This window comes from Apium graveolens, chromosome 7 (assembly GCF_009905375.1).
Source record: "Apium graveolens cultivar Ventura chromosome 7, ASM990537v1, whole genome shotgun sequence".
Taxonomy (NCBI): domain Eukaryota; kingdom Viridiplantae; phylum Streptophyta; class Magnoliopsida; order Apiales; family Apiaceae; genus Apium; species Apium graveolens.
The window spans coordinates 265,215,241-265,287,329 of NC_133653.1; the positions used below are offsets into that span (position 1 = coordinate 265,215,241).

Consider the following 72,089-nt stretch of genomic DNA (forward strand, 5'->3'; position numbering starts at 1 on the left):
TATGCGTTTGTTTACAATATATATACATTTTTCTGACCAGATGTTTAAAATAATATGCGTCCTTCTTATAACATACATATATAATTCAGACATTAAACGACTCATCCATATGCATCTAGCAAACTCAGACACATACAAGTTTTCTTATAAGACACAAATGACACTTTTGTACTAGTTGATAAAATACTAATAATCAAATCCGAACCTAACGCTAGTTACTAAAACAAATCTGAACCTAACATTGGTGAGTAAAACAAAAAAAATATAGTTGAGTGGTAAGTTTCTAAACACACAATAAGTTGGGCGACGAAAAAATTCATTTTCCCTTGATTTTTTTAATTTACGTGAATTGAATTTTTAAAAACAATATCATTATTTCAATTAAATAGAATGTATTTTAGTTTAGTTAAAAAGAATAATTGATTGATTATTAGTAATTATAATAATTATAATAATTATACAAACTCCAATTCACAAAATAACTAAACAGGGGCTTAGGTATAGCAAAGCGCGGGTAAACAAAGTTTCGAGTTGAATGCGTTAAAGAGATGAGCACAAAGCCACAAAGGGTGCAGGTAATTTGGAGAGGGAATATGCAGTTTATCCAAATAAAAAACTTGATAGTACTTTATCCGAGGGGTCATACAATTGAAATTATAGACTGAACTCGAGATGGGTATTTGACTTTAATTTTTTTTGACACCAAGTAATTGACTTTAATAAAATCATATTAATATAATCTATAAGTAAGAGTAATTATGTAAAATCAACCTGTATTAAAAAATAAATACCGACGACCAAACTTTTAATGTTTGATTATATGAAACATTAATGTAGTTTCATGTAAGTACCAAAAAATAAGTACTTATAATATTAATATAATTTATACAGAACATGCTTGGTTATATGAGAGCCAGATTACTCGTATAAAAACGTCAAAAAAGGAGTACAACTTAATTAAGTGATTCGATCAACGATGTTGGCTTCAAATATTTAGATTTTTTATACTTGAAGTCTTTATATTCTTTACGAAAATTACTAGTATATTTAGTAACTTAGAGTATATAATATCATGTAGTTTCTCGGATTGATATGCAAATATATATTAAGTCTATTATTTTTATTATATATTAGAATTAGAATATAATAGATAAGGGTAATTAGGAAAATTCAATGTGTACCAAAACACAGGTTCCATACCAAAACTTTTAATTTTCCGTCTTTTATATAATAGTAATAGATATATAGATTTTATAAAAGTATGAACAAAAGTGTACTAATAATATTACATGTACTTTGCCCAAGGTCGATCAACAGAGGCTCTAGTCCAGTTTAGAAAGATAGGTTACGGTCGATGCTGCAACATTTAGAGAATAATGAGCAAGTGGAATTGGTCTCGTAGTGAAGGGACTCGAAGGGTGAGCTGGTGCAAGCTAGATCAGTATATATGAATGATGTTGTTCAACCTAAGTTAGCTGAAGCTTTAGCAATTAAGGAGCCGCTAAGTTGGATCAAATCTAAATTTTAGGGGTCTGTTGAGCTAGAGTCAGATAGTCTGGTGACTGTCTAGGCTATTTGGAGTAAATCCTAATGTCTTCACCTTTTGGTTTAGCAGTAGAAGGCTGTTGAGTTCTATTGCTAGAGTTGAACAAAGTTTCTTTGTGTTTATTCGCCGGTATGCTAACATGGCTGCCCATTTCCTGGAAAACTTAAGGTTTTAAAGAAAGGCCCCCATAGGATCATATATTTAACACTCCGCCTCACTCCAAATCCCATTTAAGGGTCGAATAGTGGAACACCGGTGCCCATCTTTGGGGTATTAATTATATTTACTGTCCACATTAAATTATGAGAATGTTGGGGGTTGCGGAAAATCGAACTTTAGTTCTCCCGCCAACCTAAACTCTGATACCACATTCCCCCTCACTCGAAAGCCCAGTAATGGGTCGAAAAGTGGAACACCGGTGCCCATATTTGGGGCATTAATTGCCTTTAGTGTCCATATTAAATTATGATAATGTTGGGGGTGACTGGGAATCGAACCTTAGAGGAGCTTCCAGAAAATTCTATAAATCACGAAGAAGAGGGAACTCAAGAAAATCAAAGTGAAGAGAGTGATGAAGAAGATGAAGGCGATCGAGAGGCAGAGCATCAAGAACTAAGAAAATCCACAAGGTTACATAAACAGCCTGCCTGGATGAGTGATTTTGTGATAACCCAAAAGCATAGAGCCTTGAGTGCACCTGCAATAACCTCGCAACAAGTCAGCCCTGATTTCAAATGTTTCTTAGCAGCTATAATCCATCAAAGTGATCCAGTACATTTTCACCAAGCTGTCAAACAAACACATTGGATTAAAGCCATGAATAAAGAACTGGATGCATTGGAGAAGAACAACACATGGGAAGTAACAGTCTTACCTCCCAACAGAAAGGCAATAGGCAGCAAATGGATTTTTAAAATCAAGTTCAAGGAAGATGGGTCAATAGACAAGTATAAGGCTCGCTTGGTGATACTGGGCTACAAGCATAAATACGGAATTATTTATGTTGAAACTTTCATGCCGGTAGCAAAAATGACTACAGTGCGTGCTGTTTTGGCTGTGGCTGCGATGAAGGACTGGTTTGACCATTAACTGGACGTATCTAATGCCCAGCTCACTGCATATTGTGATAGTGTCTGGGCTAGTTGTCACAATACCAGAAAATCAACTTCTGGATATTGTGTGTTGGTGGGCACTTCTCCTATCTCGTGGAAGACCAAAAAGCAGTCTATAGTTGCTCGCTCAATAGCGGAGGTAAAGTATAGAGCCATGGCATTGACCTGTTGTGGAGTGACTTGGCTCAACAGCTTATTGAAGGATATGGGATTATCATACTTACATCCAACAATCATTAAAAGTGAGGTTTTCTTCCATCATTCATGTCATATACAATCTAAGGTGGAAAGAAGCTCATTATTTTTTAAAGATATAAACGTGGACGCAAAATTTCGGACAGTTATGGATAAATTCTGAAATTCTGATTGTGTTTCATCCTAGCACCAATTTCGGAGTTCATTAAATTGAGGACCTATTGTGCAGCTAATCAATCCGTTAATATGAATATTTTTTTATTAACGAAAACAAAAAAATAAGATTCGAACAGGCAACATAGTAAATTAAATTTTCAAAAAAAAAACTAAATTATATTTAGCGAACATATGGGTATTGGCAATTTTTTATAGCAATTCAAAAAAAAACACAAATCGAGAAATTTGGTTTACATTGTGGCGGAGATACCTTTTTGGACCGTGTTGAGGACTGGATATTCAATGTGCTTGAATTTGATGTAAAAGAGATAGACCTCTGGTTCAGGTTCAGAGAAATGTTCGTATTGATGGATGAAGTGTTCTTGTGTACCGGTCTTGAAAAGCTTCAACTAAGTCGTAAAATATTAATTTATCATATTCCTGAGGATGTTAAGTTTTCGAGCCTTCGGGTTCTTAAATTCGATAAAATTACGTTTTCGAGCTATGAGTTAGTTGGTGAGCTTTTGATCAAGTGTCCGGTGCTTTGAAGAATTATTTATTTTGGGTTGCAAATGGCATAGCGGATGTTGTCTGAGTATTAGTGGATCTACATTAAAGAAGTTTAAATTGGTTTCTTATTCGGCAATTGATGAAGAATTTTCTCTTGAGATTTTAATTGATACACCAGGATTAGAAACTCTCTCACTTAAGTCTTTCGCATCCGATGATATCTTAATCAAGAAGAATTTGCCGTTCCTAACAAGCGCTGATCTCAATGTCGATCAGATAGTAGAAGGAGTTGCACCGAGTAGTGTGTTTGGTGATTCCATGTTGGGGCTACTTAAAAAGATTACTCATGTCAAATATTTAAAATTAGGAGGTAAAACTGTCGAGGTAAGTGTTTTGCCTAAATCTTAACATATATATATGAACTGATAATTTTCATATTTGCTGTGAATTTGAATGACTATCATGTTTTGTCTTCTCTTTTTATGAAGGCCCTCAATCGCACATATGATTCTGAATTTAGCACAATTCATAAGGGCTTTCCTCCATTCCATAACTTGACCGAGTTGAGTCTTAGTGTTGATGAAGCATATTGTGAACAAACTTTACTCTATGACTTCCTTGAAAACTCACCAAACCTGGAGAGCCTTTTATTTCCAGAGGTGAGTTTAAAAACTGAGATGTGACGGAGTTGTACAATAGATTCTGAAATCATGACTTCCCTTTCTTTTCAATTGTTAGGGACTTGTTGATGCTTTCTCTGATCAAACTTGGCGCTTCATGTGGGCTTGGTCATGGTCACATACTGCAGAATGTTTATCAACGCATCTCAAAACAGTAGATATCGGAGAATTCTCTGGTACAGTAGATGAGTTGTCATTCGTTGAATACTTGCTAGCTTTTGGAAGTGCTTTGACAAATGTATCAATTTCTTCATCAAATTTGCTGGGAGCTAAAAAGATCCGGAAAAAACTGTTAAACTATGGAAGAGAATCAACAACTTGCAATCTTAATCTTTTCTTTTAATTGATTCTGCGACATGCTCTTCAGAATAACAAAGTGTATAAGGTACAATTTGTGCATCAAGTTTTTTTTTTGTTTTCTTTTCTTTTCACCAGTTTTCTCTCTCAGCATTGATTTTAATTTAGCCTTAATCTGTTATGAAATATTTACCAGGTGCATTGTTTAAGAATGACATTTAAAATGGTAGTTTCTTGATTATTTGAGTCATTTTTGCTCTTTAAATGTTTACGATGACCGGAAGATAGGTAAGATGCACAGCAGTGTCACAGCTCGTTCCTCTTGACGTCATCGAGCCGTTTCATAGCGCCAGAGGTTAAGATTCAATCCTTTCTAGGTTTCTAGTAAAAAGAAAGATAAGAAGAGGAAGTTGTATCTGGATATCTCGCCTTAATTGCAAATCGTAAAGACTCAGTATATTGTGACTTTTAGTTGGCCCTCTCATAGTTCTCTGTGTTTTTTGTCTTGGTATTAGGTTTCTGAGTTGGTCGATATTATTGTGCCAGATACTAATTTATTACTATGCTTACCCCAGGTCATCTTTCTCTTATGTTTTTTGGCAGATCAGTAGGCTAAATTGTTGCCTTCTCATTCCTTTACACGATTTAATGTTATCTTTCTTCAATCTCTATAATCTTCCCCACTAGATCATTTTAACTCGACCACTGAATACTATTGTGTGGCAATTTGTAGATGCCTGCATGATCTTTATAAGCTGGAAGCTCAAAATCTAGGTTTTACAACTCATTTTGCTCTCTGCCATTAATAACTAATATCCAGACCTCAGATTTTAAAAATAGCCCCAAATTTTCATTGTTACCCGACTCTTCATTTTGTCCCGAGTACCAGTATTGGACATTGGTATAGAGACTTGGGTACATTTTTCAGGGCAAAGCATGTCAACTTTTCAAAGTACTTTTAAGTCCATCCGCGTAACAAAGCCTAAACACTATAATATTTCATCCGCGTACTTATAAGGCTGCAAAGCCCCCATCTCTTCCTTTTATATGCTTTTCCAGACTCATTTTTGCAAATATGGTCTACCTGGAACTCGAATATTGGTGGGAGCAATTATCTTTCAGGGATTCTTCTCGCTAATTCTTTCTGTGGTAATTGGGTTGTGAATTTTAAATATGAAATGAATGTTGCAGATTTAGGTCACCAGAAAGAAGAAAGAAATCTAGATGAAGATGTGTCTAGGTTTCCTCGAATGGTAAATGTTTTGTCTATTGTGATTTGGCTGATCCTCCCAGAGGTCTTTCTATTTGTTGCCCGTTATTGGGTCTGCTATTGGGTCTGCGAGTTGGTCGATACTTATTTGCCATATTAAGTGCTAAATAATTGTTTTTCTTTACCTCTACTTTGCAATTTCTTTCTATTAATATCCACTGTTTTCCTCTGAACTTTCCAACATATCCACTGATCGATAAGCAATAACATATCCACTGAGCCTAGGTTATAACCAATGATAAGCACTTTGCTACACTAGTTTAGTCAGAGATATAGTCTTTAACAGTCATTGTATAGGCTTCATAAGCTAGAAGCACATAATCCTAGTTTAAATTTCATTCGCCTTAATTCTGGCACTCTCTCTCTGCCATTAGTGGAGGAATATTTATCGTCCTAAACTGAACTGTCCAACATAGCTCTAAAATATGCTTCCAAATTCTAGAAGTCCTTAATCTTATGAGGCTGCAAATCCTATGTCATTCAAATTTTTATTTTTCTTTGGGTAAATCTTTTTTGCAAAGGTCATGCTACCTGCAGGAACCTCTATCTCTGCACAGTTTTTGTTTATCGGTTTCTTTCAAGTAAAGCTATTTAGGAAGGTAATTAACTGGGCTGTTGACTTGTGATCTTTCAGACACATAATTATCGATATTTATGTGTAGGTGGGTGCACTTATTCTTCATGGCCAGATCTGATCCAATTTCTTCACGGCCAGTTTGATCCAAGTTAGGGATGTCTAAATTTTACATACAAAAAAATAAACCGATTACACGCTACCACCAATCTTCCAAAAAGCTACTGTTTCTTCTGTTTTTAGAACTGAAGAAGTATAGTATAAAACCCATAATCAACAAACCCTCTTATAGAATACAATGTACTTGGCGATCTAGTAAGTATAATTAATTTCTATGTTCTAATTCTATAGTGAATAACCTATCAATGTATTTATGAAATAGTGTTATAATTAATAGCGAAGATTCTGTATGAATTTTTTTTTAGTATGTGATTTAAGTAATCTAACAATGTGATTTTTTATGTGCAGAACACAAGTCAGCTGGTTGCTGGTCTCCTTAGGTATCTTCTATCTTGTGCCTAAAACGGATGCTTAATATGGAAGAGCTGCATACCTTTTCTTCTTAATATCCCATAATCAATCTTTTATAATTATATGTTGCTACTATAACCATCTATAGATATTTCCTCCTTTCATTTTTACAATTAAAGGTGTGTAATCTGTCTGTGTTCAAAATAAATTAGAGATTTGCACAATTTGTTCTTAAACCTATGCTCTGATGATTAACTCTTGAATTTCAGCTATTTATAGCTGAAATATAGTTCCTGGTGTGTATGATAAAATCACCAGAAAGAAATATAGTTTCATTGTTAATCCCAAGCTCTGTCTTTATTTAGGATAATTAACTCCTGAATCTCAGGTATAAACAGAGGCGGATTTAGGGGGAGTCCTGGGGTCTCTGCCCCCTGAGTTCTCCAATATAAGCTATTTAGTATGTTAAATGAAAGGGAAATGTCTCTATTGTAGCTGGTTTTCAGTTATGTTTTGTCCCTGAAGATGACCCTTTGTGTTGAACTAATTCTTACTATGTGTGCATGAGCAAATTGGTAGTTGAAGTAGAGAACTATAAGTTAAATTGGATGTACACAAATTATCAATTTAACATCTGAAAATCTTTAAAAAATCCCTATATTTTTTCAACTTTTCTCATAATCTAACCAAAATAAGACTTTAAACTCAAAAGTCGCTAATATATTTTATTTTCCGGAACCCTTAAAAGTATTTTCAGCGTCGGCCACCAGGTATAAATAGTTGATACTTGATAGTTCCTGACAAATGCATCCAGCAGGTTGTTGTGTTTGATAAAAGCACTAAAAAAGTTACTGCATACATTCTTCCTGAGCGTATTAAGTTGATGGAAATAACACAAATTAAATTAGTTTACTTGGTTCATCCTCTGTGTACAGTAAGATAAAGGACAACATTCTACAATGAAAACATAAATTTATAATCATTGAAATTCGAATGCTTGGTCAGTTGTATCGATTTATCATTAAATATTAACAACCTATAATTAGATATCTAAAATTTAATAATATTTTCCTGTATATATACTAAATTCTTATTTTTTTTGAAGATTTTATATAAAATAAATTTTTTTTCAGCAAATAAATTTAATAGGTTAGCTAATCTGAAAATGACAATGTTAGTGTATCAAGTATTAAATTCTAAAAATATAATAGATATTCTCTTTGTATATGAATAAAAGAGTGGGTTATGAGGGGGTTTATAATAAAGTTGAGATTTTTATTATATGACCAAATCGAATATAAAGTAAGACTGGTTTGAAGATTTTGAATATATATAATAAAATATTAAAATTTTAAGTTCATTACAGTTACATTAATATTTTACAATAGTAAGGTCAATCATTTTTCTTACATTAACCAATTTAAGGTTTTTTCATAACAAAAACCAACTTAGTTTACTTGGTTCATTCTCTGTGTACAGCAGTTTAAAGGACCACATTTTACAATGATAACATAAATTTACAATCATTGAAATTCGTATGCTTGGTGAGTTGTATCGATTTATGCTCTTAACTGGTCTGTACTCGGATATTATCATTAAAATTCGTATATTTGGTCTTTAGTATTAATCTATGTTCTCAAGTACTCCTCCAGAATCATTCTGAACCGGTTTTACTGTGACATTGTAACCTTTTTCTCATCGTTATATTGTCTCTTTTCCTGAGACAATATCCTGACCTACAACACTAATCAGGGGGTTGTTTTTAACATTAATGTGCAGATAAGTTTGCAGAGGCTAGGCTTTTGTTTACAAACCTTACTAATGGTCTGTGTATAAGCCTAACAATGTGACTTAAACAACAGTATCGATTCTTTATGCAAGCATTGTCCTGTTGATAAAGCTATAACAATATTTTTAATTGATCTATTTTTTTAATTGATCATATTTCAAAAGACATCAAGGTTAGAGAATCAAATATAAGGACCCCTTTTTGAGACGGTATTTTGATATCAAAATTGTTTCACCCTTTTTTGTTCACCTTAATCATATTTACCTCATAATTTTATATTTATAATGAAATAATAAAATTATTGGGAATTATATTATGATTATTATTCTTTTATTTTAGTCCTCCTGAATTGCTTTAATTCTTTATTTTGAATGAAATAATAAAAATTGCTGTAATCATATCATAATAATAATTTTTTTATTTAAATCCTAGGTAATTGCATAAATAACGTAATTATTAGAACCATATACATTATATTTTCTTACATTTCTTAAATAACCTTAAATATATAATATACATAAAACCGGAAGCACTTTTTACTGAAAATTTGATACCTAATTAGGTTGAATCCTGTTATGGATTAAAAACTAATATATATAATTGCTGTATTTAATACTAAGGAACGTGAGCTTTGAGGCTCGATTTGACTGCTCTTGTGTTTCGTGACTCAATCTGCCTTAACAAGATGCCTACGTACCTTGCTGATTGCCAAGGATCAAGTCAAAAAACGTAGTTCTGATTTGTGGGGTGAGGCCCCTTATATAGATGTTGGGAGTCCTTGAATTGGACTTGGTGTAGGAGACTTGGTGGACAAGCCTCTGAATTAGGATAGACTTAGGAGTCCTAGGAAGTAGGAAGCTGATTCCTTATCCTTTTAGGTCCCCTTGAGGCTAATCTATAAGGATTTATATCCTTATCGAGACTCTTCTCAATAGCTGATTTTTTCCTTATTAATTAATTACGAAATTAATTAATAATCAGGGCTTTTGGGCCTTTTTTATTCCACCAGGCCTGATCTGGTCCATCAGGCTTAACCTTTCTGGTCTGAATATTATACATCTTATTATTGGGCCTAGCAGCCCATTAATTATAAAATCAGGACTTATTTATCCCTATCATTTGCCCCCCAACTTTTGGGAAACATTGATTAGGTTTCGCGGAAGTTAAATCTATTCGTTCCCTTATAGGGTTTCGTTTTGCGTAAAGTGTGGAGCGACCTACACATTTACAATGAATCTTCCTTTTATTCAGAAATTATCTTAATTTCCAGGAATTTTTCCCCAATTTTCTGGGATTTTTCCTAATTTTCTGGGATTTTTCCCTAATTTTCTGGGATTTATCCTTAATTTCTGGATTTTTCCCTTAATTTTCTGGGATTTTTCCCTAATTTCTGGATTTTTTCCTAATTTTCTGGATTTTTCCCCTAATTTTTGGGATTTTCCCCCTAATTTTTGGGATTTATCCTTAATTTCTGGATTTTTCCCTAATTTCTGGGATTTATCCTTAATTTCTGGATTTTTCCCTAATTTTCTGGATTTTTCCCCTAATTTTTGGGATTTTTCCCCTAATTTTTGGGATTTATCCTTAATATCTGGATTTTTTTCCCTAATTTCTGGGATTTATCCTTTAATTTTCTGGATTTATTCCTTATTTCTGAAAATATTAACATTTTTCAGAAATTATTTTAAGGAATTTCCTTTTTTTTCTGGATTTTTTTTTTTATGCAATTTTCGACCAGGAATCCATTCGACCAGGATCCTGGTCGAATTAACCTTCTATCAGCCCTGGTCGAAGGATTTTCGAGCAGGAATATTCGAGCAGAGGTCCTGGTCGAATTTCGGCCAGGATTTTCACCCCCCCCTTTTTTTTTTTCGAATAGGATTTTCTCCCCTTTCGGTCAGGATTCTTGTTTTCTGACCGAATTAACCCTCCTTCTAAGCCCTGATCGAAGCAATTTCGATCTCAAGAGTTTCGATCTGGATTTCTGTACACTTCCTGGTCGAATAGGTCCAAATCCTGATTGAAATAAATCTTTTCTTCAGCCCTGATCGACAGAATTTCAATCTCAACTCATTCGAATAGGATTTTCTCCCCTTTCGGTCAGGATTCTTGTTTTCTGACCGAATTAACCCTCCTTCTAAGCCCTGATCGAAGCAATTTCGATCTCAAGAGTTTCGATCTGGATTTCTGTACACTTCCTGGTTGAATAGGTCCAAATCCTGATTGAAATAAACCTTTTCTTCAGCCGTGATCGACAGAATTTCAATCTCAACTCATTCGAATAGGATTTTCTCCCCTTTCGGTCAGGATTCTTGTTTTCTGACCGAATTAACCCTCCTTCTAAGCCCTGATCGAAGCAATTTCGATCTCAAGAGTTTCGTTCTGGATTTCTGTACACTTCCTGGTCGAATAGGTCCAAATCCTGATCGAAATAAACCTTTTCTTCTTCTTTTTTTTTTTTTAAAATATAGTGGGCCTTATCCTGGGCCTCCCACTTTTAATTATATAGGCCCTTTTCTGGGCTCGTTTCTTATTGACCATCTTTTCCACAAGCCTTTTAATTGGGCCCTAGTTCTGGGCTTTTCAATTTAATTTGGGCTGACATTTTGGGCTCAAATTCAGGCCCAATGCTTTTAGCCGGGTTTTGGCTCAAATTTCTGACTTTCCAGAACTTCTATGGCTCTCTTTGGATTCTTCCAGAAATTTCCGTAAATATCTATTTAATTTAAATTTCGTTTCTGGATCCTTCCAGAACATTCTTTTCTTGGGCCCAAATGGGCTTTTCTAGGCCCAACTAGCCTTCTTTGTGACTATATAAGAGTGGGATGGGAGAGTGGAATCCTCACACCTTCTCATCTCATTTCTTCAATCATCCTAGAAATTTCTAAACTCCTCCTCTCTCAAATCCCCTCCTTTAGCCTTCCAAGTCTTTTCCAGTCTTTACTAAAATGGCTGACAAGAGTTCCGAGAGGGCGGCCAAGATAGCCTCGGCTTCAAAACGAGGTAAGGATATCGAGATCCGCTCTTCATATATGTCTTTAATTGATATGATTAACACTAGGGGGGACGAATATCCCTCCACTGCACATCTCGACTCTTTTAATCATTGTAATACTTGGTACAACATAGACTTCAATAAACTAAATGCTCGTTATAACGTCCTTCCTCCTCTTAGATTAGTTCCAGTCTCTGGTGGTGATCGTACTTGCCACTGGAGACCCGATACTCTTTTCATTTACACAGATGCCCTTAATGCTGGGCTTAGGTTTCCTTTTCACCCCTTTATTCCTCATCTTTTGGCTGATTTACAAATCAACCCGTGTCAGCTTCCTCCAAACGCCTGGAGGAACATTCTATGTTTTATGGTCTGCTGTCTTAGGGAGGGCTTTCCTCTTTCTGTAGCTGTTTTTAGGAAAGTCTTTCAGTGTTACAATAGTTCTTCCAGTATCTGCGGCTGGGTCTATGTCAAGCAAAGGCCCAAAAGCAAACATATCTTTAACAGTGCCTCTATTCCTGATAATAATCAAAATTGGAGGAATAGTTTCGTCGGGTTACATTGGGAGAATGGTGACTGGGGCACACTTTTTCGATCTTTTTTTGGGAAGGTCAGTGATGGTAGCCTCAAATCCATTCACTTAACTCCTGAAGAAACTATTATTTATAATGGGCTTACTCAGGATGATGGCACGACCACCAGCTGGACTCTCTTAGAGGAGTTTTCCCTGATTCATGTGGGACTATCCTCTGTTTCTCAACTGGGTATTTTTCTTCCCTTCTCAATTTTACTTCATTTCATGCATTATTAACTTCACTTATTTTGTCCTTTGCTTTGTTTAAGCTGCTAAGGAGATTAACGAGGACAATGTTCCTTTGGTTGAGGAAACAGCTAGGACGAAGAAAGCTCGGCTCGCAGGCCTAGACACCCGGGGAAAGGCCACGGAGCCTATCTTTTTGAAGAAGCACAAAGAGCTTATAGGGGAGGCCTCAACTGAAGGAGCTGGAGGCCATGGTACTCCTATCACTGCTGCTGCCCCTACTGCTGCTGCCACAGGCGCCTTTCAGCCTCTCTGGGGATTCCGCCGAGGGGACACCGTAGTTGGTTCCACGAAACATGCTTGGGATTGGTCTTACCATAGCGTGACCCCCAAGGATTTTACTGATGTGGTGGCCACCCCTGATCTTGAGAGGATCAAGCTCATGGGAGCTCAGTCTCTGGCTTCGGTATGCCTTCTCTTTTTTGAACTTATTTTTCGTTCTTGTAGCATTTTCTTGCCTTATACTTTGTTAATTGCTTTGTTTCAGTCTAACGCATATTTTTAAGGCGCTGTGAGATAAGCCGAATCATGGAAGCGGGCTTCTGATAAGGCCGATAATGCCCTCAGGAGGCAACAGAAGAAGTACGCTACCCTGGAGAAGAAGCTCAAGCGCAAGGAGGAAGAACTCGGAGAGTCTAACGCCGAGCTGGTGGTACTTCGGGCGGAGAAGGATAAAGCTATAGACAACTATCTGGACTCGGAGGAGTTTGCCCAATCCATGAGGATTAGGGATGATTCAGTCTTTCCTGGGTTTTTTAGGACTGGTTGGGACACGGCCCTTGGGACCGTGAACGAGGCTTGTCCTGATATTAACCCGGCGGACTATATCTGCCCTGATGACGAGGCTTTGCTACAGAGGTTTCGTACCCGAGTAGTTGTCTCGGACCATGTTCCTCAGGATCCACTCCTTCCTCCTCCCGAGTCTTCTTCCAGACCTGCTGAGGACGACAGCTCTTCCTCCTCCTCCGAGACGACAGAGACATCCAGCGAGAGTGGAGAGGACGATGATATGGATGCCGAGGGTACTTCAGCTCCTTAGAGCTTTTTCAGCCCTGCGTGGCTTGTTTTTTTTATTTTCGAGACTTTATTTATCAAACTTTTGTAACATCTATCAGATCTATTTCATTTATCACCTTTTATGCTTGCATCCATGCATTTGATTTTTATTTGTTAGGCCACAAACATACTTTGAAGAACTCATGAATTTCATAAAATTGTCTGGGATTCGTCCCTTACACAAGTCTTAATAAACTTCGTAATAAAACTAAAACATATAAATCCTAAGCAAGCAAAGCTTCAAGGTACTTTTCAACCTACTCGCCATCCTGACGAGTGAGAATCGTATCCGGCTTCCCTACACTTAGTAAACCTTCAGGTTTTGTGCATGCCAAGTTCTCGGGACTTCAAAACCATCCATAGTCTCTAGCTTGTAGGTTCCTCTACCTTGAACACTCTTGACTCTGTACGGCCCTTCCCAATTCGGGGCAAGCTTCCCTTTTTGTCCTACACCAGATGCTTCAATCTTCCTCAAGATTAGATCACCTTGTTTAAAAAACCTTTCTTTAACCCTTAGGTTGTAGTAGAATGAAGCTTTTTTCTGATATTCTACTATCTTTGCATGTGCTTTATCTCGCACTTCATCAATTAAATCCAGGGCTAATCTCTGCCCTTCCTCATTTTCTTTCTCATCGAAAGCCTGAATCCTTGGAGAGGAATGTGATATCTCCACGGGAATTACTGCTTCCACCCCATATGCCAACATGAAAGGAGTTGCATCTGTCGTGACTCTACAAGTAGTCCTGTAGGCCCATAATATTGGAAGTATCTCATCTACCCAATTATTTCTTGACTTCTCGATCCTCTTCTTTAGTCCATCCAGGATTATCCGATTTGCTACCTCTGCTTGTCCATTGGCTTGCGGGTGAGCCACAGAGGTTAATCGTAACTCAATTTCATTTTCTTCACAATACTTCTTGAATTCCTCATTGTTGAATTGTGTTCCATTGTCAGTGACAAGGATACGGGGAATTCCATATCGGCACATAATGTATTCCCACAGGAATTGTGCAACCTGCTTAGTAGTGATTTTGGCCAAGGGTTTGGCTTCGATCCACTTGGTGAAATAATCAATGGCTACAATCAGAAATTTCCTTTGTGCCGTGGCCATAGGAAAAGGCCCTAGAATATCCATCCCCCACATGGCAAAGGGAATAGGCGAGTTGATAGAGGTCAGCATCTCAGGGGGTTGTCTAACAATTGGTGCATGCTTCTGACAGCGGTCACACTTCTTTACATATTCTTTGGCATCAGCCATCATTTCTGGCCAATAAAAGCCTAAACGAGTTATCTTATGAGCCAAGGCCCTGCCCCCCAAGTGTTGTCCACAAATACCTTCATGCACTTCTTCAAGAGCCAAGCGTGCCTCATCGGGCCTGAGACACCTCAAGTAGGGAACCACGAAAGATCTTTTGTAAAGAATCCCATCTATCAAAGAGTATCTTAGTGCCCAAACAGTTAACTTCCGTGCTTCAGTTGCATCACTTGGCAACCAACCGGTCTGAATGTGAGCCTTGATGGGATCAATCCATGACGTCCCCAAGCCTATGGGAGCCACTAGCTTAACATCTATGCTCCGTGTCTTCAAAACACGGAAGTACACACTTCCTGAACTTTCTTCAATCTCAGACGAAGCAAACTTTGATAGCGCATCTGCCTTAACATTTTCTTCCCTTGGAATGTGTTCAACATGGCATTCATTAAATTGGGTCATCACAGCCCTTACTAGGCGGACATACTTAGCCATCGTATCATCCCTTGCCTCAAATTCTCCCTTTACCTGGGATATGATCAGCTTCGAGTCTCCACGGACCTTTAAGTTTTTGACTCTAAGTGTCCCAGCTAGACCAAGGCCAGCTATCAGGGCTTCATACTCTGCCTCATTGTTTGTGGTTGGAAAATCTAACTTCATAGCATACTCAATTAAGAACCCATCAGGGCTTTGCAAAACCAACCCTGCTCCACTGGAATTTGTTTTTGATGCTCCATCAAAATAGAGAACCCAATATTCTTTCTCCTTGTCATTCTTCTCCCTGTCCCCATTGTCGACTCTCTTGTCTTGAGGTATGGTATCTTCCTGCCCCCCGACTTCTTGGTTGGGTATGGTACATTCCACCACGAAGTCAGCTAGTGCCTGGGCTTTTATGGCCGTACGTGGCTTATACTTGAGATCGAACTCTCCCAACTCTATTGCCCACTTAATCAGTCTCCCACTTGCCTTGGGACTGTGAATGATATTTCTCAGTGGCTGATTTGTTAGCACTTCAATTTGGTGAGCTTGAAAATAAGGACGCAGCTTTCTTGAAGCCATTACCAAGGCTAAAGCGAATTTCTCAATGGCTGAATAATTCAACTCAGCACCATGCAAAATTTTGCTGACATAGTATACGGGTTTCTGGACTTTCAGTTCCTCCTTAACCAACACCGCGCTCAAGGTGCTCTCTGAAACAACCAAGTACAAGAATAAAACTTCATTCAGAACTGGCTTGGCCAACAACGGGGCCTGGCCCATATACTTCTTTAACTCTTCAAATGCCTTCTGATTTTCCTCACTCCATACGAAGTCTTTGATGTTCTTTAGTGACTTGAAAAATGACAAGCACTTGTCTCCTGACTTGGAGATGAATCGTCCTAACGCAGCAACCCTTCCTGTAAGCTTCTGAACATCCTTAACAGTTTTTGGTGGTTCCATGTCCAGGATTGCCTTTATCTTATCCGGGTTAGCCTCAATTCCCCTCTTTGAGACCATCAGTCCCAAGAATTTTCCAGATCCTACTCCGAAAGCACACTTCGTAGGATTCAACATCATCTTGTGGTACCTCAGGACCTCAAAAACTTCCCTTAAATGGGCTATATGATCAGTCTTTACTAGACTCTTGACTAACATGTCATCAACATAGACTTCCATAGTCTTACCAATAAGATCCTTAAAAATTCTATTCACCAACCTTTGATAGGTGGCTCTTGCATTCTTGAGACCAAACGCCATAACAAGATAACAATAAACACCAAAGTCAGTGATAAATGATACCTTTGGAATGTCATCCTTATGCATTTTGATCTGGTTGTATCCGCTAAACCCATCCATGAAACTCAGCATCTCATGTCCAGCGGTGGCATCAATCAAGGTATCAATTCTAGGCAGCGGAAAACAGTCTTTGGGGCATGCATCATTCAGATCGGTGAAGTCTATACACATCCTCCACTTTCCATTAGCCTTCTTCACCATTACAGGGTTTGCTAACCACTCCGGAAATTGAATCTCCTCAATGAAACCAGCCTCTAAGAGCTTTTCCACTTCCTGCTTTATAGCCTCTTGTCTTTCCGGGGCAAAATTTCTTTTCTTTTGTTTCACTGTCTTCCGGCTTGGATCCACGTTTAGCTTGTGAGTAATTAACTCCGGGTCTATGCCTGGCATATCAGCTGCTGACCATGCAAACACATCACTATTTTCTTGCAAAAATTTCACTAATTTCCCTCTAAGGGGCTCCTCTAATGTGGCTCCAATGAAAGTCATCCTCTCAGGATTCTTGGGATCTAAAGGAACCGAAACCAATTCTTCTGCTGGCCTTCCTCTATTCTCATCATTTTCTCGAACATCCATATCTTCAATAGGAAGAACCTGCCCCCGACTCCATCTGCCCTCAAAGAGGCCACATAACAGCTTCTAGCCATTTTTTGATCTCCTCTCTCTTCTCCAATCCCGTTTCGGGTGGGAAACTTCATGACTGAATGACAGGAAGAGGGGACTGCCTTGAAGGCATGTATCCCTGTTCTCCCCATGATAGCATTATAAGTTGAACTAGCCTTTACCACCACGAAATCCAGCATCTGCGTTGCTTGCCTTGGCTCCGTACCTATGGTGGTTGGCAATTTAATTATCCCTTCCACAGGACATTCTACTCCAGCAAATCCGTATATCGGCATGTCGGTTGGTGTCAACTGGGAGTCGTTATACCCCATCCTTAGAAAGGTGTCGTGGAGCAAGATATCCACAGAAGCACCATTATCCACAAGGACCCTCTTAACCGGGCTATTTCCTATTATCGGCGTTATGACCAGCGGGTCGTCATGGGGAAACTTCACACCCTCTAGGTCGGAATCATCAAAAGCCAATGTTACTTCTGTCCTGGCCCTCTTCGGGGCTTCTCCAACAATATGCATAACCTCTCTAGTATATGCCTTTCTGGAATTTTTGGACAATCCAGCAGCAGTTGGACCTCCAAAGATCGTGTTTATCACAGGCCCTCGAGGTCTCGGCCCTCCATAAATGGTGTTTATAACTGGTCCTCTAGGTTGGGGATTCCGCCCCTGATCATCTTGGTCCCTTCTACGATCTTCAAAGTTCTTCCTTCCATTATTATTTCTGTCTCCTCCATCTCCAGTATACTTGTTCAATCTTCCTTTTCGAATCAAAAACTCAATTTCATCTTTCAACTGCCTACACTCATCGGTGTCATGGCCAACATCTTTGTGAAACCTGCAATACTTGCCCTTATCTAGCTTGGCGGGATCAGCCTTCAAGGGCTTAGGCCAGCGAATATCTCTGTCTTTCTCAATCTCCATCAAAATCTGACTTCTGGGAGTATTCAGCTTAGCGTATTCAGTGAACTTTTGCCCAGGTCCTCCCTTCTTGGGGGTTGAATCAGGGTTTTGTTCGGTTCTAGGATATTTGTCCTTAGCGATATACTCCAAATCAGTTTTTCGTTTCTTGCCTCCATTGGGCTCATTACTTACTACGGTCTTCCTCATACTTTCTTCAACCTTGATATACTTCCCTGCCCTCTCTTGGAGCTGCAACATGCTCTCAGGGGGTCGTTTGGCCAAAGACATCTTGAAAAACTCATCCCTAGTTCCTTGTTGCAGTGCTATCATGGCTACCTTATCATCAAGGTCTGAGACTTTTAAAGCCTCCTTTGTAAAACGATTCAGGTAATCTCTTAAGGATTCCTTAGCTCTCTGCACAAGACTCATAAGAGATGCTGAACTTTTCTCATGGACTCTTCCACTGATGAATTGCTTAATAAAAGCCTGACTTAATTCTCTGAACGATCCAATAGAATTTGGGGGCAGGCGACTGTACCATCTTTGAGCCATACCCGACAGGGTTTGAGGGAAGGCCCGACACTTTATAGCATCATTCACGGGTTGCAGCAGCAGTGCATTAGAGAATGTCCTAACATGATTAGCGGGATCTCCCGTGCCATCATAGGCTTTGATAGTGGGCATCTTAAATTTCCTCGAGATATGGGCATTCATTATCTCTTCTGTGAAGGGTGGAGTTGGATCATCAGGATCTCCAAGGGGAAGGAGATTGCTTGGATCAGTTCTTGCGACAACAGCCCTTCTTCTTATCGGACCATCCAGGTCTATGACAGGAGGAGGATTTCTCCCCCTAGGAGGTATCTGGGGTCTGGTGGCCTGGTGAGCCTCCAAATCACGCCTCAGCCTTTGGATTTCAGCCTCATGAGCCCTGATCCTTTCCTGCACTTCTTGGGGATTCGCCCCTGGGGTGCTTTGGGGGCGTTGCCTTCCATCGGCCATTGGCTCTTTTCCAGGACGCCTCCTTCTCGGGGCCACTTCATCATCTGAAGATTCGGAGTCTCTCTCAGTGTAAGGACCAGAAAATTCCCGATCCTCAGGAATAGGACCCAAACCTCGTATATAGGGGGGCGACCGCCCTCGTGCTTCGCTTCGCCCAGCATATCCGCTTCCTCCAACCTCAGGGTGAAGGGGCATCCCATAAGGGGGGTTAGTAGTAACAACAGTTGAATATTCATACCCGACGGGTCGAGAATTCACAGGTATATGTACTTGTTGAACTTGAGGATTCGTACCTTGAATAGTCGGGGGAGTTGTCCCTTGTGGCTGAGGTTGAGTTGCCCCTGTCTGGGCTTCCCCCTGAGTAGATGCATAAGTTGAATGGGGAGGAACCTCCACGGTTGATGAAATCACCTGGGTTGTCTCTGATGGTGTTCCTTCCTCTAGAGCTCCAATTGTTCTCCGTGTTCTCGCCATGGTTGTTGTTTGTTCCCACATACGGCGCCAAATGTTATGGATTAAAAACTAATATATATAATTGCTGTATTTAATACTAAGGAACGTGAGCTTTGAGGCTCGATTTGACTGCTCTTGTGTTTCGTGACTCAATCTGCCTTAACAAGATGCCTACGTACCTTGCTGATTGCCAATGATCAAGTCAAAAAACGTAGTTCTGATTTGTGGGGTGAGGCCCCTTATATAGATGTTGGGAGTCCTTGAATTGGACTTGGTGTAGGAGACTTGGTGGACAAGCCTCTGAATTAGGATAGACTTAGGAGTCCTAGGAAGTAGGAAGCTGATTCCTTATCCTTTTAGGTCCCCTTGAGGCTAATCTATAAGGATTTATATCCTTATCGAGACTCTTCTCAATAGCTGATTTTTCCCTTATTAATTAATTACGAAATTAATTAATAATCAGGGCTTTTGGGCCTTTTTTATTCCACCAGGCCTGATCTGGTCCATCAGGCTTAACCTTTCTGGTCTGAATATTATACATCTTATTATTGGGCCTAGCAGCCCATTAATTATAAAATCAGGACTTATTTATCCCTATCAAATCCCTAATTTCAATACCTAATTAGGTTAATTTTTAGGTGATTGCTCAAAATTTTACTTGCTACTATTCAAAACATAATTTAATTTTATGTATTTTATTGTTGATTAAAGACTATTACCTAGAATTATCACGATGAGTTTCTCGATCATTGTATGCTAATTTATATTGGAAAAAAAATAGCGAAAATTTTAGTATTGACTCAATTATAGATATATTTCGCAATCTAAAGGAACGTAGAGCTTCAATATAATTTTTTTACTACTATTCTTGTATTTATTTGACTGACTATTTTAATGATTTTTTTGGCCCCCTCATCTGCCGGCTACTTCATCCGTGCTCAAGCAGAAATTATGCAATAATTTCTTTGCCGTGATTGTATAGCTATAATACACAGCATGAACTATATTTCGACTATAAATAGCTGAAATTCAAGAGTTAATTTATGAGCATAGGTTTAAGAACAAATTGTGCAAATCTCTAATTTATTGCACTTAAACACAGTCTGGCAAAAAAAAAAACAGACAGAAGACACAACTTAAATTGTATAAAATGAAAGGAGGAAATCTCTATAGATGGTTATAGATAGTAGCAACATATAATCATAAAAGATTGATTAAGAAGAAAATGCATGCAGCTCCTCCATATTAAGCATCTTTTTTAGGCACAAGATAGAAGATCGTCGAGAGACCCAGCTCCCCTGCAACTGACTTGTGTTCAGCAGCAAACCCTCAACCTTTACTCACTGGCTAGCACTCATCATAAGGCTCAAAGTTAAAGAAGAAATTTCACCTATAATAGCAGATTAAAAAATTTCATACATAATGTTAGCTACTATACATTGATAGGTTATTCACTATATAATTAGAACACATAAATTAATTATACTTACTAGATCGCCAAGTACATTGTATTCTATAAGAGGGTTTGTTGATTATGGCTTTTATTCTAAACTTCTTCAGTTTCAAATACAGCAGAAATAGTAGCTTTTTGGAATATTGTTGTTAGCGTGTAACAGGTTTAATTTTTTATATATGTAAAATTAAGACATCCCTAACTTGGATCAAACTGGCCGTGAAGAAATTGGATCAGATCTGGCCATGAAGAAAAATTGCACACACCTACAAATGAATATCTTTATGCTCTTCAACAGCCCAGTTAATTACCTTCCCAAAAAGCTTACTTGAAAGAAACGGAAAAACAAAAAAACTGTGCAGAAATAGTAGCCTCGTAAGATTAAGGACTTCTAGAATTTGGAAGCATATTTTAGAGCTATGTTGGACAGTTCAGTTTAGGACGATAAATATTCCTCCACTAATGGCAGAGAGAGAGTGCCAGAATTAAGGCAAACGAAATTTTAAACCAGGATTATGTGCTTCTAGCTTATGAAGCCTATACAATGACTGTTACAGACTATATCTCTGACTAAACTAGTGTTGCAAAGTGCTTATCATTGGTTATAACCTAGGCTCAGTGGATATGTTATTGCTTATCGATCAGTGGATATGTTGGAAAGTTCAGTGGAGAAAGAAAGTGGATATTAATAGAAAGAAATTGCGAAGTAGTGATAAAGAAAAAAAAATGATAAGCACTTAATACTGCTAACAAGTATCAAGCAACTCGCAAACCAATAGCAGGCAACAAATAGAAAGACCTTTAGGAGGATCAGCCAAATCACAATAGACAAAACATTTACAATTCGAGGAAACCTAGATACATCTCATCTAGATTTCTTTTTTCTTTCTGGTGACCTAAATTCGCAACATTCATTTCATATTTAAAATCCACAACCCAATTACCTTATAGCAAAACTTAACGAATTAGAAAATTCAAGAAAGACAATTATGCAAAAGAATTGCTCCCACTATACGAGTTCCTGGTAGGCCATATTTGCAAAAATAAGTATGGAAAAGCATATAAAAGGAAAGGACAGGGACTTTTCAGCCTTATAAAAGTGTCTAATTTCAGGACATATACATTATAGTGTTTAGGCTTTGTTACGCGGATGGACTTAGTAGTACTACTTTGAAAAGTTGACATGCTTTGCCCTGAAAAATGTACCCATGTCTCTATACCAATGTCCAATACTGGTACTCGGGGTAAAATGAAGAGTCAGGTAACAATGAAAATTTGGGGCTATTTTTAACTCTGAGGTCTGGATTTAATTTTTAATGGCAGAGAGGAAAATGAGTTGTAAAACTTTGATTTTGAGCTTCCAGCTTATAAAGATCATGCAGGCATCTACTAATTGCCACACAATAGTGTTCAGTGGTCAAGTTAAAATGATCTTAGTGGGGAAGATTATAGAGACCGAAAGAAAGATAACATTAAATCGTGGAAAGAAATGAGAATGCAACAATTTAGCCTACTGATCCGCCAAAAAACATACGAGACCTATGAGAGGGCCAACTAAAAGTCACAATACACAGTCTTTACGGTGTGCAATTAAGGCGAGAAATCCAGGTACAACTTCCTCTACTTATCTTTCTTTTTAATTACTAGTAATCTAGAAAGGATTAAATCTTAACCTTTGGCTCTATGAAATGACTTGATGACGTCAAGAGGAACAAGCTGTGACACTGCTGTGCATCTTACCAATCCTCCCGTCATCTTAAACATTTAAAAAGCAGAAGAATCAAATAATCAAGAAACTACCATTTTAAATGTCTTTCTTAAACAATGCACCTAGTAAATATTTCATCACAAATTAAGGCTTAATTAATAACAATGCTGAGAGAGAAACTGGTAAAAAGAAAAGAAAACAAAGCTTAGTGCAGAAATTGTACCTCATACACTTTGTTATTTTGAAGAGCATGTTGCTAGCAGAATCAATTAAAAGAAAAGATTAAGCTTGCAAGTTGTTGACTTTCTTTCATACTTTAACAGTTCTTCCCGGACCTCTTTACCTCCATGCAAATTTGATGAAGTAATTGATACATTTGTCAAAGCACTTCCAAAAGCTAGCAAGTATTCAACGAATGATAACTCATCTACTGTACCAGAAAATTCTCCGATATCTACTGTTTTGAGATGCGTTGATAAACATTCTGCAGTATGTGACCATGACCAGGCCCACGTGAAGCGCCAAGTTTGATCAGAGAAAGTATCAACAAGTCCCTAACAATTGAAACGAAAGAAAAGTCATAAGTTCAGAATCTATTGTACAACTCCATCACATCTCAGTTTTAAAACTCACCTGTGGAAAGAAAAGGCTCTCTAGGTTTGGTGAGTTTTCAAGGAAGTCATACAGTAAAGTTTGTCCACAATATGCTTCATCAACACTGATACTCAACTCGGTCAAGTTATGGAATGGAGGAAAGCCATTATGAACTGTGCTAAAATCAGAATGATATGCGCGATTGAGGGCCTTCATAAAAAGAGAAGACAAAACATGAAAGTCATGTAAATTCACAGCAAAGATGAAAATTATTAGCTCATATATATATGTTAACATTTAGGCAAAACACTTACCTCGACAGTTTCACCTCCTAAACTTAAAGATTTGACGTGAGTAATCTTATTTAGCAGGCCAAACGTGCAATCACCAAACACACTGCTGGGTGCAACTCCTTCTATAATCTGTACGACTTCAATCTGAGCCGTTGTTAGGAACGGCAAATTCTTCTTGATTAAGATATCATCGGATGCGAAAGAATCAAGTATGAGAGTTTCTAATCCTGGTGTCTCAATTGAAATTTCAAGAGTAGATTTTTCATCAATTCGCGAATAAGAAACCAATGAAAACTTCTTTAATGCAGATCCACTAATACGCAGACAACATCCGCTAAGCCATTTGCAACCCGAAATATATAATACTTCAAGCACCGGACACTTGATCAAAAGCTCACCAATTGACTCATAGCTTGAAAACGTAATTTCATCGAATTTAAGAAACCGAAGGCTCGAAAACTTAACATTCTCAGGAATATCAACTAATATTTTACCACTTAGTTGAAGCTTTTCAAGACAGGTACAGAAGAACACTTCATACATCAATACGAACATTTCTCTGAACCTGAACCAAAGGTCTATCTCTTTTGCATCAAATTCAAGCGCATTGAGTATCCAGTCACCAACACGGTCCAAATAGTAATCTTCAACACAGTGTAAACCAAATTTCTCGATTTTCAAATCATTCGGCCGATGCATTAAAAATCGATCAACAAAGTTGGCGAAATTTATTGCAGAATCCCTCCAATTTCGATGGTAAAAAACAAGATTTGGGAGTGACATGCAGAGTGGCCGCCACCTTTTGGATAAAATACTAGTACGCACTGCTTGTTCAGTTGGAAGCAATGAAAGGATTATGAGTAGTAGTGCATCAGGCAAATCGCTGATTCGATCTTTTTCAGAAATGTTTGATTTCTTTGTCATTTTTTTTTCAGAAATCAAGAAAAATTGAAATTTGATTTGAGATGAGGGATTTGAACTTGCTAGAAACGATGAGAACAAAACAAAGTAGTGGTGGTATGTGTGAGTGAAAGACGAACGAAAGATTTAAGCAATGAGTTCTTTACCGATCTTCTGCAAAATTGCTGTCTACATTCAATGTATATCCCCTTGTATTGATATGAGGGAGCTAATACGTGCACACCCTATATTTATTGGTGCACACCCTTTCTTAATATTAAGACCAAAATATTAGTATGTACGTTTTTAACTCAAACCTACTTATCTTTTGATGAAGATATTTTATTCATAATAGTGATAAATGGGTGTGCACCTATAAATCAGGATTTATACATATAAACTCCCTTATATTATATATATTATATCGAAGTGAGATTTACTTTTTGATCTCATTTAAAAAATATATAATATCTGTGAAATTAATATAAATAAGTAAATGCTTATTTATTAAAAAAAGCAAAAAAAGTGACAGCTCATTAGCATTTATTGTTAAAAGTAATTTTTGCTTTTCTATTTTGGACTCGATTATATTTTTCATTTCGGTTCACTAATCAAATATTTATTATGTTTTATATCTTTTTTCACTGTATTTGGCCTAGTTTGGTTCAAGCTCCTACAAGTTTAATTTTGATTATATCTTTTAAGACGATGTACTCGTTACTTATTATTATTTAATCTTGTTTGAAAACTTTATTTTACAATACTGGAATTGATGATATTATCCGTATTGATAAAAGTTTCAAAATATCACTATCAAGCAAAATAATCTTTATTAACGCTGAGAAACTAAAAAATTCAAATTAACAGTGTGTTTTAAACTGTCATTTTTTATTATTAGACCCAAAAGCAAAATAACATTTGTTAACGCTGAGAAACTAGAAGATCCAAATTAACGTGTATTTTAAACTGTCTTTTTTTCTTATTCGACCCAATAATTGGGCCACCAACATGTTCAAAGAAACATTTTTTTTGTTGCAGCAGTCAAGTCGAAAACGCATATCAATAGTGCATCTATTATATATATATATATAATAGAGCAATTAGGGGGTTCATTGAGATAATTTAATCATTTGAAATTACTTAACTACCCCTCATGAATATGTATTAATAAATAATAAACTTAATTACATATATTAATTACATCTAGCTCATTAAGTACTAATAATTATATATTTAATACTACTCCATTATTATATATTAAGAACTTATACTTATAATTACATATATACTTTTACAAGTATAGACTAAAATTTTAATATTATTATAATGTTATATATCTATTATTTTTCGCATTTAATATGTCGTATGTCTCATTTTAATTATTTCAATTAAATTTTAAGAAACATTAATTTGAACGAAAAACAAATATCGTATTCTTATTTAGATACGTATAACACTTGGATTATAAGTTCACAACACACATGTAACACACATGTACTCTTGTGCTAAATCAATAATCGTATAACTCATTTTCACACATTTAACATTCAAATACATACATCTATATATATACATACATACATATACACATACATACATATATACAATATATAAGAAATGAAGGTAACTAACACAAATGAATTGTATTTTTTCCTAATCGATTAACATGATCTTGTCAAATAATGAATTTTCATGTCATACGATTACAATTATGGAATTTTAAAATTTTAAACACTTTCAAGTATATTTTTATGAAAATATAAAATTGAAAAGAAGTGCAACTCACATTGTGCCATATTTTTCAATTCTAAAACATGTACACATTTCATTAACATAAAAAGTTTTGAAAATGTTTGTGTCTCATATCGGCTATAAAATACAAAGACCAAAAAAAAAACTCATCCTTACAGCAAAGACTGTACAGGGACAAAAATAACTTCCCGGAACAGTTTTTATATTTTATTTCACAAATATGCATAAAATTTTATAATAATTGATGTAGATCGTTCCCGTGCCTTGCACGGGCTATAGAGCTAGTTCTAAGCAATAACGCATACTAAATAAGACATAAAATATGGTATCAACAGATATAAAAAATGATTGAAATTCAATAAAAATTGTTTGTCGCCATCAATAACGACGATTGTTTAAAATTTGGTCGTTGTTCACCTTTTTTGTCGAAATCCGTGTAGACTGAAGACTACATCCACGTGTCAATGTAACATTGTTCACCAGAAGATAGATAAATAGTCCAGAAAACGTGGCAATGACACATCATCGTCTATGGGTAATACTTTTCTAGCCTATTACGAATAACTAAAACGACCAACGACCAATATTCGGTCATTAATAGTAAAGCATGGTCTTCAAAAAACAACAGAAAGTTTGGAAAGAGATCTAGATCTTCAAGGAATTAGATTAATCTGCTCAGGCTAGAGGAGCACCTTGAAAATGACTGTGAGCTAATCTTTGTGCATTTTGTTATTTGAAGCACTTTACAGTTTTATCTACTTACTTTTTAAGTTGTATTTTTAGGGTATTTTGTTATCATCAAGTTTCTCTTAATTTATGGCTACAATTTTAGTAGACATAAATTGGGGGAGATTGTTGTGGATATGTTGTGAACTTGATGATTTCATTAACAAAATACCTTAGTAGATTTTACTTAGTATGTAGCACTCGAAGGATAAGAGATATAGTCCCGACGGATGACTCAATATAGTCCCGACGGATGATGATTTATTATCCATCGAGTGAGTAGCTTGTGTAATAATGAGTCTGTAGCAAATTCCTGCATACATCTTATTTAGATTCTGTAGTAGCACTCAAGTCATGTTGAATTTAATTAGATATGAAGAATAGGTTGATTAATTGTACATAGATGATGTCTTGTAATTCTACATAAAGGAAATGAAGTCAAGTGCCAGATAGCTACCCGACGGATAAACAACAATGCCACTCGACGGATGATCAACAAGGCAACCCGACGGATGATCATGTACCCGACGGATAATCAATTCAAACATCTGTTGACAGTGACAACACAGTCACATGCGTCGAGTGTATGCAAAAGGAATGTGGAAGCCTATTCAACTGGGTTTTAGAGAACAAAGAAGCATTGCCATTTCCATGCTATTATGAAGATATTCAAAGATGCTGGAATAGAGTAATGAAGCAGCATAGTATTAAACTTGATAGGTTTGGTTTTATTATCTTATCTTATTACTTTGTAATCTTGGTGATATATAAACCAAGAAGTAGCAAATAGAACAACAAGAACAAGACTAAGAACATTATATCAGAGAAACAATTGTAAGCTGCATCCTTAGCATTTCTCCGTAAACTTAGTTGTTCATATTTGTAAGCAGCTGTGAGCTAATCTTGCTATACAGAGTTCTCTTGATATAATATATATCTATGGTGGATACATTCAAATCCACCAGAAAGTTTTTAAAGACTTGTGTTTTTAATTACTTGTGTTTTAATTTTACTAACTTCTTATTCCGGACTTTGCAAATGAAACACTTATATATTATTAAGATATAACATTTTATATTTTTTTTTGAAAAAGGTTCAAGAATTCCATTCAACCCCCCTTCTGTAATTCTTGTTGCATTGTTAGGGACTAACATATATGTATGTATTTATATGTACATGTTTAATATAAAACTGAAAGTAACACAAGAGTTGTGTCCAAGACGTTGATTTTATTCATTCACACGATATAATATGTATATAAAAAATAAAATGCATAAAAGAAAAGTTAAAATCAAGGATCACTCAGCAATTAACTCCTAAACATACTGCACAACTAGTCTTATTAAACTGAACTTCCTAAAAAATTTCCAGGATACCAACATGACCAAATCATTCAGACAGCTAGAACAACTCGAATAATCTGCAGAAATTAATTTTATACCCAAGTTTGAGATTAATAATCCAATAACCCCCCCTTAATCTCAGACTCCTATTTGATTAAATTTTTCAATCCAAGAAGATTCTGCATCCTTTCAAACTTAACAGTGGCCAGTCCATTGGTTAAACATTCCAAACGTTATTTGTCATCGTTTACATGTTTAACAATGATTTCTCCTCATTCGACACTCTCTCGAATGAAGTGATAATGAATATCTATATATAACTGCTTACTCCCACCGTGGAATACTGGATTTTTGGCCAGATCAATGGATGATATGTTCTCAATATACAGAGTAAGTAGACCAACAAAATCAGCTGAAATTTGACTTAGAATGTTTTGTATCCATATACGTTGACATGTTGTTTCTAATATACCAATGAGATTAGACTCTCATTTAGAGAATAAACTATTCCATATGTGCTATTCTGATCATCAATACATCCTCCAAGGCACTATGATCAGAAAACCCCGTGATGAGATTGTTTCCAATATTCTTCATATAAAGTAGTCCATAATAAACTGTTCCTTTTATGTATCGCCGAATTCACGTTTACAACACTTAAGTGAAGTACAGTAGGGCGCTTCATGAACCAAATTATGACCCTAACTAAGAAAGCTATATATGGTCGTGTGTTTAGTAGATAACGCAGACCTCCAACCATTTATACTTTTGTACATCATAGGATCCACAACTTGTCCATTTTCATCTTTGATAATTTGTTCCCTATGATCCATCATATTTTATTTAGGATTACAGTCCTTCAATCCGGATTTTTTGATAACCTTCTTGGCATATTATGATAGCTTCGGTTCTATGTAATTCACACCTTGTTCCACCTCTATTCACCGATAGTAGCTCAACCTCCCAAGATTAGTCATTTCAAATTTATTTCCCATATGCACTTTAAATTTTTTTATGTTCAACATGTTCCCTCCAGTAATCAAGATGTCATCCACGTACACAATAATTATCAAGATGTTATTTCCTTCTCCATTTGTATGAACATTATTTTCATAATAACATCTCTTAAATACGAGACACTCTAAGCTTTGGTTTAGCTTTGCATACCATGCTCGTGGCGCTTGCCGTAATGTCATAAGAAACACATAAACCAAGTGTCCCTTTTCATGTTTTTCATAACCTTCTGGTTAAGCAACAAACACATCTTCAGTTAACTCTCCATTCAGGAATGTTGTTTTAACATGCAAGTGATGAACCTGCCAATCATTCTTAGCAGCCAATGCCAATAATAGTCGCACTGTTTCAAGGTGTGTCATTGGTGTGTAAACCTCCTCTTAATCTATTCTATGTTCTTGAGTATAACCTTTGGCGCGTCTCCTTTTGCGCTTTACTAGTTTTCCAGTTACATATTTCTTCAACTTGTAAATCCTCTTCAGACCTATAACCTTTTGGCCTCGTGGAAATTCTGTGAAATTCCATGTGCTGTTTTTCTCGATAGAGTCAATCCATCTTGCATTGCCCTTTTCCAGTTTTTATCCTTCACCGCTTCCCTGTAATTTTATGGTTCCCCAATTCCTATTAAAAAAGCTTTCTTCTAGTACCGTTTCTTCCGTATCATTATAGAGTTTAATAATCAGCCTCGTCTTCCTCGTTTCTCTGCTATGATCATGGTAGTCTAAAGCCAGCCTCGATGAAGAGTCATGTGTCAAGGGTGTTAAAAGGTTCTTGTTCTTCGAACTCATTCGCGTGCACATTATCAGCATTACCACTATTACCTTCTCCATTTTGAAAAGATGTGCTTTGGGCAAAAAATCCACATGTCCAGTCTTGTTATCATCACATTCCCAATCCCAAGATTTATTTTCTACAATGATTATATCGTTACTGACATTCACTCTTTTCTTTTTTGGACTATATAAACTAATATGCTTTCGAGCTAAGCTCCCTTCCCAATTTGATCACACACAAGCTAGGATCATATTCAGTTTACGTGTATTTACACTAGGCACCTTGATGTCTCCAAGACAGCCAAATATACAAATATGTCCAATATCAGGTTTCATCCCATACCATGTAGCATACGGCGTGACACCATCTGGGTCGAGTGGAAAGTCAATTCAACACGTACACTGTATGTCTAACTGCTTCTCCCAATAGTACAGTTGAGAATTTTATCTCCTTTAAGTAGCTCCTTGCCATTGCCATTATCGTCCGATTTTCATTACACTCAAAATGTTCAAAGTCTATATGGTGATGTACAATTCTTATTATCCCTTCTTCCTCATAGTATTTTTGAATTCATTTGACACAAACTCACCACCTCTATCAGTCCACAAAAATTTGATCATTTTATCATTTTCATCTTCAACCAATGCTCTAAAATTTTTGAAGACTCCAACTGCCTCATTTGTATTTGTAAGCATATATTTCCACATAGCTTGACTAAATTCGTCGACCAACAAGAAGAAATATCCTTTAACGAATGTTGTTGCACGTGTGATTGGACCACACAAGTCCCAATGGAAGAGTTCTAAAGTTTTTTTTGCACTAAAATTAGCATGAACTGACAGATATTTTCTAGTCTATTTCGATATAAGATATAACGACTCGTATATTTATTATTTAAATGTGTAATTGTTAAATAACTAATAAATAAAATATGTGTATTGGTAGTGTCAGCAGTGTATTGTGTGTTACTATTTTTATGTGTGACTGTGGTCGTATATGAATTATTTGTGTAATAAATAGTGAGTGGTATTGTTCTGTTCCACTTTAAAGAGTGGGTTTAATTGCAGATTTATTCCCATAAATATTTGGATGATCTCTAAAATTGGTTTTATAATTTTATAATTACAATAATTATTTTTGGGACTTTATAAAATTGAGAAATCAATATTTCATTAATTATTTATTTCTAAATGATTTTCTGAGTGTGTTTAATTGTAAAATCCATATTTAATTATGGAAATCTTCAAAAATCATGAAACTTATATTTTATCAAGTACGTATTATTCTGAGAATTTTAAAATTACTTTGGGAATTTTTGAGATTAATTTCACCCGCGCGTTGATTCGTTTAGTTATTAAAAGCGGATATAAATTGTATTTCAGAAATTATTTTAAAATCATGAGAATTATATATTTATTTACTTCGGGATATTTTTAACATTTTAAGATTTTTCCCGTAATTTTCTGAATTCGTTTTAAGTGCGACCTGGTTCGTTAGAAGCAAATTTCGGGTTAAGTCGGGCCTTAAAATCCTCATAATTATCTAAAAAGGACACTGTTTAATTTTTATCAATCAGTCAGGGGCGTGGCATAGTATTATAGGCTATTCATTTTGTTTGTTTACATCTCCCTGTTCATCTCTTTCAGGTCAATCCCTCTACATCTCTCAGCCCTCTCTTTTGCAGACACCCCCTTTCCCTCTGTTCTCTTCCCTCCCCCGCATCTCTCTCCCCTTTCTCTGCTCCGATCACCGCCTGGTTCCTCCGGTAAGTCGTCGCCTTCGGGACTCCGTTGGCCGCGGTGGTTCCAGTTATGGCTTCTATTTTTGCTTATATTCGTGTATATACTTACATCTGTAAGTATGTATGTGTTCGGGGAATGGTTTTTGTGTATTTTCTACCGCCTCTCGCCTGATTCCGGTGAGACGTTGGTGGACCTGTTGGTATACGCGCGCGGCGTATTTGTGCCCTGTGTCCTTGATGTTGGTTTTAGTTTTCGGTGGTTACTTTGTCTGCGTTGTTGTTGTTCTGTTCTTTCCGAATTGAGTGTATTGACTGGACTATCCTTTTTGTTTTCTGCAGAATTAAATTGAATGGTTCCATGAAGTAAAAAGTTATTGTGCAGGGATTATTAAATTAATCGGTGAAATTCATGCCGGAAACCCGAAGTAAATGGGTACCCGCGAATTTTGCCGCCGTCAACGATGAACATTTGTGAGCTGATGGTGGACGGTGATGACGTTGTTCTGAGTCCTACAAATTAATATAAAATACGAGTATAAATATAAGATGTAATAATAATAATTAGTTGGTTAAATCAGTGTTTTGGATTTGTGAAATGAATTGTTGGATTGTTTGTTGTTGTGATTTGACGTCGAGTTGTTCGACGGGTAGGCCGATAAACAGTGGAGGTGCTGCCCGAATTTTTGAAAATTATTTTAGAAATTCGGGACATACCCTGTAATTATCGGTACGTCTAGCGAGTATAAATATATATATACATATATATATATATATTGTGCGATACCTGATTGTATGTTGAGATGAATGTTCTGTCAAAACCCAATAACCCTAATTTCGTAAAATGACGAGTATACGTATTTTCTGAGAACGAACACTAAACTGATTTCTCAAGAATGTGAACCCTAACTGTTGGATGTGTTATTATATTGTAATAATATATATAATTGCGAGTCGGGTTTGAATATCGTTGGGTATAATTGGTGTCGAGGATATGTCAAGCATACCTAGATGTCTAACGTAGGGTATTTCGGCTCTGTAGGTTCTAGTCGAAGGACTCAAGAACTGATATTGAACTAAGATAATCTAGTGATCAGTCGACAAGTGCCTCGAGGATTCCCAAGCGAAGAACCCTGAGAGTCTTCGATACTATCTTGAGATAGATTGCTGCGAAGCAGAGATGTCTGCTAGTGAGACAGTCGTTTTACCATGAGAGCCCGAACGTTCGAGTCTATCAAAATCAGTCAGTGATAGTCGTAAAGCTCTGCAGGACAAGTACCCCTGACCATTCTTTTATGGTTCAGTATATGTACGAATAACTAAATATTGTACTTTCGTAATGGAACAAAAACATTTTAAGTTACGTATCCCCCATATTTGAAAATGTTGTTTAAAATTATGTTTTGGGGAAAAGTAACTTCTGAAAACACCTATCTCTAAACATGATTTAAATGAAAAGAGAATTTGAATAGTGTGCTGTGACATAATTGATTTTGAAAAGAGATAGGTAAAAGTGATGATTTTGAAAAACTGGAATATAACGATCAGATATGGGATACGTTGGGGCCAGAGTAGGCCTATTGAGTTTGCATAAGAGGCTAATTCGGTTGCGCGCACTGTATAACCGATTAGTCCAGCAGGTCAGAGACCTAGCTAGTCTCTGAGTTCCGGAACAGGTAAATGAGATGGCAGTTGGAGCCATAAATGAGATGGCAGTTGGGCCGTCTGGTGTTGTTAGCCTGAACAGCTGTCTTCACATATCCGCTACGTATCTGATTTGGTTTTGTGATTCCCGTAAGGGTACAAGTATTTGATTGATATGGTTTTAAAATTGTTTAACCAATCAAAGTGATTTTGAGGTTCCCAGAGAGGAACAAGTTTTATAGGTCCTGTGATGGGACAAGTTTATGGTTTCCATAACGGAACAAATGATTTTGGGTCCCCGTAACGGGACAGATGGTTTTATGGTTCCTGTAGTGGAACGGAAGGTTTGATAATGGAAATAGCATGCTAAAAATTGAACTATGGTTTTTATGCACATCACACGATTGATGTTGTTGTTTTATAGAGCATGCTAGTTTTGATATCCAGTTTATACTTATTTTACACGTTTCTGGCAAGATATGAATTATGTTCCTATAACTGCTTTACTTTGAATTATTTTACTTGTTATTCATATAGCGGTGCTGCTGAGCAAGCAATTGCTCACCCTTGCAGAATATCTTATATGTATTGCAGATGCCTAGGAGATTCTTGTGCGGTAGTCAGGGCAGCGTTCCAGCTCCCTTTTGGTGTCACGCTCCTCTGAGGTAGTTGTGCTCAGACCAGATAAGGTCTGTTGAGTTGCTGCATTAAGTCAGTTGCGTCAAGATGATTGTTGTAAGTTTGAGTTGTGTTAGTTGAGTAACCTGAGTCATACTTAAACCTGGAAAAGGTCTTGGTAAAGGGGTCGTAATCATGTATTATTAATGAATTATGATTGTTACTATTGTCGTTGATGACGTCAACTCCTGACCCCGGGGTTGAGGCCGTCACAGTTGGTATCAGAGCTAGAGGTTTGAGTCCCTGATTTAGGTTAAAAGTGGAGTTAAAAGAGTGCAGGATGGTTTATATATAGGTGCGAGTCAATAACTCAATCAGAGGAGCGAGTCTATGAGTTTAGTCAAGGGTTTCTAAGGTGTACCGCTGACGTTTGTTGAGGATTGACTGGAACTGCCCTAACCTAGAGTACGTTTCCTTCGATTATGTGTCATTGATAATATTCGATAGAAGTTCCTAGTTTTTCCTCGAGAAAAGGAGTTTGATTGCGAGGATTCAGTGTTGAGCGGGCCCTTGATGTGTCAGCTGAAAGGACACCAGCGTTGTTCCTACATATTGCATTTTCTATGTCAAGGAATGTTACTGGACTGATTGTGTGACCTTGGTGAGATTGGATAGCATGATAATGGTCAGGGGCTGCTATGACGACCAAGTTTTATAGTGAATGTGGATCAGAACGGGAGGTGGTATCTTTGAACCCTTTTATCTCTTTCTTGAAATGTATTTTGCTTTTAGAGTAATTGTTTTCTATTCCATAAGTTGTTTACTTTTTTAGTGAAAAAGTTGTGAACCCGAAGTAAGCTACTTAGGGTTCTGTCGACCTCAGTATAAATCAGATTCTTTCTTGTGAATTTCTTATCTGAACATTGTTTCTTTCCTCAGTGATTTTTCGGGTGATTGGGGCAAACAATGCATATGAATTGACCATTTGTCTATATGACAAAAGGGTCTGGTGGGACGCCACCGAACTATGTGTTGTGACCGTATGGTACTAAGACTGGCCATCTTATGTACATGTATGGTTGCTCTTAGTCATACCTATGTTTTCTTCTTTTTTCCTCCCTGCATAATTGATTCTTTGACTTTGAAATTTCATTTGAAGTCCCGAGGCAGTGGATTGTTAGTAGCTTTTGTGATTAGACAGTCCTGGTCATTGAAATTAGTTGAGAGTTGACTGTCTGGAGGAAATAGAAGATGTACATCGGATTGTTAGCTATATCAGAAATGATAATAATAGAAAGGAAACATGATTCGATATTGAAGTTTGCGGTTTTAGAAAAGATAACCCTGTGAAAGATAGGTTATGGTAGGAGATAAGAAGTCGCCTTGGGAAGAAAGGGTAATTCATTGATTGATGAATGACTTGAGGGTGATAAGAAATCATCCCTGGAGGAATGGTTGGTTGAAATTTGAACCATGGTGCCTAGAGGAGTCTAGCGTTCCTTAAGTTTGACTTGAATTTCTAGTGAGTTCTGTATAATTGGTGGCTGTCGTAGCCGGTCAAGTTTCATTGTATACTAGATTGGTGTTAATGAGGTAATAGAGCAGTAATGGGAAGTGGTTAGTTGCTATTGTATTGAGAAGTCATGCTACGGTGTTAGTTCCTTTGTATTTTAGTTTTTCTGAACTATTATTGATTCTGCTACTGTCATTGTTGCTATGATTGCTAGTGCTATTACTCTAGATTTCTTTTGTACATGGACCCCGATATTAAGGACATGGGTAATTTATTGGGGCAGCATTCTCCTGATACAGGTGCACTGTTTAAAAAAATGGTGATATTTTGTTAAATGTTTTGTTATGTTTTAAATAAACTTATTTGTATGTCTTAGGAAAATGCCACCTAAGAAAGCTAAGTCTAAAGAAAATAGTAGTAGTTTTGTGAATGGTCCAACTATAAATGGAATTCTAGATTTGTTGCGCCAGCCGTAGCAACAACAGTTGCAGTTAATCCAACAGGTTCAATAGTGGTATCTACTGTTGCAGTAGCAACAACAAGGAGTGAACCCAAGTGTTTGTTTCAAATCTTATCAGAATGTTAACCTCTCTGAGTTAAAAGTGAACCTAATCCAGTAACTGCTTGAGGATGGTTAAAAGAAATAGAGGAAGTTTTCAACCTCTTGCAAGTAAGTGAAAATTTTAAGACTGAGTATGTAAATTACTTCTTAAAGAATGAAGCGAATTACTGGTGGGAGACAACCAGATCGTTAAAAGGAGACGGCTCTGTTTCATGGGCTAGGTTTACTGAGTTATTTTGAAAAGGTATTTCCCAGATTGTGTACGGAGTTAAATGAAAGATTGAGTTTCTAGAACTAAAACAAGGTGAAAGAAGTGTGTTAGAATTTGAGGCCAAGTTTACAGAATTGGCCCGATTAGTTCTTGAGTATGTAAGTACGGAGAGTCAAAAGGCAAGGAGGTTTCAACAAGGGTTGAAGCCTGAAATTCGTAGAGGAGTTATGGCGTTGCAACTCGAGACATACTCCTCTATGGTTCAGGTCGCCGTGGTAATGGAAGGTGACCAGAAGTTGGTTGTTAAGGAAGAGAATGATAAGAAAAGGAAGTCGGAAGGTGTTAAGGATAAAGCAAACCAAGGAGAATCCACTCAGGGATTTGAGAATTGGTTTGGCCGGAATAGGGGTAAGAGATTCCGGAGATAGAGTTTATTTCAAGATAGATCTAGTGCTACTTCAGTTGCTTCCACTCCAACCCAGTCAGTTAAGTGAGCAATGGATTACAAGTCCTGTGACAGGAGACGCAGTGGTACGTGAAAAGTGTGCAATGTTTCAAGTAAGGATATAAGGGTCATTATTCCTCAGAAGGTAACCCAGGAATTATGTATTATAATTATGGAGAAATTGGGCATATTGCAAGAATTGGTAGAGCGGGTTTTCCAGATACTACATCCCCTGGGCCAACATCCAGCTCAGCTGGAGATAGAACTTTTAAAAGAAATAAGAAATCAAGCATTTAGAAGTTGGGCGTAATTGCAGTTGATCTGACACCCTTCGAGCCATAAGAGTTGATGTGATTTTAGGATTGAGTTGGTTGTCCTGTATTATGGCAAGGAGTGATTTCAGAAGAAGCGAAGTGTGAAGTGTACATAAGCTAATAGTAAGGTAAGTTTCTAGATGCAGAAGCAATATAAGGCATGACTAGCGCATGTAAAAGATAATAATAAGAAAGTACCTAAGTTGAAAAGAATCCAGACAATAAGTGAGATCCCCAAAGGTTTTATTGAATGACTTATCAGGATTTCCTCGGAACATAAGAGAGAATTTCTCAGTGGTTACTGTAAAGAATTGGGCTGATGTCAAAAGCCCAGATCTTATGAACCAGTAGGAATCAAATAATTAGTTAAGGAAACTTCAGATTGGGGAGAAGAAAGAATAATGAGACAATGTGTATTCTATGTTGTGTACCGATATGGTTTATAGAAAAGAGGAATGGATGTATGAAGATTGTGTGCTGATTATCAGAATTTGAAGAGTTTGAGTAATAAATAAATGCCCTAGAGTGTCTAGAGGCAAGTGGAACGAAATAATTAGTTGGTAATTGTAAAAGTTATGAGAAGGAGGAAGTGCGCGTACCAGTGATGCTGTAGAGATGAAGGATGGAATTATGGAATTGTGTACTGATTATCGGGAATTTAATAAAATAACGACTAAGAATAAATAACCCCTATTAGGAATTAGTTACTTATTTGACCTAATTCAAGGAGTGTATGATATCTACGGGATTGACTTAAGATCCAGCTTGAGGACGTATCCAAGATTGTGATTAGAAGGAATTATGAGCATTGTAAATTCTGGTGATAGTATGTAGAGTAACAAGTGTTTCAGCTGTCTATAAAGAATTAAGGAATATGACGTATAAGAAGTACTTGGATAAGCGAATTACATTTATTAATAACATCCTCAGCTATTTAAAGATTAAGAAAGTCCGTGTCGAATGCCCAAGGATTTCCCTATGAAGATTCGAAGGGATTTTCAGAATGAATTCTAGCTGAGATAAATAAGGGGTTCCGATCGTTTCATCAAAGATCACCTAAGCAAAGTCGGTGTAATAACAGATGCCCTGCATAGAAGAAAATGATTGAATGTGATTATGATCGCTGAGGAGTTAATGAAATAATGGGAAATAATATAATGTGAAGTTAAATACCTGAAGATGAGAAGAAGTGAAGATATGATGTTACTTTCTAGCCTAAATTGCTGGAAATGAGTAAAGAGTGTTCGAATGTTGGAAATCAAATTGAAAATCAATATTACTTATCATCCTTAGACAGATGATCAAAGTGAGAAGATGATTCGGACAACATAAGACATGGGGAGAATATATATATATATATATATATATGGTGTGTTTAAAAAGTGAACTACGATAATCACCTATCATAAACTAAGTTTTCTATGATAATAGTTACCCTGTTAGTAGGAGAATGCTACTTTGCGAAGTGTTGTATGGACATAAATGTGGGTCCTCACCGTAGTGAGAGAAAATGGAAGTAGAGATATTTTTAAGTCCAAAATTAATTTAGTACATCAAGAGTGTGATAGTGTTGACTCGGAAAAGAGTTGAAACAACTCGAGATATACAAAGCGAGAAAAAGGATTTGCATCGAAAGAATATGAATATATAAAATGAGGATCGTGGTATAAGCAAAAGATTTACTTTAAAAGAGATTGGTTACGTTTGAATAAAAGGGACAAGTAGAGTCCTAACTGTGTTGAACCATTCGAGGTATTGGTAATTAAAGGTAAAGTTGCCCTGAGGGGTCATGGCTGCTGCAGTTGCAGTATATATATTCAACGTGTCTTGCATATTAATATTAAGGCGATATGTTTCTAATCTGAATCCAGTCATTGATTAGGAGCCAATGTGCTCCTACCCAAATTTATTCTGCGTGAAATAATCGATCCAAATTCTAGATCGTTAAGAGCGAGTCCTTAGTAATGAATTTATGTCTATAATGAGTATGCGATGAATAAATCCCTGAGTAGAAGAGTCTACCTGGAAGTTAGAGTCGGAAATGCTTGATAAATATCCTCACTTACTTAGTTAAGTCAGATTCTAAGGACAAAATCTTTTTAAGGGGGGAAGAATATAACGACTCGTATATTTATTATTTAAATGTGTAATTGTTAAATAACTAATAAATAGAATATGTGTATTGGTAGTGTCAGCAGTGTATTGTGTGTTACTATTTTTATGTGTGAATGTGGTCGTATAGGGATTATTTGTGTAATAAATAGTGAGTGGTATTGTTCTGTTCCACTTTAAAAAGTGGGTTTAATTGCAGATTTATTCCCATAAATATTTGGATGATCTCTAAAATTGGTTTTATAATTTTATAATTACAATAATTATTTTTGGGACTTTATAAAATTGAGAAATCAATATTTCATTAATTATTTATTTCTAAATGATTTTCTGAGTGTGTTTAATTGTAAAATCCATATTTAATTATGGAAATCTTCAAAAATCATGAAACTTATATTTTATCAAGTACGTATTATTCTGAGAATTTTAAAATTACTTTGGGAATTTTTGAGATTAATTTCACCCGCGCATTGATTCGTTTAGTTGTTAAAAGCGGATATAAATTGTATTTCAGAAATTATTTTAAAATCATGAGAATTATATATTTATTTACTTCGGGATATTTCTAACATTTTAAGATTATTCCCGTAATTTTCTGAATTCGTTTTAAGTGCGACCTGGTACGTTAGAAGCAAATTTCGGGTTAAGTCGGGCCTTAAAATCCTCATAATTATCTAAAAAGGACACGTGTTTAATTTTTATCAATCAGTCAGGGGCGTGGCATAGTATTATAGGCTATTCATTTTGTTTGTTTACATCTCCTCCCTGTTCATCTCTTTTAGGTCAATCTCTCTACATCTCTCGGCCCTCTCTTTCCCTCTGTTCTCTTCCCTCCCCCGCTTCTCTCTCCCCTTTCTCTGCTCCGATCACCGCCTGGTTCCTCCAATAAGTCACTGCCGTCGCCGTCGGGACTCCAGTTGGCCGCGGTGGTTCCAGTTATGGCTTCTATTTTTGCTTATATTCGTGTATATACTTAAATCTGTAAGTATGTATGTGTTCGGGGAATGGTTTTTGTGCATTTTCGACCGCCTCTCGCCTGATTCCGGCGAGACGGTGGTATACGTGCGCGGCGCATTTGTGCCCTGTGTCTTTGATGTTGGTTTTAGTTTTCGGTGGTTACTTTGTCTGCGTTGATGTTGTTCTGTTCTTTCCGAATTGAGTGTATTGACTGGACTATCCTTTTTGTTTTCTGCAGAATTAAATTGAATGGTTCCATGAAGTAAAAAGTTATTGTGCAGGGATTATTAAATTAATCGGTGAAATTCACGCTGGAAACCCGAAGTAAATGGGTACCCGCGAATTTTGCCGTCGTCAGCGATGAACATTTGTGAGCTGATGGTGGACGGTGATGACGTTCTGAGTCCTACAAATTAATATAAAATACGAGTATAAATGTAAGATGTAATAATAATAATTAGTTGGTTAAATCAGTGTTTGGGATTTGTGAAATGAATTGTTGGATTGTTTGTTGTTGTGATTTGACGTCGAGTTGTTCGACGGGTAGGCCAATAAACAGTGGAGGTGTTGCCCGAATTTTTGGAAATTATTTTAGAAATTCGGGATATACCCTGTAATTATCGGTACGTTTAGCGAGTATAAATAAATAAATAAATAAATAAATAAATATATATATATATATATTGTGCGAGACCTGATTGTATGTTGAGATGAATGTTCTATCAAAACCCAATAACCCAAATTTCGTAAAATGATGAGTATACGTATTTTCTGAGAACGAACACTAAACCGATTTCTCAAGAATGTGAACCCTGACTGTTGGATGTGTTATTATATTGTAATAATGTATATAATTGCGAGTCGGGTTTGAATATCGTTGGGTAGAATTGGTGTCGAGGATATATCAAGCATACTTAGACGTCTAACGTAGGGTATTTCAGCTCTGTAGGTTCTAGTCGAAGGACTCAAGAACTGATATCAAACTAAGATAATCTAGTGATCAGTCGACAAGTGCCTCGAAGATTCCCAAGCGAAGAACCCTGAGAGTCTTGGATACTATCTTGAGATAGATTGCTGCGAAGCAGAGATGTCTGCTAGTGAGACAGTCGTTTTACCATGAGAGCCCGAACGTTCGAGTCTATCAAAATCAGTCAGTGATAGTCGTAAAGCTCTGCAAGGCAAGTACCCCTGGCCATTCTTTTATGGTTCAGTATATGTGAATAACTAAATGTTATACTTTAGTAATGGAACAGAAACGTTTTAAGTTACGTATCCCCCATATTTGAAAATGTTGTTTAAAATTATGTTTTGGGGAAAAGTAACTTCTGAAAACACCTATCTCTAAACATGATTTAAATGAAAAGAGAATTTGAATAGTGTGCTGTGACAGAATTGATTTTGAAAAGAGATAGGTAAAAGTGATGATTTTGAAAAACTGGAATAAAACGATCAAATATGGGATACGTTGGGGCCAGAGTAGGCCTATTGAGTTGGCGTAAGAGGCTAATTCGGTTGCGCGCACTGTATAACCGATTAGTCCAGCAGGTCAGAGACCTAGCTAGTCTCTGAGTTCGGAAACAGGTAAATGAGATGGCAGTTGGAGCCATAAATGAGATGGTAGTTGGAGCCGTCTGGTGTTGATAGCCTGATCAGCTGTCTTCACATATCCGCTACGTATCTGATTTGGTTTTTTGATTCCCGTAAGGGTACGAGTATTTGATTGATATGATTTTGAAATTGTTTAACCAATCAAAGTGATTTTGAGGTTCCCATAGAGGAACAAGTTTTATAGGTCCTGTGATGGGACAAGTTTTATGGTTTCCGTAACGGAGCAAATGATTTTGGGTCCCCGTAACAGGACAAATGGTTTTATGGTTCCTGTAGTGGAACGGAAGGTTTGAAAATGGAAATAGCATGCTAAAAATTGAACTATGGTTTTTATGCACAACACACGATTGATGTTGTTATTTTACAGAGCATGCTAGTTTTGATATCCAGTTTATACTTGTTTTACACGTTTCTGGCAAGATATGAATTCTGTTCCTATAACTGCTTTACTTTGAATTATTTTACTTGTTATTCATATAGCGGTGCTGCTGAACAAGCAATTGCTCACCCTTGAAGAATATCTTATCTGTATTGCAAATGCCTAGGAGATTCTTGTGCGGTAGTCAGGGCAGAGTTCCAGCTCCCTTTTGGTGTCAGGCTCCTCTGATGTAGTTGTGCTCAGACCAGATGAGGTCTGTTGAGTTGCTGTGTTAAGTCAGCTGCGTCAAGATGATTGTTATAAGTTTGAGTTGTGTTAGTTGAGTAACCTGAGTCATACTTAAACCTGGAAAAGGTCTTGTAAAGGGGTCGTAATCATGTATTATTAATGAATTATGATTGTTACTATTGTCGTTAATGACGTCAACTCCTGACCCCGGGGTTGAGGCCGTCACATAAGACACCCAATACACACTTCTTTTGGTTGTACCATCTTAAGCAAATTTCTTACAATCCTTTCATTAGACATCATAGACAAGGCTTGATAATTAGCATGGCCTAGACGAGCATGCCATAATTTTGATGAATCTTCTGAGCTCGTTAATAGATACTCTGGGTTTCTAGTATAAACTATCAATTTATACTATTAATTTGGTGACCTTTTAATCTTCTTTAACAACTTCTCTTCTTTACCATAAACCCAAAAAAACTCTCCGCTATTTAGAATCTAAATTCTATTTTCTAATAGCTGGCCAATACTTAAGATGTTACTAGGAAGATTATGGACAAAGTATACCTCATTAAGAATGCGTTCCTGACCATATTTGCATTTGAGAACAATTGAAATTCTTCATTTGATTTCAATAGTTTATCCATCTCCAAATTTTACTCATCCCATGACTCTTTCATCAAGTACATTAAATTTTAATTTATGTCCGGTCATGTGATTGCTTGCACCGTTGTCGAGATAGCACAAGTTGGACTCTGAATGTTTACTATCACCATCTTCTACCAGATTCTGTCTTACGTTCCTTTCATCGAGTATCAACATATTCAAATCATCTCTGTTATGCTTGGCCAAAAGGAGGGCTGGTTCATTGTCGTCCATTTGTATTAGGTTAATTAACTTCATGATATCTTCCTTTATTGTTGTGCAAGACATGCCTGTACTATAACAAGATTAAGTCATATTGACAACCCTAAGATTTAGTTGTATTATAGTCTATATCTGTATTTTGTATTGTATTACTCGAGTCTTTAAAAATGTTAAAGATTAGACTGGAGTATTTTTCTATAAACAGTCTCAAGCCTAAAAATAAACTCTGGAAAAAGATCAACAAGATCATGTCACAGAAAAAAGGTGAAGAAGCTTGGTGTTGAATAAATCTATTTTAGGAAAAATATTCTAAGTTAAGTTATCTACAAGTCACAGCAATTAACACAAAAGTTTTGTTCAAGATGTTGATTTTAGTCATTCACACAATACAAATTGAACTGGTACAACGTATTTTAGTTGATAAAGGTAATTGGTTTTTTTATTAATAATTATACTATCATTATTTTATTTTATTAAATAAAATTGTACATGTAATTGTTGGAAAATACAGGGGTTTGGTTAAAAAACTAGAAAAAGTAACATGTTTTACATGAAGAAGTTGGTTGGTTGGTTTTTAATAATTACAATGTTGTTATCTTTTTTTTATATAGACTTGTCCAAGTTATTTTTGGAGAATAAAATATTTTAATTTGAATAAATGAAAAGTTTAATGTGTTTTAATTGTGAAGGGTAATTTGCATTTTACTTGAAAAGGATATCTGATTAGTTATTAATTATTATTTTGTGTTTTGTTTTTGGAGATGGAAATTTTTTAGTTGTAATAAACAAAAAAGCTAACATGTTTTTAATTGAGAAAAATGATTGATATTTTAGTTGAAAAAAATATTTTGAAGTTATTAGAAATAATAATGTAATAATATTATTAATAAATGACCGAAAACCGTTAAATCAAAATTTTAATATTTCGTCCATTATATATTAGTAGTCTAAAACCGGTGCAATGCAAGGACTTTTAATAATCTTACATTTTTTTAAAATTTTAATATGAATTTAATTCTAAAATTCTTTAATTTAATATTTTTGAATGACATAATTTAATGGTAAATATATTAATCAATGTTCATGACATTTTTAAGATGAGCTATCTGAAAAAAATATTATTACCCATTCAGTAATATATTTTTATTGGTATTTCCACGTGTGATCACAACTTTTTTTTAATTGAAAGTTAAGTTAGTTTAGATTAACTTCTCTTCATATTCGAATTAATAGTTTATATCATTTTGATTTAACTTGAGGTTACCAAATCTAACTTTAGTTTTATTATAATTTTTTTAACTGGATCAATATGATCAATTGCATAATGTGTTTTTAGTCTGAATGAATAGTATAATTAGTTTATTTTAGCCCCGTTCAATATATAATTTTATTAGCCCGAACAATAATAATTATAATTTTGTTTTAACTCAAGACACATTATACCAACAAAATCCAACTAATTATATCTAGTTTTTTTAAATTATTTTAGCGCGGATAAAAAAATAAATTTGTTTTAAGTCTGATGAAAAATGTAAATTATTTAAGAATAAATAATCTTTAAATTGGTTGATATATTAAAGATTGTTGGAATAATCTTAAATTTAGTTATTAATTATTTATTTATTTAATTATTAGATATTTAGCAATAGATTAATTATTAAAGAAAAATATTATTTTAGAATTGTTTAGTAGTGGGGTAGTGGAGTTATGGAGTAAATTATGGACATGTAATTTACCCATTAATTAGTAGTAGTTAGTTTTAGTAATTCTTAGTTTTAATATGTTTGTAAAACCTATATAATGGCTAGTTTACCTTGAGTTTTAGGTGAGGAAAAGAAAACAAGAAATATAGCAGTACATGTAGGTGCCTTTTTTCTCTAAGTTTTTTCCAACTTGGCATCAGAGCTATATGTTATAAGGCTTGTGAGACTCTTATAAAAATACATACATTTATATATATATATATATATATATATTAAGTATTTATCTGAGATTTCAAATGGTATTAAAAATTTCTCCATATATATTTAGTGAAATATCAAGATGAAATGGTACGTGGAAAAGGAAAGAGAAGCAAGAATAAAAATGAAGGAGGAACATGAGCGGGGGAAATAATGAGAAAGATATCATGGCTCAAGAGGCCATGAAAGAAATTTTATTTTAGAGTTGTGGAGAGAATGTGCTCCAAAGTGTTTTTGGAGAGAAAGTGCTCCAAAGTGTTTTTGATGAGATAGTGCATCAAAATTGATGGTGGTGAGAACTGCATCACAGGCGAAGAGAAAGTGCTTCTTAAATTTAAGATTATGGGGGTGAATGTTGGAATAATCTTAAATTTAGTTATTAATTATTTATTTATTTAATTATTAGATATTTAGCAATAGATTAATTATTAAAGAAAAATATTATTTTAGAATTGTTTAGTAGTAGGGTAGTGGAGTTATGGAGTAAATTATGGACATGTAATTTACCCATTAATTAGTAGTAGTTAGTTTTAGTAATTCTTAGTTTTAATATGTTTGTAAAACCTATATAATGGCTAGTTTACCTTGAGTTTTAGGTGAGGAAAAGAAAACAAGAAATATAGCAGTACATGTAGGTGTCTTTTTTCTCTAAGTTTTTCAACAAAGATCAGTTTAAAATTTAATTGAATAAAAATAAAATTAGTATAATAAATTGATTTCAATAATAATTTGAATAATATAGACCTCATTATGAATTAGAATTTAAATTGGTATAAAAGGTTGACTTTAATATCGATTAGAATAATCTAGAGTTCATTTTAATTAGAATTTAAATTAATAGAAATTGTTGACCTCAATATAAATTAAAATTTAAATTGATAGGAGACTTTGACTTTAATATTTACTAGGATAATATAAAGTTGGATATGATTTGGAATTTGAATGTGTACATGAGTTTCACTATAATATCAATTAAAATTCGGAAGACCGACGGTCCAAACTTTACATGTATTTGATTTTTGGGAAAATGGATTTTTTCGTCATCCAACTTATCGTGTTTTTGGAACTTACCATTCAACTATAATTTTTTTTATTTTACTCACTCATGTTAGCTTCATATTTTTTTAGTCACTAGGTTCAGATTTGATTATTCATTTTTTGTAGCATTATTAAAACATAGTGGTAGTCTGTAATATTTTAATGATTTAATATATGTCTATATCTTTATATATAGTACACCATATGTCCCTCAAGACGTTTACATTGGCTGATAAGAGTTTAACACACATTTTAAGGCTCCTAAAAATGTAGTTTCATAAATTATTTTAACTTTTTTCCTTTTGAATAATAATTTAACATTTAAATTTTTATATACAAAAAGAAAATCTTAAAATAAGTTATAAAATATGTTTGTAAAAGAAATATCTTGTGAGAGTTGTTTGATTTAATACAAATTCACATTATTACAACATTATTCTATTTTTGTGTTTATATATATACTTGTTTCACGATTTTATTAGAATGGATGTGTTTATAGTTTTGATTTTGGGTCCGGAGTTGAATGAATGAGTTGTGATTAGTGATTTCATTGGGTTTTTGAAAGTGTCGTTTGGTAAAATATTGATATGTATTTTTTAAATATTTTTAGTACTTTATGATCAGTTTGCTAATTTGATTGTATTGAATTATTTATTTATTTATTTCCCAATAATTTTAGTACAGATATATTGATTTTGAGCTTAGTACCCCACCTAAAAAGTAACAGACGTATATGAACTGATTTTATGCGTTTGTTTACAATGTATATACATTTGTTCTGACTAGATGTTTAAAATAATATGAGTCTTATAGCATATGTATATAATTCAGACATTATAGACTCCTCCATATGCATCTAGCAAACTCAGACACATACAAGCTTTCTTATAAGATACATATGACACTTTCGTACTAGTTGACAAAATACTAATAATTAAATCTCAACCTAACGTTAGTGACTAAAAATAATGGTGAGTAAAATAAAAAAAAATATAGTTGAGTGGTAAGTTTCTAAACACACAATAAGTTGGGTGACGAAAAAATTCATTTTCCCTTGATTTTTTAATTTACGTGAATTTTTTAAAAACAATATCATTATTTTAATTAAATAGAGTGTATTTTAGTTTAATTAAAAAGAATAATTGATTAATTATTAGTAATTATAATAATTATAATTATTATACAAACTTCAATTCACAAAATAACTTAACAGCGACGTTAGTATAGACAAGCGCTGGTAAACTAAGTTTCAAGTTGAATGCGTTGAAGACATGAGCACAAAGCCACAAAGGGTGCAGGTAATTTGGAGAGGGAATATGCAGTTTAACCAAATAAAAAGCTTGATAGAACTTTATCTGAGGGGTCATACAATTGAAATTATAGACTGAACTAGAGATGGGTATTTGACTTTAATTTTTTTTTTGACACCAAGTAATTGACTTTAATAAAATCATATTAATATAATCTATAAGTAAGAGTAATTATGTAAAATCAGCCTGTATTAAAAAATAAATACCGACTACCAAACTTTTAATGTTTGATTATATGAAACATTAATGTAGTTTCATGTAAGTACCAAAAAATAAGTACTTATAATATTAATATAATTTATACAGGAACGTGCTTGGTTATATGAGAGCCAGAAGACTCGTATAAAAACGTCAAAAAAAGAGTACAACTTAATTAAGTGATTCGATCAACGATGTTGGCTTTAAATATTTAGATTTTTTTATACTTGAAGTGTGACGGCCTCAACCCCGGGGTCAGGAGTTGACGTCATCCACAACACAACCAACATAATATAATTCATTTCACTGATAAAACATAATCACGACCCCACTTACCAAGATTTTTTCCAGGTTTAAGTATGACTTAAGTTATAATTTACCACAAAACTAATTCATTACAACCACTTTGACAATACCATCTTACTACAGCAACTCAACAGACCATCTCCGGTCTGACACAACCACCTCAGAGGAGCCTGACACGGAAGGAACTAGAACTCTGCCCTGACTACCACGGAAAAATCTCCTAGGTATCTGCAATACATGTAAAACATTTTGCAAGGGTGATCATTCAATTGCTCAGCAGTACCACTATATGAATAATAATAAAAAACAATTTATGCTAAACATTTATAGGAACAAAAATCATAACTCGTTTATAGAAAACAAGTGATAACAGATGAAAATTGATAAAATTGATGAAAACTGGATATCAATAGCTAGCATGCTCTATTAAACATCTCATTAATTGTGTTGTGTAAATACCAGAGTTCAATTTTAGCATGCTACTTTCATTTTCAAATCTTCCGTTCCATTATAGGAACCATAAAACCATAAAATCAGTGGTTCAGTTATGGGAACCTCAAATTCAATTGTTCCGCTACGGGAACCTCAAAATCACGCTCAGATATAAAAGTATTGGATGATCCCTGGTAAGACAGCTGATCAGGCTATCTCTATTAGGACAACTCAATCTTGGCTATCCTATGAAATTTGTTCCGGAACTCAGAGACTAGCTAGGTCTCTATCACGCTGGGCTGGTGATTATAATAGGGTGCGCAACCACTTCGCCTCTTACGCTATCTTCCTGGCCGTTACGGGCCTCTGCGCACACTCATCCAATTATCTGATCAATTTTTATCCCGTTTTTCAAATCACTTACCTATCTCTTGTCAAAATAATTCTATCACAGCAAACTTTCCAAAACATTTTCATTTTATACAAAATTTAGAGATATGTACTTTCAGAAGTTACTTTCCCCCAAAACACAAGTTAACAAAACAATTTGAACATAGGGGATACGTAACTTAAACCATTCTGTTCCAGTACATAAATTTAAATCAACAATTATTCATATATTACTGATCCATAAAGATATGGTCAGGGGTACTTTCCTTACAGAGCTTTACAAATATTTTTGATTGACCTTGAGCCGACTCGGACCCTCAGGCTTTATCGTCTAACCACTAGATCACCCTGGATTAAACTTCAACACTCAGGTCCTTCGATTGGAACCTTACTGAGCTCGTCGACTGTCCACTAGGCTATCTTTAGACCAACGCCAACACCTGGGCCTTCCGAGCCTACAAAGTCGAAATAACCTAATTTAGACATTCGATTATGCTTGACATATCCTTGCTAACAATCTACCCGTACGTTAACAAAACCCGACTCGTAACACACAAATTATTGTAATACACACATCAGTTAGGGTTCACGTTCCCGAAAAATGGTTTGGTGTTCGTTTTCAGAAAATATATATACTCTTCATTGTACGAAATTAGGGTTATTGGTTTGGCAAAACATTTCACCACAACAGACAATCAGGTTTCGTATAAAAATGTGTTCATATATTTATATATATTCACTCAACGTCTCGATATTTATTGGATACACTCCCGTATTTCCGAAGTTTGTTTCTCCGGAAATCGGGCAGCACTTCCCTTATTTATCGGACTATCCCGGTGAACATTTCGACGTCAAACCAAGTCAATTACCACCACCAAATTCACGACAACAACAATCCACAATCAGCCCAATTCACAATCCCAACACCGGTACGACTATAATATTAATACCTTACTTTCATTTTGAAAGTATTTATTAGTATTTATTTAAAGTATGACTCAGAACCACGTCATCACAGTCCACCGTCAAATTCGCGGGTACCCGGTAATAGTTGGGTTTCAAACGCAGATTTCACCAATTAAATCTCGAATTATTAAAATAAATATTCAAAAATCATCAAAATTTCTTTCGAGTATATACAAAAAAAATTCAAATAAAATCAAATTATTCAATCAACACGAACGCAGCAATTGCAGAAGGAACAAAACAGTCGTGCACGCAGGCACGCACATTACTGCCATCTCGCCGGAAACCGGCGAAAGGCGGCAAAACAGCGAAACAATTACGACCACAGAAGAAATACAGGAAACCCCAACACAAGAAACACATATACACGCCCATCCGTACACATATACACACATATCAGCATATATATACGTATATATATGCAGCAAGCATGAACAAATCGGAGTTCACAATCATAAAATCGAACACCGACCAGAACTTACCGAAAAGAAATAACCGGAGAAGGAAACTGGAAAAATCAGGAGAGGTGAGGGAGGAAACATAAGTATTTGAGAGAAAACAGAAAACAAGGAGAAGCCGAGCTAGTAGAAACCGAGGGATGAAGAAGGAGAGATGAACTGGGAAAAAGGGGAGAAAAAAATGGGTTAAACCAGATTAAGCACCTGCCCCCTTTTAATTTTATTATCTTGTCGCGATAGCTCTGAATAATTAATGGTTAGTAAAAATGAAATTTCCAGATATTTTAAATCATTTTTGAAATACAAATCGGACCCGCATTTGACAATTAACCGAAATGATGCGCGGGTCAATTTAATCCCAAAAATTACCAAAATAATTTTAAAATTCTTGGAATATTCCAAACTAAATAAAATATGAACTTCATAATTTTTGAAGAATTCTGGAATTAAATACTGATTTTACAATTAAATATAATCAGAAAGTCATTTAAAGGTAAATAATCAATAAAATACTGATTTCTAAATTTTATAAATCCCTAAAAATTATAAATAAAATTATGAAGGCATAAAAATGATTTTAGAGATACTCCAAGTATTTATGAAAATGAATCTTAAATAAAATCACCTTTAAATATAAGAATAAAATAACCCCGTTCAGAAATAATTACTCAAATACACCTCGAACACCAAAAATCACTTATAACTCATCACAAAGTAATATCTGGCTGACAGAACCCACACCGATAATTTATTTATCGAATTATTTAGTTATTTAATAATTACATATTTAATTAATACGAAAATGTACGAGTCGTTATATTCTTCCCCTTTAAAGATTTTTGTCCTTAGAATCTGATTTATCTAAACAAGTGAGGATATTTGTCAAGCATATCTGACTTTAACTCCCAAGTAGACTCTCTACTCGAGGATTCATTTAAAGCATACTCACTATAGAAATAAACTCATTCCTAAGGACTCGCTCATAACGATCTAGGATTTGGGTCAATCATTCCACGCAGAACAAATTTGGATAAGAGCTCATTGGCTCCTAATGAATGACTTGTTTCAAATCAAAAACATATTGCTTTAACATTGACACGTGGAACACACTATAAATTTGCTGTAACTACGACGACAATACTAACTCATGAGCAACTTCATCATCTTCCTCGATGCCTCAAATGGTCCCATATAATTACACAACTCGCCACTTCTAATCAAACCCAACCAATCTCTTCCAAGATGAAACTTTTATCAATACCAACAATCCTACTTCTATATCCATACTCTTTCAATGCAAATCCGTCTTCTTTCTTTGTCCATCCCGAGCTGCTTCAACTTAATTAACACCACTACGTCCTTAATGTGCTGAATTAACTCAGGCCCAACAACATTTCTACTCCCACTTTCTCTCAATAGAGGGGAACCCACACTTATGTCCACACAAGGCTTCGCAAGGTAGCATTTATCTTGATTGATCAAAGAATTATTCTGAGTGTAGCAGGCACAATTAACAGCTTCAGCCCAGAAATATGTTGGTAACTTTGATTCTTCAAGCATTGTTCTAGCAGCCTCAATTAAAGATCTGTTCTTTCTTTCAACTACCCCATTTTGCTGAGGTGTTCTTGGAGCTGAGAACTCATGCATGATTCCATTTTCTTCACAGAACAGCCTCATTGTCAAATTCTTGAACTTATGTTCCATTGTCACTCCTGATATTCCTAACCTTCAAGTCAGGATGATTATTGACTTGCCTGATATGATTGATAATGATTTCACTTGCTTCATCCTTTGATCCAAGAAAATAGACCCATGAAAACTTTGAGAAATCATCTACAATCACTAAGCAATATCTTTTTCTTGCAATTGACAATACATTGACTGGTCCAAACAAATCCATATGTAGCAGCTGTAATGGTTCATCAATTGTTGTTTCAAGCTTCATTTTGAATGATGTTTTCCTTTGTTTGCCTTTCTGACAAGCATCACACAAACCATCCCTTGAGAATTCAACAAGAGGAATTCCTCTAACTAAGTCCTTTTTGACTAGATCATTCATTTTCTTGAAATTCAAATCAAATGGGATAGCTTCTTGTGCCATAGCCAACTTTCAACTGGACTTGCTTTGCTGAAGAGACAAGTAATAGATTCTGCATCAGTAGAGTTGAAGTCAGCTAAGTACACATTTCCTTTTCTAACTCCAGTTAGAACCACTTTGTTGTCTTTCTTACTGGTGACAACACAGGCTTCAGAATTGAAGGAAATTGTATTCCCTCTATCACATAGTTGACTGATGCTCAGTAAGTTGTGCTTGAGACCATCAACTAATGCAACTTCATCAATAATGACATTCCTTGTTGAAATCAAGCCATATCCCATAGTAAACCCTTTGCTGTCATCTCCAAAGGTTATGCTGGGGCCAGCTCTCTCCTTAAACTCTGTGAGCAGGGAGAAATCTCCTGTCATGTGTCTTGAACAGCCACTGTCCAAGTACCATAGATTTCTTCTGTTTCCCTGCACACCATAAAATCAATCAAGTTGATTTTGGTACCCAAGTTTCCTTGGGTCCATTCATGTTAGCCTTTCTCCTAGACTTCATTCCTCCTGCATCTTTAGACTTAGGTAACTTTGAGTCAACCTTGATCTTAGATGTAGTTGGTTGAGGTGTAGGGTTAGTCACAGAATCATTTAGCACATTTGGAATTTGATAAGGCATGGATTGTGCAAACATGTTATTCCACATAGGCATATTGTATGGCATTTGAGGCATACTAAATGCAGCAAGATAAGGATTGTTAAAATATGGCATGTTTGCAAAATGTGCATAAGGATTCTGTTGAGACATAACAGGCATAGCATGCAGAGGTGATGCAGATATATTAGGCATGGAAGAGGGTACAGGTATGGGAGTTTTTTTAATAGATTTGCAATTAGCAGATAGATGATTAACACTATTACAATGCACACAGCTTTTTTTAGGAGCATACTTATTAGGTGTGTAATTGTTGTGTTTGTTAACCCCTACCTTCCCATTTCTATTAGATTTCCTTTTAGTTTCCTTTTTATCCTCAACCACTTTGAGCCTATTCTTTAACTGTTCTAAGGTCAAGTGTCCTATATTCACCTTACTGAAATCTTTGGATGTGCTTGCTTCTTCTTTGACAAAGTTCTTGGAAGTTGAACCAAACTTTTTGTTGAGTTTCTTTAGATTTTCACTTTTAGAAACATCTGCCTGTTTTAATTGAGGAACCTTCAACGGATGCTCCTTTTCTTCCTTCAACGGATAATTTTCATCATCCGTTGATTCCACATCCGTTGACAGCCCATCAATTAATTTCATTTTCTTTTTGTTTTTATCCCAGGCAGTCTCACAAAATGATTCAATTCCTTGGACCTTGATAATTTGAGCACTAACATCCCTAGATGTCTTCTAGGCTTTAATCACCTCTTGCTCTCTCTCTAATTGATTAGAAAGTATTTCTACTTTCTTAACAGATTCAGCTAGTTCATTTTCAACAGATATACAATGTAGCTTAGTTTTCTCTAGGTCAATCAACTTATCTTCTAACACAACATTTCTATTACTTAAAAACAGATTGTTCTCTTTAATCCTACTATTTTCTTTAGCAAGAGATTTAAGAGATACACGCAAGTGATACAATTCAGTAGACATGTCATTAAAAGCATCATTGCAATCTTCTTTAGTAAGCTGTGTTAAATCAGTAGTGATTACCTGGTTGCTTGATGAACTAACTTCATTTTCCTCAGAATCAGCCATGAGAGCCAAGTTGACATATTCCACATCTTCATCCTCTTCTTCTCCATCAGCTGCCCAGTCTTTTTCTTGAGTAATGAAAGCCTTCTCCTTTTGCTTGAGCAGATCAAAATATTTCTTTTTGTAATCTACTTGGTCAAATTTCTTCTTTTCAGAAGTTGGCTTTCTGCACTCACTTGCAAAGTGTCCACTTATACCACAATTGAAACACTTGAACTTGGATTTGTCCACCATGTTCTTATGAGGTTTAGTGGCTCTAGTGTTTTTCTTAAATTTCATCTTTGCAAATCTTCTGGACAGAAATGCAAGATGCTCATCAATACCATCAGAGTCATCTTGGCTGGAGTTGTCTTCATTCTCAGCAACTTGCTCCTTACCCTTGCTTGATTCTGATTTGCTTGTGCCATCTTTGGAGTTTAATGTTGATCTCACAGTTTCTTGTCTGCATTCTTTCTCATTTTCAGCTACCAAGGCAACTGAACCTCCTTTCTTTCTTCCCTTCTCCAATACCTCATCCTGTTCCAGCTCTAGTTCATAAGTCTTCAAGATTCCATATAATCTTTCAAGAGTGAAGTCCTTATAATCTTGAGAGTTTCTCAAGGAGACAGTCATGGGTTTCCATTCCTTTGGCAAGGATCTTAAAAATTTAAGATTTGAACCCTTCACCTGGTACACTCTACCATACAGCTTCAGTCCATTCAACAGCTTTTGGAATCTATTGAATGTGTCATTTAAAGATTCATTTTCTTCAAAATGAAAATACTCATACTGTTGAATGAAAAGCTGTATTTTGTTTTCTTTTACTTGTTATGTACCTTCACACAGTAGCTGAACTGTGTCCCAAACCTCTTTGGCAGTTGTGCAATTTATCACATTATCAAACATATCCTTGTCAAGACCATTAAACAAAATGTTCATAGCCTTCTTATCCTTGTGGACTTCTTCTGTGTCTTTCATTGTCCATTCTGCTCTAGGTTTTGGAATGGATTGACCAACAACAATTATGGCTGTAGCAACTGTGGCTACTTTGTGGGGAATGTGAGGACCATTCTCAATGCAGTTTACATAACCTTCATCTTGGGAGAGTAGATGAAGGTGCATTTTCACCTTCCAATGGTGATAACTGTTTTTGTCAAGAACTGGGATTTTTACTCCAATATCCTTCTTACTCATCTTTGTTAGTTTCCAAGAACTTTAAACTCTTTGTGTGTCAAGAGCCTGCTCTGATACCAATTGTTATTCCTAGTGAACTAACAATGAGATTTACAGAAGGGGGGTTGAATGTAAATCTCAAAACTTTTTCAAGTTTTGAGCAGTTTCAAAGGCTGTGTGTTTAAGATAAACAAGTGTGTGAATTGCTTTAAGCTAATACAGACAGATATATATTCAAGCACAAAAGTACAGAACACAACAGACCTTAAAAACTTTTCTGGTGGATTTGTTGTTCCATCAGAGATGGTATTTCAGAAAATCTGTGATTCAAGAAGTTGATCACAGCTGCATTCTAGTACAAACTAGATAATTTTTCTCAAGATTTTTCTAAACAGCTCTGAAAAAATTCTGTTCTAATTACTAGCTGCTACTTGGTTTATATAACACCAAGTTTACAAGTGAAGACAAAGATAAAAAGTACAATAATAAAATAAGTTCTCCACTTGTTTCTTCTCCATTTTACTCCAGTGCATTGTTGACTATTGCCTCTTTATACTAGAGTAGAACGGCTGCTTTTTCTGATGTTCCTGAAATAGGCTACCACATCTCAGTTGTCTCTGTCAACCCATGTGCCTCTGTTTGTAGGTACAACTACCACTTGTCAACTGCTATTTAACAGAACATCCGTTGAAGCCTTCATCCGTTGATGGCTTTATCCGTTGATGTGTTAGCAGTTGAAGCTCTATCCGTTGATGCACTCATCCGTTGAAGGATGTTATCCGTTGAAGCTTTAAAGACATCCGTTGAAGCTTTGTTTCTCATCCGTTGAAGGTCTTTAAGTTATCCGTTGACACCATTTCATTTATACAAAATTACAAGGCATGAAATATTTACAATTGGCCTTCCTATCTGCATATCCTTTAGTAGTCAACATGACTTATAATTTCCCTCAACATTTAAGAATTATATCTCAAATTCAGAGACTGAAATGTGCTACAACACTAGACTTATTTCTAAGTAAAGCTACACCATCAACGGATAGCCAAAGTGGTCTTATCCGTTGAGGCTACAAACACTAGATTTCTACTTAAGTGTTTTGTTAAACATATCATCAAACTAATGCACATATATTCCTAACATCCTGCCAGAGTTAGTCCAAGTCCTGATAATATCTCTTTCCTTTTCTAACTCAGTTTTTAGAGATTGATTCAATTTTAACACTTCATCTCTAACATAAAAGGCATCATCTCTTTCTTTCTGAGTTTGATGGAACATAACTAATTCCTTTTCTGTATAGTCATTCCTTTTCTTAAAAGCCAGATTTTCAGAAGTTACCCTATCACATGTTAAAGTCTGATCTCTATAGCTAATGAATATGGTTTTAAGATAAGATCTCAACTCAGTAATATCATCAGTATGAAAAGCATAAGTTGTTTGAGGTACCTTTAACTCAGCAGCTTCAGAACTGCTATCAGCATTTGCCATCAAGGCATAGTTCACCTCATTTTCAGAATCTGAAGTGTCTGTCTAGCTTTTCTTCTTTGTGACAAGTACCTTGCCTTTGTCACCTTTTCCTTTCTTGCAATCAGGAGATATGTGGCCTTTCTCACCACAATTATAGCATTTAACATTTGAGTAATCTCCTCTATCAGACTTTCCTATTTTGCCTTCAGATTTTCTGAATCCCTTCTTATCAGAACTTCCACTTTTCCTGGAAAACTTCCTTCCACTTCTGAATTTCATGTAGGCTATCTTTGTGATACCCTTCACCATAAGAGCACACAATTTCATCATCTCTTCATCAGCATCCATCTCAGATAGACTTTCAGTTTCTGAATCATCATCACTATCAGAACTTGATGACTCAGTATCAAACTTTTTGATGAGAGCCTTTCCTCTGTCTTTCTTTGAGGCAGCCACTTTGGGGGATTCCTCCTTAGCCTTAAGAGCAACTGTACTTGACTTTCTCCCATGTCTCTTGCTTATTTGATCCATCTCAAGTTCATGAGTTTTGAGCATACCATAAATTTCATCAAGAGCATAGTTGTCTCTTATAGTAGTTGCCTTCAAATCCCAACTTTCAGGAAGAGCTAAAAGGAATTTAATATTAGTATCTTCAAGATCATATTCCTTGTCCACCAGTGACAGATCATTCAAGAGTTTGACAAATCTGTCATATAAACCAGTTAATGACTCATCAGGTTTTGAGTCAAAGTGCTCATACTCTTGAGTGAGTATAGTCCTCCTGTTCTTCTTAATTGCATCAGTTCCCTGGCATCAGGTTTTGAGTAAAACTGACTGCAATGTTTTCCTTGACGTCTAGTTACATATAACGTTTATTTTTTCTTTGTGTCATTTATCAGAAAGTCTTGTTAGGTCACACACACTGTAGAAGGGGGTTGAATACAATGTATACTCCAATCAAATCGAATTAAGAACACAAGTATGAAACACATAATAATCTTATTAATAAAACAGTATTACAATGGAACCGTTCTCTCTCAGTGATAAACAAATATCACGAGAGCTGCTAGGGTTACAATGAATAATATTCTCGATTAAGATAACACATATAGTGTAAACCATATGTTGTGTTTATTTAGACACACAGTTACAAGATAATCTTCTAATTGATATCGAATATAAGTCTGTATCCTAAAATATATCGACTAGTTATCTTTTCTTCCAAGTATTCTATTCTTCATAGAATTCTTCTCCATGCATACCTCTTCTTGTTTTTGTCTTGATCTTCTTTCCTTTCAATCAATCGCCTTCCTTATTTGAATGTCTTCTTAAGTCCTGATATTATCTCCTGATAAATATCTTCTGATATCTTATGTTCTGATAACTGAAGTTCTGATATCTTAAGCTCTGACTTCAGTATAAGTACTGATTTTCAGTTAAGTCCTGATTTGTCCTGTTTGTCAAGATCTGAAAACTAAACACAAATCACTATATCTAACAAGTCTTCTTTGCCATCTAGGTCTTGTATCATATTCTCGGAGTAGCTAGAATCTCTTGAGTTATCGAGGTTTAACCAAATTCCTATCTTTTAGTTTTGTCTTACCTGATATTTGTTCATCTAGGAGTGGTATATACTATTCTGGTTCGACATAATTCATCGTATTCCGAATACTTCTGTCAAATCTCAAATCAAACAATATTGATCATTTACAATATATTTCTGGATCTGATGACATACCACCATTTCTTCAAGCAGCAACTGACCCACTTATTGGACAAATTATTTATTAATAAAAGAGAATGATTAGGTTTTGATAACCTATCAATAATGATGCAGTTAACGTTTTCTTCACCTTTGGTTCTCAAGTGACTTCACTACGACGTCTCTTGGCGAAATGTATCCATCTAGTCTTTGATGTCCCTCCTTAACTCTTGGGGAGGTATAACATTCATTTACATGTTTCCCCCCAGTTTCTCTTCATATCTTGTCATTAGGTATTTTCTTTTAGCCTTTGGTACTTAATAGTACTCTTGGGATGCATTCCCTATCTCAATTTACAAATGTTTCCTTAAATTTTCACCTTACTTATGTCCCTCATATTACCCATATCTTACCTATATCATAACATTTTTTTAAGTTTCTTTATCATCCTTTTGATTCCACTTTCTTTCCCATTTCCATTCTTCATTCTCATAGCTTATTCAAAACCGAACTCTTGATTTTAATACTCATTTTGATATCATATCAAATTAGATATCAATACAAACTTTGATGCTCACAACATCCCATACTGAAGTAAACATCAATCATCTATATTTATACCACTTTTGATATTTAACGACAACCTAAGTATCAACATCAATCAGAAACTAAATTAAAACTGTATATCACATTTTATCCAAAACAGAAATACTGGATAAATCATTTATTGTATGATTATCAAAAAAAATTAGAAATAAGACGTCCTTTCATAAAACTTTATTTTAGATGATAAAATTTATTTGATTGTCTAATAAAATCCATATTGGTGTAGTTATTAATCTCTGCTTTATACCACTTCCCTTCTTCCTTTCCTTCCTTCCTTCTCTTTGCTTTATCTTAAATCTTTAGCTCTTGAAAATATTCTTCTCACTTGTCCATACAAATAACTTTTTATTTCTCTTGTCCATTATAAAGGACATATTCATTCAAGTAAAGCCTCACACACTTGCAGCAATTTCTGAATTCTACTGGTGTCCTTACTTTCTCCAAATTTCTCATTGCTTTGATTTCGGATTTGAAAGTCACATCAAAACTTGACTTAATCTAATTGGAATCGATTTCCATCTAACTGACCATTAATTGGTAAAATTAACCAATTAACTCACTTAATTGATCAATTGCACCAAGTGATGACTAGCTAAATAAAATCAAAGACCAATTTTATATATAGTCGGATTGGCTGTAACAACCTCTTTCAAGAACCGAGATAACAATTACTTGGAGTATCAACAGGAATATCAATAACACACGGAAGTATACTTTCTATCTTTAAAAGTAGGGTAATTTCCAAAAATTTGGGCAGCATCTCCTTTATGTTATTGATTACTAGTCGGACTCAAGCCGACATCAACAATTAATCAACAATCAACAATCAATCCACAAGTGTACCAATCAACTGCCACCTTCTAACTCACCATTTCACCATCACATATAATACTAACCAGTAAACCCATATTTTTATTTGAACTTAAGATTATAACGAACAATTCTTACCATACCTTTTCTCATATCTTCTGATTATAACAGAATATCACTACTGGGTACAATTACAAATTATTCTAAAATTCTTCTAGTTCATATTTCAATTAAAGCTCTCTCATTAACAATTCATCAATCCTTGACAATATACACTTGTTCTTATTAGTTAACTTGTTCAACTTCTGATAACCCACTCATGGTCTCAACCAACCCTCTTATAATCTTGTGAAAGAATTCCTTTAGTTTTAAAGCATCAATTCTTAAAAATTGTTGTAGTTAAACCTCCATACCATCATCTCCACTTATGCCTTTTCATACTGAAATTGCTTCACCGATTTGGTTATGAGCATCAGATTTGCCATAACTTATTTACTTAAGTGGAAAAACCCAACCATTCCTGGAAGAGCACACTCAAAGTTTATTCGTAACTAACATTTCTTCGATCTTGAACCTTCATGACAAATATCTCCCACATGATTAAGGTATACTTTATCTTCACAATGTATTAATCAATTATCTATTTATTATTAAGAATTTCTCCATTCGTTTCTGCTGTCCAATCAATTATTTGCCTTATCTGATGTACGCAGCTTTACTTTCTTATTTCTCTAGTTATTCTACCTCATACGGTTCGCTAACTACTCCAATTTATGCTAAAATCTCATACTTACAACGTATCATGTATACAGATTTCCGCTTCTGATTTGATGTCCTCGCAACAACCACGCTATCGGCATAATGGTTCTTCTCTACACGTATATGCCCACTATTTATTGGCTTGCAGTTATCCACACTCATCACATAACTCCATCTGCTACACGGGTTCATTTCACTTCCTTTAAAAACATTCAAAGAGTAGACCTTACAAAAGAAGGGAATTTGTGTATATGATTCTGATTGGAAACTTTTTGTAAAGGATAACAGTACAAGGAAACAATCGGAAGGATCCATAAATTAAGAAGTCATAATTGAAGAGAAAAAAATGAATGATGATTTGGATATGAGTGAGACAACCATATTTGTATTGAAGACGGCCAGTCTTTCATACTATATGGCATACAACACATGATTAGGTGGCGTCCCACCAGACTCTTTGTCATTTCGACAAGGAGTCACACCATAACACTGCTTGTCTCAATCAGAAAACAGGACTTGAGGGGAAAATGATTTTGAAAGGAATACAACAATTTTATTATCACCTTATAGAGCTGATCATGAAAGAAGTTCATACTTTACTCGAGATTCATAATAATATATAGGATTAGGAAAGAATGATATCATTTTTCGCCATCCATATTTCATCTGTTTACAGCTTCAACGCTTGTCCGATCAATAGATCTCATTCTGAGTCATTTATTAATTTTAAAAAGTTCTCTAAAATGCCTTCTTTAATTGATTATCAGAATAAATTCCCATTCATTAGGTCTTGTATCTTTAACGTCGCACTTCCATGTTCAATATTTTTATAATTCGATCATGTTTGCACTCTTACGAGATTTACAATCATAACTTCAAATTTCACTTACTCTACTCGTCTCAGAAATTGGATGAATAGTTTCTCTGTACATTGGTTCTGGTATTAAACTTATCAAACAATATTTGCATTCTTCTACTAGGAGCAATCAAACCTTTTCTATAGTAATGGGTCTATTTGACCTTCTAAATTAACCATACTAACTTTTAAAACAAGTTTTCTTCTAGATAATCCAAATATTTTAACAATCAAGAAACTCAATGAGTAATTGGACAACCAAGTTTTAAAATTTGTTTTGTTTAAAGGACGTTTTAGAAAAATTTTGTTAAGAAAATCTCTTTTGAAAACTGGTTTAAAATTTTGAAAATCATACCCCTGGCCGTCATTACTATATAAGTTGGTTGTCGTCCTTCTCAACTACCACAAGAAATTTAATTAGGAAAACAATCAGATAAGAGCCCATTCATTTCCATATATCTTCAACCCCTTATTGGGTCCATTTTGCCTTCATTGGTCGACAATACTCTAGTTACCGTTGCATATTACCTTATTTGTAACTTCACTTCTAATCTTCCATACTGGTAACACCCTCATCATCATCTCTTACGATTACTAAGTATAACAAGTCTATCCAGTAATCATCAAATCTATTTTATAAAACAAGGCCGATTAATATCACATCACATTATTATTATACTTATCATGTTTGGTCGTAACATTATCATCTAATTCCAAGAAAACTCTCGATCTCCAATCTTCTCGAACTCCTTTAAAATCCATTTAGCTCATTCCACAAGATAATCATGGGTGGCATACTCACTAGTAGCTTCAGATAACCTGGTAGCAGCTATTCTCCGGAACACACTAATCCTCTCTCTAGGTTTCTTCTCATCTTTCTTAATATCTCGTATACTCACCATATGTTGTAGCTCTCGAATTCATTCTCATATGTGCCGTTACTCAATAAGACGGGTTTTAAACTAATGGTATGGAACAAGGTGTAGGGTAAGCTGAAGAGATGCACCCACAGCTGAATGTCCGGTAGAACCAGAATCAGCATGTGGGGACCCTCGAATAAGTAGTCTCACATCGCGGGATGGGATAATAGCTTGAAAAGGTGCAACTGTCACACCAGGATGTGATATGGCTAACATCAGTGGAAGAGCATGGCGTAAATCAGATGATAGTCCTCCGACTGAAGGCTCCGAATGATCAGACGATCCCGGGATAAGAGAATCTGCCATCGTCGCTATCTGAAAATCGCGTCGCTAAATAAGAAACTCGGATCTCATCACGAATCACACTAAAACCTAATATTTAATCGCACTCAACCTCTTGACATTCTATTTCTCTATTCATTAATTCTAATCTTACCCTCTACCCATTCCCGACAATCTAGGCTTGTTTCAGTGACTCATAACATGTAGCTCTGATACCAAACATGTGACGCCCTCCAAACCCGGGTCAAAAGTTTGGGGTTCACAACACACACCCAATATATAAACCTGTATATAAAATATTTTATGCATTGACCCTTCTTTACACAACCACAGATCGCAACAGGTTAAAGTATGAAAATAAACCACAACCTTAACTTTTATTACATCGTACCAAATCCCAACTAGTTCAACTTACAACTGATAATGATATCGTTCTTACAATCTTGCATAACTCATCTACAATATAAAACACCTGCTAGCTCGATCCAACTTAACCTGGAATCCTAGCTCGCACAATGGACAGGGAATAACCATTGTAATTCAGTAAAAACAGATTCATAATTAACATTGATAAAGCATTTATCTCAGAGCATAAAACATTGCATAGGTATTACCAGGGTTTATCAAGGTGTAAATATGAAAAATGGTTGTAAACCTGATGAAGAATCAAGTATCTGATGAACAATAATTCAGTGATAAAGAAGGGTATAGATCTTTGATGATATAGGGTGGTATAGGGTAGATCAGTTTCTGTATGTTCAGTAATTCTGTTTTAGTATTTTGTTTATGGTGGGTATGTATTTGTGGAGTAGTATTATATTTGTATGGTTTAATATCTGGAAAATCAACCGTTGGGGGTTTTCAAGAAATAAGGCTTACAGCTCAAGTTCAATAATATGATCAGGGTTCAAGTTTGAATAGTTTAAAGGGCTTGTAATTTAAAACAATATTTATTTTGAATACTAGCACCATGTTATGAGAGGGTTCAAAATATTTGCAATATATCTTGAAGAAGGTTCAGAAGTACTTGCCTTATCACGGATGATTTCCAACTTTATTTGTACTCATCTAACAGTTTTAGTTTTCAGTCACATTCCTTCTTTTTCTATGCCTTGCTTTTATTCATCAATCACTTGCCTTCTCTTTCTACGCTTTGATTCTAGTTATGGATCACTGGTTTCCTTTTCTATGCCTCGTTGACTCTGCTAGGCATCACAAGTATCTTTCAATATTCAATCTCATATTATTCTATTCGTCACATAGACGTCATAAGCTTCTATCTACCCTTCGTTTTACCTAAATTCGATTTACGGATTGGAAGTTACAGTAAAAAACCGTGAAACAATAACCACATAGGCATATAGCACATCAATCAGATAGCATGTAGCACATAATATGCAAGATATTCGATCAAAATAATTTTTCAAAGAAGATTCGGGGTCAAAATGATTTTCCAGGTATTTAATACGAATTTTGAACATTTTTCAGAATTAAAGCGGGACTCTGAATCATTTTATATTTAAATAATAGAGTTCGAACACCCGAATCAGACTTTAAAATAATTTTGTAATAATTGTCGAGCTTTGAAAATAATTTAACATACTATTTTAAAGCTCGAAATTATTTTTCAGAATTTTTATGTCCGAAATAAATAATTAAATTTGATTAAATAATTAATTAAAATTAATTAATAACTAATTAAATTAATTAATCAATTAATATTTAAATTAATTGACTAATTAAATGATTAATTATCAACTAAAATTAATTAAATAAATAATTTAGATTTAATTTCAATTTAAAATTATTTTTTTTCAGAATTAAATATATTGATTTTTAGAATTTAAAATAAATAAAAACATTTTCTCAAAATAATTATAAAAAGAAATATTATTTTTATAAATAATCTAAACAGGATTACGATTTTTGCACAATTTTAAAACTAGAGTACCAAAAACGTAAACTTTGCAAAACCTCGGGGGTTAAACTGTAATTTTTACAGTCCCCCCCTTCTTCCCCGACAATCGCTGGCGAAGCCTACGCCGCCGGCCAGAAGCTTCCCGGCGACGTTTAAACCACCCAGATCAGTGCAAAAACAAGCAGAGATATTTTTTGTTGCTGCGGAACGTGTTTAATCACAGCAAGAACAACAGATTCACAGCCAAACGGCCGGAAATCCTCCTGCCGACTTCTCCTCATTTTTCCGGCGATGTCGATTCCGACTTCCTCTGTTAAAACAGACACTACCAATTGATTCCCCTTCACACCATCTGTGAAATTATTCAAGAACATCAAAAACATTCAAACTCAAAGATCAAACCAACTTTTCTACATGTTATTGAACTCCAAATTTCACATATAATATACAAAAATGACCAGGAAGAAAAGATCTACATGATTATGCCATCAAATCACATCAAAAATATCAAGAACAAAATTTCATAATTTAATCTCTAAATAATTCGAATTAAAACAATTAAATAAGAAAAATATCTTGATTTCTGCAAAAAAAAAATAGATGGTTAATTGAGAAAGAGTTTGTCGAGAGCTTCGATTTGATATATAGCACGCCCGAATCGGATTTCGATAATGCCTTCATATGTGCGATTGATTATGAATAACGCAGTATTTTATTAGGGTTTTCTCTGTATTTTGCTGGATTTTACTGTCTGATTATGATTATACGAGTGAAATGAAATAAGAAAAGGGCTATTTATATTTATGAAATATCGGTTCATGTTGGATCGTATTGGATGGATAAATTAGTTACTTAGCCGCTAAGTAACTACAAAAATGATCCGATTTGATACCCGTATTAAATAATTATCCAAACCGAGCTTCTTATAAAATACTTTATACGATAATAATATAATAATATCCCGTCTTTCGAGAATAGGGGTGTTGTTGATTTATCGAAATGATTATCGTATCGAAAATTTTACGCCGGGACACGTACAGGTCAAACCATAATCCGGATTAAAAAAGTCAAAACACGAAAAATGTTCGGAATTATCAGATTAGGTTAGGAAGGAGTTTTCAGAAGAGTTTCAGGTTGTAAAAACGTAAAAACGGTTGAAGTTGGACGATTCTCGGCTTTATAAAATAGTTTTGTAATTATTTAGGAAATAATTAATAAATTCATAAATTAATAAAAAATCATATAACACTCCAAAAATTACGAGAAAAATACCACACTTATCTATATTTTATTCTGGACATATTAAAATTTAACTTATTCACCTTTTATCACATTTAAATATCTAAATATCAATATCAACCAACTATTAATTCACCAAAAATTCATATAATAATTATTTATTGATAAAATAATTGCATGCGATATCCCGGATATTACAATATATTTTAATGATATGATAAAAAATTTATAAAAAAATAAATATATTTGGTTTGTTATTTCAACAGTCAACTAATAGTTTGAATAAATACTTGTTACAAGTGTTTAGTCCCTTACTAATGTTTCGACTTTTTAAAAAATATTTATGAATTATCCAACCTTAAAGATGTCAATATATTTTAGTAATATGATAAAAATTTTAGAAAAAAATAAATGTATTTGATTTGCTATTTTAACACTCAACTAGCAGTTTGACCAGTATTTCTTACTAGTGCTTAGTCACATACTGATGTTTCGATTTTTTAAGAAATATTTATGAATGATCTAACCTTATAGATTTTAAGATCTATATATTTTAGTGATATGATAAAAATTTTATAAAAAATAAATGTAATTGATTTGCTATGTTAACACTCGACTAGCAGTTTGACCAGTATTTCTTACTAGTGTTTAGTCCAATACTGATGTTTCGATTTTTTAAAAAATATTTATGAATGATCCAACCTTGCAGATGCCAAGATCTATATATTATAGTAATATGATAAAAAATTTATAAATAAATAAATGTATTTGATTTGCTTATTTAACACTCGACTAGCAGTTTGACCAGTATTTCTTACTAATGTTTAGTCCCATACTGATGTTTTGATTTTGGTGATATGATAAATTTTTTACAAAATAATAAATATATTTGGTTTTCTAAATTTAAGAGTCAAATAATAGTTTGAAAAATGAATATTTTGGGACTAAACACGGGTTTGCTAATTTTATGGTTTTCTAAAAAGTTTGAGATATCACCAAAATATATCGATCTTGATATCCGTAGGTCGGAACATTCATAAATATTTAAAAAAATAAAAATATTAATATGGACCAAACACTAGTTATAAGTACTATTGATTGACTTTTAAAATAGCAAACCAAATATATTTATTTTTTTCTAAAATTTTTGTAATATAACTTAAAAATATATTTTTTTATATTTGTACGATTAGACCTTTCATAAATATATTGTAATTTATGTAAGTTTTTTTAGTAATCAGATGTATAAATGTTTATACTATAAAAAGTTACGATCATGTATAAATAGTACTCCCTCCGTCCCAATCACTTCTTTATGTTTGATTTGGGCACAGAGGTCAAGAAATATGTGTAAAGTAGTAAAAAAAGAAAGAAAAGTGGGTGAAGTGGTGGGACCCATTGATTTTTAATGTATAAAAGGGAGATAATAGAATAAAAGTAGTGTGAAAATGAAGGAAAAGTGGGAAAGTGGTGGAACACATTGACTATTTGTGTAAAGAAATGGCTGGGACAAGAGAGTATATTTTTACTACAGTTTTTTAAAATATAATTAGTGAGAGAATAGTAAAATTATTCTTAATCGCTAAATTTACGTATATAAAATATATGTAGTTTAAATAGATTTAGGGTATAAATTATGGATGAGTTTCCAATTTATTATTTTTATTTTGAGTATTCTAACTCTGCGGATATAAAGTACGCAAAAGATTAACTAATTTAGTTATTTATTTCTTAGTTATTTTTATAAAATCATAGTTAGGGTTTCACATATTTGGAATAGATAATGAACGATTCAATCGTACGGATGTTAAAATAGATAAAAAAATTTATATGCAAAATTTTAAAAAATTTAATCACTAGAACTTAATTATTTTAACATATAACGTATATAATAATAATAATAATAATAATAATAATTAAATTTACACTCATAAATTTGATCATTACAGTTATATTTAGAGCCATATGAACATCCAACTCTATTAAAGCTAACAACCATAATCACCCGGTAAAAGAATAATCCAATAATTGGATATAAATTTAATATTAACCTAAAACCCCATACCCATGTCAATAGAATGACTGTAGTAATTGGATACAGGTTTGGATATATTATTGATTACGTAATTGCAGTTATCTCTTGTTTCTTTGTTGTCTAACTCGTTCCCGAGTTTTTTAAAGGGAAGGAAGTAATTGATAAAGAGGTAAAGTATTTTCGTCCCACTTTTGTAGTGAAAGTTTTGGAATGAAAGTTTGTTAAATTTACATTCATTATCACTTACTTTCGCTCCTTTTAAAAACTCGGGAGTACAAATATAAATGCAAGTGAAACTACTTTACTTAGCCACCACTTGCTTTCCTTCCTAATTATAATCTGGGAGTAAGGGGTAAATGAAGGAAGTGCAGGGGCCAGGGGATGTCAACGAGTTGGTGAAACGAGTTGTTTCGAGTCATCAGATAAATCGAGAAAGGGAACATCAGAGGTTGCGGGTGTGTGCATATGCGACGCCAGTGTGTAAGCCTGTGGTGTGTTGGTGCATATGTGGGTCGAAATCGATCGAGGCCCCTACCGCACAGGTGGTGGCACTGAATGGCGGATATCCGAAAACTCGTATTTATTCGGTCATATTTAGTAATAAATTTAACCGATTTACTAAAGTCAACGGCTTTACTAAAACCGGTTGTATTTTGTATTTATCTAAATACAACCGGTTTTAGTAAACCGGTTATATTTAGCTATTTTTTCTGTAGTGGAGGTTTCCCAGACCAAATTGGTTTTTCAAAATCATAATTCGTGGTTGACTTTTTCTCATTTGATCCCGGGTTGTTCAAAGTAAAATTTGATACATGGGCCTTTCTAGAAGGAAAGACAATATCGTTATATTCATGTGGGGTTTTGAATTGTCTCCAAATCCTACATCTAGAACTCAAGATACGCCATAAACAATGAGTATTGCACTTATACCCCAATAAATCCGAATTTTCTTATAATTTAGATTTCTTACTTGCTACAATAAAATATTAAAAGTTAATTAATAAAAATCCAATTTAATGTAAAATATAATTAATATGAAAATAAAAATTATCTGAAATATACATAAATATATATATTCTTTCACTAATATATTTTGTTTCTAATCTGAAAAAACTAATCGTAAGGTAAGTTACTAGATAATAATTTGCCAGAAAATTTTTGGCCAAAAATGACTTTTGACATAAATGACTCGATGACCCCCAATGATCACATCCATTGGAAGTCAATTTTCGGGGACTTCTCCTAAATCATCGGTTTTTAAGACACTAGATTACTGGTACATCAGTACCCTTAATACAAAGAGTTATGATTATCGAATAACCTGATTACTGTAAAAAATATAGATTTATACGAATGAAACATAGGAACTTTAGTAATTGTGGACTAATCTGAATATACCTGAGTATAGACCAATTAAGAACATAAATTGATATACAAATGACCAAACATACAAATTTAAGTGTGGACACTAATGTTATCATTATAGAGTACTACGTCCTTTGTAGACAAAGGGATGAACCAAGTTGATTTATGTCCTGGCCAACAAGTTCATTACGCTCATGCAGAAAGTATGCAATATTTTCATTTTGGTGATTTTCTAATACACAACAGACTGCTGGATTATGAAAGATTGATTATGGGATATTAAGAAGAAAAGGTATGCAGCTCTTCCATATTAAGCATCCGTTTTAGGCACAAGATAGGACCAGCAACCAGCTGACTTGTGTTCTGCACATAAAAAATCACATTGTTAGATTACTTAAATCACATACTAAAAAAAAATTCATACAGAATCTTCGCTATTAATTATAACACTATTTCATAAATACATTGATAGGTTATTCACTATAGAATTAGAACATAGAAATTAATTATACTTACTAGATCGCCAAGTACATTGTATTCTATAAGAGGGTTTGTTGATTATGGGTTTTATACTATACTTCTTCAGTTCCAAAAACAGAAGAAACAGTAGCTTTTTGGAAGATTGGCGGTAGCGTGTAATCGGTTTATTTTTTTTTATGTAAAATTTAGACATCCCTAACTTGGATCAAACTGGCCGTGAAGAAATTGGATCAGATCTGGCCATGAAGAATAAGTGCACCCACCTACAAATAAATATCGATAATTATGTGTCTGCAAGATCGCAAGTCAACAGCCCAGTTAATTACCTTCCTAAATAGCTTTACTTGAAAGAAACCGATAAACAAAAACTGTGAAGAGATAGAGGTTCCTGCAGGTAGCATGACCTTTGCAAAAAAGATTTACCCAAAGAAAAATAAAAATTTGAAGGACATAGGATTTGCAGCCTCGTAAGATTAAGGACTTCTAGAATTTGGAAGCATATTTTAGAGCTATGTTGGACAGTTCAGTTTAGGACGATAAATATTCCTCCACTAATGGCAGAGAGAGAGTGCCAGAATTAAGGCGAATGAAATTTAAACTAGGATTATGTGCTTCTAGCTTATGAAGCCTATACAATGACTGTTAAAGACTATATCTCTGACTAAACTAGTGTAGCAAAGTGCTTATCATTGGTTATAACCTAGGCTCAGTGGATATGTTATTGCTTATCGATCAGTGGATATGTTGGAAAGTTCAGAGGAAAACAGTGGATATTAATAGAAAGAAATTGCAAAGTAGAGGTAAAGAAAAACAATTATTTAGCACTTAATATGGCAAATAAGTATCGTCCAACTCGCAGACCCAATAGCAGACCCAATAACAGGCAACAAATAGAAAGACCTCTGGGAGGATCAGCCAAATCACAATAGACAAAACATTTACCATTCGAGGAAACCTAGACACATCTTCATCTAGATTTCTTTCTTCTTTCTGGTGACCTAAATCCGCAACATTCATTTCATATTTAAAATCCACAACCCAATTACCACAGAAAGAATTAGCGAAGAAGAATCCCTGAAAGATAATTGCTCCCACCAATATTTGAGTTCCAGGTAGACCATATTTGCAAAAATGAGTCTGGAAAAGCATATAAAAGGAAAAGACGGGGACTTTGCAGCCTTATAAGTACGCGGATGACATATTATAGTGTTTAGGCTTTGTTACGCGGATGGACTTAAAAGTACTTTGAAAAGTTGACATGCTTTGCCCTGAAAAATGTACCCATGTCTCTATACCAATGTCCAATACTGGTACTCGGGGCAAAATGAAGAGTCGGGTAACAATGAAAATTTGGGGCTATTTTTAAAATTTGAGGTCTGGATATTAGTTGTTAATGGCAGAGAGCAAAATGAGTTGTAAAACCTAGATTTTGAGCTTCCAGCTTATAAAGATCATGCAGGCATCTACAAATTGCCACACAATAGTATTCAGTGGTCGAGTTAAAATGATCTAGTGGGGAAGATTATAGAGATTGAAGAAAGATAACATTAAATCGTGTAAAGGAATGAGAAGGCAACAATTTAGCCTACTGATCTGCCAAAAAACATAAGAGAAAGATGACCTGGGGTAAGCATAGTAATAAATTAGTATTTGGCACAATAATATCGACCAACTCAGAAACCTAATACCAAGACAAAAAACACAGAGAACTATGAGAGGGCCAACTAAAAGTCACAATATACTGAGTCTTTACGATGTGCAATTAAGGCGAGATATCCAGGTACAACTTCCTCTACTTATCTTTCTTTTTACTAGAAACCTAGAAAGGATTAAATCTTAACCTCTGGCGCTATGAAACGGCTCGATGACGTCAAGAGGAACGAGCTGTGACACTGCTGTGCATCTTGTGAAAACAATCTGCGATTAATACAAATAATCAAACAAGTGTGTGCGTGAGTAAACGAAATCAAACGGAGGAAGAAAAGATATAAACAAAAAGAGATCCTCGAGTCCAGTTGAAACTGTCTCCTTAAAGCTATTTCGCCTCTCACCGTATGTGCGAGTCGATAGCCTCCCAGGATAAAACGAGGTAGCGGCGGCGTTACGGATAACGAGCACCTTCAGTGAGCTTGAACGGGCACGAAACTATCACCGAGAGAGAGAGATTTGTGTTTAGAGGCGAATATGTTTTTGGTGTGTCTAACCCTAACGCCTTAGAGGTGTTTATATAGGTGTAGATAGACTTGTGCGCTACTCTTTTCCATAATTAAATATCATTAATTATGGAATCGGTGTAATACTTGCAAGCTACTCTATTCCATAAATAATCTGAAACAGAATCAGATTAAATATATCAAGACATACACCATATCAATTAATCTGAAACAAAATCAAATTAATTTATGCCATAATATTTGAGCCAAATTCTAATGGAAAATAATAATTT

The 72,089-nt window shown here is 34.9% G+C and overlaps 1 protein-coding gene across 2 annotated transcripts; it reads right to left on the bottom strand.

Annotated features, from left to right (window-relative positions):
• Nucleotides 1–20,534: 20,534 nt before the first annotated feature.
• On the bottom strand, nt 20,535–24,559 carry LOC141672799 (F-box/LRR-repeat protein At3g26922-like). Of its 2 annotated transcripts, XR_012555708.1 has the most exons (5): nt 23,538–24,559; nt 23,263–23,433; nt 22,853–23,183; nt 22,595–22,676; nt 20,535–20,858 (listed from the first exon to the last, which is right to left on the bottom strand). XR_012555708.1 is itself a non-coding variant. In XM_074479475.1 (4 exons), the coding sequence occupies exons 1-3, from the start codon at nt 24,438–24,440 to the stop codon at nt 22,899–22,901; spliced, it is 1,359 nt and encodes a 452-aa protein (XP_074335576.1). In that variant the 5' UTR covers nt 24,441–24,557; the 3' UTR covers nt 20,535–20,858; nt 22,853–22,898. The 2 variants fall into 2 exon arrangements, 1 of the variants encoding a protein (XP_074335576.1); XM_074479475.1 differs by lacking the exon at nt 22,595–22,676 and having other exon boundaries at nt 23,538–24,557.
• Nucleotides 24,560–72,089: the final 47,530 nt, after the last annotated feature.

Excerpts from the sequence above, each read along its gene's own strand:
- LOC141672799 (XM_074479475.1), bottom strand. The coding sequence starts at position 24,440 with ATGACAAAGAAATCAAACATTTCTGAAAAAGATCGAATCAGCGATTTG. Across the intron at positions 23,434-23,537 it reads TAGGAGGTGAAACTGTCGAG|GCCCTCAATCGCGCATATCA; the intron begins GTAAGTGTTTTG and ends CTTTTTATGAAG. Across the intron at positions 23,184-23,262 it reads AGAGCCTTTTCTTTCCACAG|GGACTTGTTGATACTTTCTC; the intron begins GTGAGTTTTAAA and ends TTCAATTGTTAG.